This window comes from Pogoniulus pusillus, chromosome 9 (assembly GCF_015220805.1).
Source record: "Pogoniulus pusillus isolate bPogPus1 chromosome 9, bPogPus1.pri, whole genome shotgun sequence".
Taxonomy (NCBI): domain Eukaryota; kingdom Metazoa; phylum Chordata; class Aves; order Piciformes; family Lybiidae; genus Pogoniulus; species Pogoniulus pusillus.
In genome coordinates, this window is record NC_087272.1 from 27,439,500 (window position 1) to 27,511,329 (window position 71,830).

The 71,830-nt window shown below is 38.6% G+C and overlaps 1 protein-coding gene across 1 annotated transcript; it reads right to left on the reverse strand.

Moving 5' to 3' along the window:
* Positions 1-4,271: 4,271 nt before the first annotated feature.
* On the reverse strand, positions 4,272-55,055 carry MTNR1A (melatonin receptor 1A). The gene is made up of 2 exons (XM_064149022.1): positions 54,599-55,055; positions 4,272-5,171 (listed from the first exon to the last, which is right to left on the reverse strand). Exons 1-2 carry the CDS (start codon positions 54,789-54,791, stop codon positions 4,303-4,305), a joined length of 1,062 nt encoding a protein of 353 aa, XP_064005092.1. The 5' UTR covers positions 54,792-55,055; the 3' UTR covers positions 4,272-4,302.
* Between the last annotated feature and the right edge of the window lie 16,775 nt (positions 55,056-71,830).

Below are 71,830 nucleotides of genomic sequence, written 5' to 3' on the forward strand. Positions count from 1 at the left end.
TTCAGCTTTAGCATGTGTGATTTCCCAAGCCTCAGTGACAAGATGTCAGACATTTGTAATTCCTAATTATTTGTAAACCACATTAATGATACTTAGAAAGTGCAGTTACTAGAAAAGAATTTAAGAGTAACAGTCCGTCTGTATTACTGCAGTTTGTGAATAAAACGCTCCAGTAGAAGAGTTTCTGAGATTCCAGTTTAAATTTAGTGACCATGTATACTTATTATGTCCTTGTGTGTTACATTTGAAGGAGAGTTTTTTATGATTAGGGTATTTTTTTTTAGTGCAGTTCAAAGGAAATAACAGTTACTTTCTGTACGTCACAATTAATCAGAATTAACGTGACAAAAGTGTCCCAAACGAAAACAGTGCAATTTTCACTGATTATAGAAGGATGCACTATACACTGAAATACAGATTGATTGTAACAGTGTGTTTATTATGGATGATTCAAAAAAGTAACCTTCTAAAACAAGTAAGACAAAAAAGAAAAGTAGTAAAATTGCTGCTATATATTATGCCTATTGAAATAACACATATTTGCTTCATCTCTATGCATTTCCACTAGCTCAGTGGAAGAAGGAAATGTGCAAAGCACTCTTAATTGAGCTACTAAAAAAAATACATTGTTGCATACAGTTACAGTTTAACTACAATAAATACCCTGTTAATTGATATTAATATATTTATTAATATTCTCTTTGCTGGTAAATATGAAATAGTGTCAGGCTTCCTTCTTAAGGTGAAGTTTGCAATGAAGATAATCATCAATAAAACTATCTGTAAGGGTTCAAGACATGTTAACATAAGCTCATATTCAGATTGTCAACATAACCAAGATTGTGACATAGGAAGTAAATTGTTGTAGGATAAGACTGAGGTCAATTAGGCTATGTCTTCAGTATGTTGCACACCAGGGGATCAGTGCTGCTTCACAGATGTCCTTTGGCTTCACTGGGGCCCAGACCAGAAGTGGATAGAAAATAGGATAAGGATAGATCCCTGCAGGTGTGGTAGACTGCTGAGATCTGTTTTTTAGAATTAAATCTATCTAGGGTTGATGATTGCTATAGAACAAGTACATTATCTAAAACATCCAGACAGAACTCTAAATAATGCATTTGTGCTATGCTAGCCTTTCATACAGAGGAAAATTTAATGACTTTGAATGTAAAATACATGTCACAGCTCATCCACTTGCACAGAAGCAACTAACTTTGGCTAAATTTCCATCTCCATGTCCTTAGAATGGACAGAAATGATTATTTTCATCAGTCATTTTTATGTTGACCATTAAGAATCCGATCTTGTGAGGTGCTGACTTACATTGTCATGCTCATTGATAATGAGCTACTGATGAGGCTGCTGATTGTCTTACATGAATCACTTTGACTCCTTTGAAACAACAGAATCTGATTACTGCATAGTTAAACATCATTATTCTTTCATTTTTGCAAACTATACCTAAACCATACTTCAGAATGGCAGTAAATGCAAAATTAATTTGAAGAGGGCAGCAGATATTGCCCATTTTTTTCCCTCAATATTAATTTAAAGTAAATTCTAAAGACTAACATTTTTCCTCCCCCCCCAAAGAAGAAGAGATTAATTTCTTAAAATTATTGCTATATTTAGCAGCTCATAACATGACTAACATGCACATTTCTGTGATTTAGATTTAATACAAATATTTCAAAATATCACATCTGAAAAATGCTCTCCACTTTTCTTACAGGCCTATTCAGTAAAATATATACCTTTGGTATAATATGTTTTATTGCATATAGCAAACCATTTTCATTATCATCAAAAATATATTTCAGTACATGTGAATTACAGGGGATTTGAATTCCTCAGATAACCCACAATACTGGATAAAGTATCTTGAACCGGCTCATAAATATGTGGACATGATAAACATGTACATTTTCTGCTGGAAATGGCAAGTGAAAGATCTTTCAGAAGTCTAAATTTACTAATGATTAAGCTACTTAAGCTATCTTTATGCTACTTTATTAGATGCACCTTAAGACATTATTTTCATTGAAAATAAGGCAGGTTTGTAAGAATTTAAATTTTTTTTTTCTTACATGAAAAACTTATTTTCTTATAAAGTGGTCATGCCTCCTTTGCTATTCTGAAATCACTACACACAAAGCAATAAAAATACAGAGCTAAGCATCCTCCAAGGATGAAGTCACAGTGAAGAAAGCTGTGATACACTTTATTCTATTAATCATGTTGTATCATATCGCATCATATGATGATACCACAATAGAAGAAAGCTGGTTATATACACAGTGGTTCTGACTGGCAAATGTAAACAAAGATGAGTCAAGCACCTCAGCAATGCATTGACTTGCTAGTTCACCTCCAGGGTTTTACAATGCTGTTCCTTAGTTCCATTGTCAGCTTGATACGAGGCACCTATTTTTAAGGTAAGAAACTGGTTGGTTGGTGAATTGTCAGTGGAGTTTTCAAGTAAATATGAATCTGTCCCCTTGTAGTTCATTATTAAGTCAAGGGTACACTAATCTATGATCCAAGAGAGATGAAATGCTATAATATCTGTATGCCTTTTTAAAGGAATTATATGATGAAGAGTGACTGTTATTTTCTAAGACATATAAGCTCAATAACATATCCATTTTGGCAAGTAATAGTTTAAATTAACTGTTTAGGTAAAGTCCACATTTTAATATAGATTAACAGAAGTCTGAAGGCTATTCAGAAACTCTGAATCAGTTGAAATGATTGGAATTGGCTTGGAAAAGCTCAAGTGTACTTGAACATTATTATAGGTATGAACACTTGAGCATTAAAAGGTATGACAGTTGGAGAATCTTTCCTGAACTAAATGCTCTTTCTTTTTAAGGCCAGTTTGAAGGTGAATCCTATTGTTGTGAATTACTCTTCTCCATCAGAGGACTTCCATTATAAACAGAGATGCATTGTTGCAGGAGACAGCCTGTCTAGCTTTTCTTTCTCACTTCACAGTATGCCTTCCCTCACTGAAGAGGTGCCTGCTGTCCGTGTAAAGTCCACATAGCAGATCCTGTCCTGAGAGTCATGTGTTCCTCCTTGTACCAGGGTTATAAGTAGCATCTTCCTTTTTCTATTTTTAAAAGATGTCTAATTGTTGCAGGTTATTACACTATGATCATCATTGCAGAAAATGCCTAATTATTGGTTTGAAAAGCTTATCTGTGACAAATTATGAAATAACCTATTGTCTCAGGCTAGTCTCAGGAGATCACTTTGAGAAAGATATTACATTTTTATCCTGCAAATATTTCTCATTTCCCAGTGTTTCATGAGGTTAAGATTCTACTAATCAGACAAAAATGTCATCCTGACTCACTGCTTCTCATAAAATCATTTATCGTCTCACAGACCTTTAGAACTTCTGTAATGTACACAAGTGAGAAATAATGACCCTTCCTTGCTTATATTTCTACAAGGTGTTCCCCCAGAAATTCCCTAGGAAACCTCCTTATTTCACAAATTACTGTCTCTTCAGAAAAAATATGGTGGTTTCTATTTTTCTTCCCAATCCTCCTGTTTCATGCCCAAAGGGCTTGAGCTGATAAATAATGGTTTTCTTCTTTCTTAGCTGTTTATCCTCCCGCCCTTGTAGCTTTGAAGATAATCAGTCAGGTATATTTCTCCTCCTAAAAGCTATTTTAAAAGTGAGAACTCAATTGAGAATGTCCTTCCTAAGAGGGCTTGTGGGGTTTAATTTCCAAAAGATGAATAATTCTGTTAGAAGCGAAATAACATATGTGGATGTATTTACATGAAAAAAACCAAACCAACTAATGAATTTTCAATTAACTTCATTTTTCTGTTCATATTTCCTAATGTATCTCATAAAGGTCTCATTTAATCTTTTAAAAGAAGTTCTCAGAATCAGGTCTATAACCTGACCAAAAAAAAAGCTAGCAGAAAGTGGTGGGAATTGTTTTATGATTTCCATTATAGAGTAAGGCAAGGTGGATACTTCTGTTTCAATCTCTTTCTAGTTGTTTATCTCCATTTAAGGAAAAAGAAAAAAGTATCCATGCATAACTTTGATACTCCCTCATGGATATCAGTGTGTTCTTATATGAGAGATACACCAATGTATAACAGGACCTGTATGTCAAGGCTTTGTAACTTGAGCTCCCAAATACCATGCAAGGAATTTAACCAAAGTGCTTTCAGTATAGAAGAGATATTTCACTATAATATTTAACAGTAGGTCTAATAAAACAAATGCTTTATTTTGGATGCTGTTGAGTGACAATAGAGAGATTTTCATTTTCAGACAGAGTCCACCTTCACTTGGTTGTTGTTTGTAATCAAAGGAGAAGGTTTACTTTTCATTCTGTCTCCCACATCATTAGAACTGTCCTGGAAAAAAACTTTTGTTGTGCAAAAAGTGACAATGATTCTCTTATATTCTCTTCTGAAGTTCTGGTTCAGGAGACCATATATGATAGCATTAAGGCAGCTGTTGAAATATGCCATATAATAACTACATACAAACAACCACTCTGGAATCCTAGGGATTATAGTTTTTGGGTTGACGGCCACAGCAAGGCCTATAAAGTTCAAGGGAGCCCAGCAGACCGCAAACAGGACGAACACAACGAACATGGTTACAAAGTTTCTGAAGTCATGTGGTTTCAGTCTGGGGTTGTTATCTGGTTTAACTCTTCGCCTTACCTGGATAACGAGGATCCATATTCTCAAATAACAGAAGGTAACTATGGCTATGGGAAAGAGGAAATGGAAAAATACAACTGCTATTGTATATGCTGAGCTCACAGATTGTGCAAATGTACACGAGTAAATCCTTGGGTCATACTGTAGCGATCCCACAAATAGGTTGGGCACAATAGCCACAAATGTTAGGACCCAGATAAGAACAACATAGCACAAGGAATTCCTGTCGCTGTACAGCTTGTCGTATTTGAGACTGTGGCAGATATAGCAGTACCGATTGATAGCGATGCCTGTAATATTGAAGATTGATCCAATGACACTTAGGCCCATCAAGAAGCCACTAATCTGGCAGTGAAGGTATCCCAGATTCCATCCGTTGTGAAATACAGATGTGAGGACCAGTGGATACGGGTAGATTGCTACAACCAAGTCTGCAACTGCCAGGCTTACAACAAACACATTTCCTGTAAAATAAATATAAAAAGGCAAATATTAGTTCTCCTTTTGCTCCTTTCTGTTGCTTCTGCCCTCAATTATGTTAATGAGCAGCCTTAGTGGAACCTTTTCAATCTAATCAGTGTCTACTTTCTAGATCAAAATTGATTGTCATCTATCAGAAATGGGACACTCATTTTTAATCTAAAAATAAAGAAGCTAAAGATATATCTTTTAAAAGAAAACTCTCTTTGAGTTTAAATATTGTCTCAATGATTTGGATTCTTCCAATCACACAAACTCAGAATTCATTTAAAATTAAGATATTGATAACTTTAGGCCTTACTTTAATTTCCAATAGTGTCTTTGGAAAAATCACTGGAAATAATATGATTACTAATAAATTTCAAAACTTCCATTTCTCTTCTGTATTTAATTCAATTCCCTTCCCTTTCTTTACATCACTCCTTAACTTTTCCATTCCTGAAATGAAAATTTGTTTTGTCCATTTGTATTTCGAGGTTCCGTGTCCTTGACATGACTTTTAAAGTGACTGTGTATGAATCTGCTGACCAGTACTTAACCAAACTTAACATCTAAGAGTCTAGCTGAGCACAATCTTAGTTGTCTTTCCTAAACTGAGAGACATACTCTTTAGTAAAGGAAGCGGTGATGATCACTGACCCTAGACAATTCCCAGATACTACTGACTTCACATTCTTCTCTGCCTCCAAACTGGAAAATTAATCAATGATAAATTCTCTTGGTTCCTTTTTAAATAAAACAAAGGGAGATTATTTTAGACTGTGCTAGTTCTTGACAAAACCTCTCTTCATTCTTCAAAGATAATGGAACCCATGATAACTAAAGGTTTTGGATTAATCTTTTGAACGTCAATTTTATATATATATATATATATATATATATATATATATATATATATATATATATATTTATATATATATTTAGTTGCTGAACTCACAGTATCACAGTATCACAGTATCACCAAGGTTAGAAGAGACCTCACAGAACAAGTCCAACCCTTTACCACAGAGCTCAAGGCTAGACCATGGCACCAAGTGCCACGTCCAACCTTGCCTTGAACTGCCCCAGGGACGGCGACTCCACCACCTCCCCAGGCAGCCCATTCCAGTGTCCAATGACTCTCTCAGTGAAGAACTTTCTCCTCACCTCCAGCCTAAATTTCCCCTGGTGCAGCCTGAGGCTGTGTCCTCTCGTTCTGGCGCTGGCCACCTGAGAGAAGAGAGCAACCTCCCCCTGGCCACAACCACCCTTCAGGTAGTTGTAGACAGCAATAAGGTCACCCCTGAGCCTCCTCTTCTCCAGGCTAACCAATCCCAGCTCCCTCAGCCTCTCCTCGTAGGGCTGTGCTCAAGACCTCTCACCAGCCTCGTCGCCCTTCTCTGGACACGCTCAAGCATCTCAATGTCCTTCCTAAACTGGGGGGCCCAGAACTGAACACAGTACTCAAGGTGTGGTCTAACCAGTGCAGAGTACAGGGGCAGAATGACCTCCCTGCTCCTGCTGACCACACCATTCCTGATGCAGGCCAGGATGCCACTGGCTCTCTTGGCCACCTGGGCAGACTGCTGGCTCATGTTCAGGCGGGTATCAATCAGCACCCCCAGATCCCTCTCTGTTTGGCTGCTCTCCAGCCACTCCGACCCCAGCCTGTATCTCTGCATGGGGTTGTTGTGGCCAAAGTGCAGCACCCTGCACTCTAGTTTCTAAGGAGAAGATCACAAGATACATTGATATAGCTTTTATTTTTGTTTTCTTAAAATAACTACTGCATGTATCAGTCTAGTTGTTCACGTCCATATTTATAGAAAGTAATAAATGAATATATATACATGAATGTATGTAGGTATATAAGTGCATATGTGTGCATAAATACATACACATGCGTGTGTTTGAGATTGTATTTTGGAATTCTGAGGTTATTCACTGAAGATGAAATATAAACACCTATTGCAACCTGTGAAAGAATATATTGCCAGTTTTAGACCATGTAGAATTTCATTATTATTCCAAGGTGGGCTTGATGAATTTATTTACGCATTTATTTTGAGCAGGCAAAACGCAAAATGACAAAAATGTGTTAAAAGAATAAACAAAAGTATCTACAGACCAATACAGCATTTTAACTGCACTAATTTTCAAAACTAATTTTTAAATATATGATCTCACACATTTGAAGATCCATATTGTCTTGGTGATCTTATGCTTTAAATGGCCAGATGAAAATATGAAATCTGAAAATGCCTACAAAGGAAAACATAGACATTATCTGGCTCAGGATGCTACTTATTCTCTTTTGTTTAAATTGTAATACATGCACAAAGTGCCATAATTGTTATTTGTACTAATGGCAGCTGGGTCAAGTAGCCTCAGTGAAAAGATTGCTAGACTAGTTTTCATGGGTATGTATCTAGATTTATAAATAACTTTCTCTTGATAGTTCTTTCTCTGTAGTTCTTTTTCATTTTGCCCAGGATTTCACTGCCAGACTGAAAACAGGCTTATCTTGAAGGCTTTGGCAGAATTTCAGATCATTTCAGCACAAGCAGCAGAGCTCCTTTAAGCAGCAGAAGAGAAAGGTAAAAAACACTGCTTGCAGAATTTACCCTTGACACTGTGTCAAGTGATAAAAGAATGGATATGGAGACCGCGTGAAGAGCTCTATGTTTATGTTAGGAATCAAGAAGTGGAAAAAGAATGAAAAGTTGGTGTTGGCTTCTGGAATACTGCAGGCTTTAGGAAATGGTACTATAGAAACTTTGCACGGGACAAAGAACCAGGACATGTATTTAAATGTAATACTTTAAAGAACACTATATTTGCCTACAAATTTTCTTCTTGTCTGAGGTCTAGCCATCCCAAGCTTCTATCTCTGTCATCCACTGCTGCTGTTCTCCATTAATATTGCTAATAGTATCATGATTTGCCCACTTCAGTCAAAAGACTCAACTGTAAGAACAAAGCTAAAAGTGTGTGTGGGGTTTTCCCTTTATTAGAAGAAGACTGATGGTATACTTTTCTACAAATAGTTTTAGCAACACTGTGCTTTGGAAACAACTAAGTCTAGGAAGAGTGGGAACCCTTTCTCTCAATCAGCCAGATTTCAGGCTTCCATAAACTGGTATGTTATGGTTGTTCCAGCTTAATTTCTCAGCCAGCTGCTGTAAAGTGACAAACTGAAAATCCTGGACACATAGATTGTTTCATAAGGATACTGGAAGCAAACAGGAGATCCTAGGAGCCTGACTTTTGAAAAAATCATGAGCTTGGAAACCAAGTCCCAAGCTGCCAGTCCATGGTTAGCACAGCAATTGGATGACTAGAACATTGAGCTAGAAACTGCCTGGAAACAAGACACCTATTTATCACCTGTCAGACATTGTCAGATAGGCTAAGTAATTTCTGACTATTTATAACCAGTCTTTATTAACAGATGATTTCCTGTAAGTTTAGATCAAGTTTTCTAGAAGTTGTGATGTATTCAAATATCATATTATCAAGATTGTTATGTCCACAGCTTTTACGTATCATAGAATCAACCAGGTTGGAAGAGACCTCCAAGATCATCCAGTAATGTCACATTTTTTAAACACTGGTTTCTGATAACTCTAATACTCCTGATCTTCAATTTGTTTCTTTGGTTGGTTGGTTGGTTTTGATTTTTTTTTTTTTTTGTTGCATTGGGTTTTTCTGTTGTTTTCTTTTGTTGTTCTTTTTTGAAGGGGGGGTCATGTGTTTTTTTGTTATTTTGTTGAGGTTTTTTCACTGATTGGTTGGTTTGGCTTGGTTTGGTTTGGCTTGTTTGGGTTTTTTTTTTAGTTTTGTAATGTTCCTCATTAATCTAGCCTTTGGTCAGAGTGTTAATTTGGGAATTTATACTGCTGTCTGAAGATAAGACTATGATTACGTACATGCAATTAATTGAAGTGTAGTACCTAAGCTATAACTGAACACAGTATCATATTGACACAGGTACACCCAGCAAAAGTGACAGCATTGATGGGCAGCTGGCAAAAGAAAAAAGTGAGTAACTTCCCTTCACAAATGAATCACTGGAGAATATCACATGAAATAAGGCAAGGGGCTAGTTTATGAAGAGAGCAACATTAGAGGTCCAGGCACAATACTCAATACAATATGCTCCATTTTATCACTGCAGCTGAACTTCTTTAGAAAGGCATTTTGTTAAGCCTCTGCTTCTCTCATGGCCGTTTCCATGCACAAAATTGTACCTATGTGTTTCATATTCCATGAACATTTTTGCCCTGAATGTTGTTCCATTAACACTGATATTTCAGTTGTACAACATCACAAAACAACTACAAAATAAGGAACTGGAAGCTGTTTTTGTGAGTGCCTAATACAAATTTAATAAAATATCCTTGTTCATGTATCTAGAGACAGAGCTGAGCTCTGCAGGCTCAGTAACCTTTCTCTCTGGGACCACAATTAGTCATGATTTAAAATAAGTAAGATCTGTCCATACTCTTTATGGGATTAATTTAATATTGGGGAGCTGCTGTAACTGTTTGGAATTCCACAAAGGTCACAAGCAATAAAAACTATAAAAATATAATTGTAAGTGGGGTCAATGACCATTGTTTTTTAGGCAAAATCCCAAAGCCAAATGAGGATACCTAGGAAGCAAGCATCCAGACAGTCCCAGCTTCACTGAAGAAAGATTTGAAAGGTTGAAGAAAGTAACAGTCCTTGCAGCTCACCATCAAAATGGCACAAAACAGCTGAGCAGAAATGTAGGAATAAATATTACATAAGCTCCAGTTACTCCTGGGAGCTTCATTCACTTTACAGATCATAATATCAACTCCTCTAGATCTAAAACCCCTATTTTTAAACTGAAGGCACTATTTATAAACCTGGCCTGAATCAAAAAGTCCACGTGCACATTAAATTTGAATAGCATGATGGGCCTATGCTTTTGCTTCTCATTAGCAAATTAAACCTGATGCTGCGGGTGGTGATGCAGGGAAATTTGAATGGCTTGAAGCCCACAATGAACCTTTTATCTTTAAGTATATGGCAGATTTTTTTTTTTTCTTTTTAAGATGAAAAAAAGACCTTGTATTATTCAGTGAATTTCTTAAAACCTCATTGATATGTACAGCTCTATCACATAATAGAAAGGATTTTCAGATGCTCTATCATCTAGTTGGGAAACTAACGAAGCCAGCTGTGTAACTACAGGCATGGCAATTGCCCAAAGCTGTAGTGATGTCAGTCAGGTAGCTTATTAACATGAAGGAGAAATAATGAAATATTGATGGTTTGGACTCATTTATAATTCTTACCAAGGCAGAAATTCTGGTTGTCATAGACAAATTCAGATACTGCAAGCACCCAAACAATCTCGACTTTTAACTGCAATTGGTAGAAATTCAGGGCGATGAATGTTACAAGTCTAGGCAGATGGAGAATGAAGTAATAGTACATATGAGAGATGTGGAAGAACAGATTTGTAAAGGACCATGTTGTGACAATAATCCACATCATATTTCTTTATTCTAATGTGCTGCAAGTTGAAGAAAATTTGACATAACCAGCACAGAATAAATGAAAGATCATACTGATGTACTCTGAAAATAAAATGCTGTAGTGTATGCAGACTATAATAACTATTGGGCAAAAACTTCCAGGGAAGCTGAAGCAACAGTTTAATTTGAAATACCTATGCCATCTTCTGGCCAAGAAAACTAGATGCATGAAAGTCTAATCATCAGAAAATGGCAGTGAGGAATTCTATAATACCCAAAAAAAAGGAATGGAGGATTTTGGTGACATGTTCAAGCTGACTGCAGCTCAAGAGTGTGTGGATGTGATTAAGCAGTTTTGCAGATATGCCACATGGCATACAATCTTCTGTGACTTTATCACCTGCCATCTTTTTCTTAAGTCCTATGGTGCATGTGTGAGTGAGACAGTTGCAGTTCTCCTTTCAGTCTAAAATTTTTCAGTGCTATTCTAGGTGGCTCAGTCATGAAAGGAAAGTGATGTGAGTTTTACTGTCAGGCAGAGAAAGAAATTGAATCTGTATGCTGGATGAGTGCTACAGACTTGGGGATGTACCTTGCTTCTGGCAGTTTTGTATGACATGTCAGCACTGCTTTGAAAATGTCTCTTGTGCTGGACCTTTCACATGATAGGAGTACTTAGTTTTTACTAGGCATTAGATTTAGTAGGTGCATGGGATGTTGAATATCTCAGTACTGGCAAGAGTGGGGTATTTCTGGATATGCCAAGAAGGGTGCTATCCACTGGGTGAATTTATGTGACATGAAATATAAATCAGCCCAGAAAGGCAGCAGTAAAGAAAAAGCCTAGACTATCACTGCAAATTTAGTCACATAGTAGGCTTATATCAAAGATATTTTACTTTAGAAGCAGCAGCAAATAAAAAAAGACTTCTGTTCATTTATGGAAACTCTAAACTTTTATCAGAGTAATATCTACATAATATATATTTAATTTGGTAGCAAGATTGCATGAAACTGTCACTGTCATACCATCTTGTAGCTTTACAATACAGAGATAAGAGATCAAAGTGACTGTTCAGTAAAACATCTTGAAATAGAACAGTTCCCTTTTTTTAACACTTGATTGACAAATCTCCAGTAGATGTTGATAAAATGAACCATTTAATTGCTGTTCAGAAAAAAAATGATGTGCCATATGCATATGTCCTTATACTCAGAATAAATATTCACAGAAACACAGAGAGTCAGACTGCAAGGCACCCCAAGGATCACCTGGTCCAACCTTCCTAGGTGATAGTTTAAATGAGAAGTCCCAGCACCCTGTCAAGCTAAGTGAATATTGCTATGGTTACGCGCCCCATTCAGTGTGTAGATATGTTTTTTCAGCTCTGTGGATATGTTTCACCAAAATACAAAGTTGAGTTTGACTAATCCAGTCAAACATAATATTGTTTAAATAATTTTGACTCAGGCTTTGTTAGTACACTCAGGCAAGGATGAAAACATCAAAATATCAAAAAGGCTTATAACAACATTGAAGTGACTCAATAAACCTTTCTGTATCACAGGTGAAAGTTAGAAACGAAGGCAGGCAGACTTAGTGGTGGACGTCTTGAGTTCTGTGACCCTTGTTTTGGCTCTGGTATCTACCTGTTCTTTCTACAGTTTATTGGGCTGGTGTGTTTTCAAGGTCAGGATATCTATTCCCTTTCAACATCAGCACTTCTACCATGATGACAATATTTCAGAGACCAAATAGATTTGCCTGAAGAACTTATCCAGCTTTACAGAAGGGAATTATATTATCACTTCTGATATGATCTTTTCTATCTCTAATTTCTGTGATTCATTTGGGAGGAAAAAAAATGCTGGGGAACAGTCTGTTTTCCAGCAAGGCATTGCCTAGCTGTTACAGAAAACTGTTTTCATCACAGTTCAGCAGGCCGTATGAAACCGATTATAATAACAATGCTGCTGATGTCAGAGGATCACTCTACTGAACTGCATCACAGCAGAATCAATGTAAGAGTGCTTTTTCCTCTTCAACTGTATTTGCATTAGAGACTGGAAATAAATGAAAGGACAAAACTTGTACTATAACAATAATAGCACAGCTCAGGTAATTAATGATGCACTTGCAAGAGTAATGCAAATGAAAGGAAAAAGGCAGGAAAACTTGTGAAAGATAATTATGGTTTGTATTTCCACATAAGATCACAGATTAGTCAGATACAGTCTATTCTCTTCCAAGTTCTTGAGAAAAGAAATAGGAGAAAATAGGAGAGTGAAGGTGTCACAACATGACTGACAGCAGGCTTCTGTACTGTATCTTATATTACAAACATGAAATCTCTTTCCTCAGTTTCTTTGAAAGCAAGAGTTTTATGTAACAGGATTTTGCACCTGAATTGTCAGTAGAATTATTCATAGGAAGGGAAGTAAGTTTAAAAGACTCAAGAGTGCAAAATAATCCATTTTCCTTCTGCTAGGACCAGTACAGTATAGGTGGTATTTCAGCCAATCCCAAGTGTAACTACAGAGCCCACAGTATACTGCAAAGCTAATGAAATGAGTTCTTAAGATGGTCTTAGTTTGTTCTAAAATCAGTAATTGCAGGACATCTGCCAGGAAGCTGGAAAATAGCACTATAGAAAGTACCACTTATAAACTTGTATACACACGTCAGCTCTGCCTTCTCCTATCCATTCTGTCTATTCCTTTTCTTCCTTCACTTCTTTATTCCACCTCTCTCCTCCTTACAGTCCAAAATCTTTTACGTTTATGACAAAAGCTTTTTTCTTTCCTTCTTTCCCCTCCTTTGCTCTTTGTTTGTCTCGTGTTCCTTAAAATTGATCACATTACACTCCCACCTTAGCAGTTTGATGATTTTTTAGGGCATATTCCATCATGTAATTATCAAAGAATCAGCTTCCTTCAGTTTTCCCTTCCTGCCTTACATTTCTTCATGTGCTACAGCAAAAATGTAGAATTTGAATGGTGCCAGTTCACAGAGGGCAATTGTCAAACATCATGGGGAATTCACTTGAAAAAAAATATTTTAATACATATTAGTGTTTTTTTTTTGTTTTTTTGTTTTTTTTTATTTTTATGAAAGCAGATGATGGTATCAAAGCCTCTTGCTCTTCTTCAGCATCAGAAATGCATTTAGCACTGGAAACTAGAGGATGATATATAGTTACTTTCTTCCATAAAATGTTTTATCTACCCAGAGATATTTACTCCAGCTACTGGACTAGAATAGACTGTTCCAGTCCAACTATAGAACACCTACACTATTCTCCTGTGCCTGTATATATCTGCAGCCTGCCAGGAGAATCCCTTTCACATCATGTGCCTTTGTAATTTGGTGAGCACCCACACAAACTGCAGGCTTATGGATCTGCCACACTGTGGTCAAAATACAATAAGAAATACAAATTAAACCTAAACTGGTTACACCTAGTGTCAAGCTCAAAATATGACACAGTAACAACTAGTTTTCAGATAATTTTCTTAAAGCATGTTGGTGTGAGAAATCTATTAGGGATTGCTGAAAAAAACAACCAACCCAAACACAAAAAAGCCAATTAAAATAACCCCTTACAATTTAAGTGTGTCAAAAGTATAGAAGAATGCTTCCCCTTTGTATCATTCAAAATAATGTTGATTTAGATATATGATAGGAGACAGATTTGTAAGAAATTAAGGAAGTAGGTAGTTCATTCATTATTGCTTTGATTTACACAGGTAATTAATTATCAGATTTTAGCACTTATGTGGTATAACTGACTCAGAAACAATGTTTGTTAGCTTATATTAGATGTGTATTGATACATTTTTGTACATTATTGATGAGACATATCTGATGAAACCTCAGGTTGCAGCTGAAATTTTATATTGGAGGAGAAGGTATGAAGATATTACATCATCTCAGTCACAACCTGTATTTTAATGTATATAGAAAAGTTCCAGGAGATATACTTCTCCCCCCTCCCCCAAAGATCTAATTTCTAATGCTCTAATAGAACTAAAATGTATTTGTTGAAAGTAGTTTCTCAATAGCAACAGTCTCAGAGAACTTAAGATGATCTTTAACATTTCTGCCATTTGGATGTCCATAAAAATACTTTTATTTATTTAAAGGCTTCTCATGGATCTTATCTTTGTACAATTTAGTTTCTTTGTGACAAAAGCAACTGGTAGTACAGATAAAATAGAGGAACAAATTGAATATTAAAAAAAAAAGAAATTTAGAACTTAAAAAAATATTCTTATGTTGTTATGCCTTTAACTCTTCAGGCAAATAAAGACATAAGGGGCTTTTTTGACTATTTCTTCTCAGCAGCCTATAATACAGATTGTGCCTTTCACTGCAGATAAAAAAATGAAGCTAGCCTAAATTAATACCAATACCATTGCAGTATACAGTATACAAGATTTGATAGTGCACATGTACATGAGATAGTTTTCTGTGACAAGTTTCATGATGGTGTTTTAAAACATTAAAATTGTTTAAAGAATTTCAAATGTAACACTTAGAACAAGAATTACAATCCCACCTAAGCTTCTCATAGTACGAAATGTTTGGAACATCCTCTAGGCATCATGACATATGGGTCAACTGATAGTTACTGCTTATGACAGAACATGAAAGAAGATGGCTTAGATGTGGTGTTATGTTTGTAATTCATTAATATAGCTCCACTTAAATCTTCACTGCATAATTTGGGGTTATTTTTTTGCCATCAGTCTGAGTGATAAAACTCCCACAGGTGCTGGCTCTAGCTTGACAAGGCTCTAGAAGTTTCCACATAATAACTATTTGAGAGGAAGTAGTAAGAGAAATTGTCAAGTATGACTGCCCTTTGACACCACTGAAGACTTTGGGTGTTTTCACGACATATCATGATGAACTTATGTAAGTGAGGTCAACCTCTTAGAGACTTTTCCATCTTTTTAGTAAATATTGATATATGACTCCAAAATTTTTCTATATTATCTTGGTTAGGTAACTGCCAAATACATTACTTGTATTAGAGACAAAAATGAGGCTGGATTTGTACCTTTTTCCTTAGCAGCATTAAATGAAGTTCTTTTCCATGAGCTAACTCAGATGGAAACATGTAATTTACCATGCTCATCAACTGGCCAGACCAATGTGTCCTTAGACTTTTGACTAGAAGCAATTGGCTAAAATAATAATTTCACTAATTTCACTGACTTCAGACAAGTTGAAGAGCTGTAAGGAAAGGAGTAGCTCTGTGTGTTGTATACATCTCATAATTTTATGAGAATTATTATTCCTCTTCAACTTGTTTCGGTTAACTGTATGTTTTCTGGGGTTTTCTTTCATGAAGAATGGTGTGGAATTTTTCAGAAAGTATTTATTATTATGTTGCTTAAATCTAAACTGTCTACAAAAGCAGTCACAGCACAATGAGGCTATGTGATTAGCTAATAGGAAAGAAATACATAAAAGCTGTTGACTTTCAGTACTTGCCCAAGTCTTCAGAACTTACCAGTCCAGGTTCTTACTTAACTTGAAGCACTAAAAAATCTGTCCAGTACAATGAAATAAAATGCAGAAAGCAATTCTTGCTGTCAAAAGTATTGGATTTTGTATTAAGGTAATTTCAGTAGTATTTAAAAGTTGTGTTATGATATCTCACCTGAAGCATTTCTACTCATCGATTTTTCGCTATGACTCAGAAATATCCTAACTGCTCACCCTGAGAAACCAAATACAATTTGAAAAATCAAGTTCAATAACTCCAGTGTAAAAAAATATTAACCTTTTCTCTGTGTGAAAATAAAATATTTGGAAAGCTACACAACCAATCCTAGTCTCATAATATTGCATATGCAATATCTTGGTTGTTGAAGGTCCTTTACTTTTTAAATGCCTATTTTTTTTTTCTCTCATAGTAATTTCTATCTTTGTTTAAATGTTAGAGAAACTCTTACAAGAAAGCTTTTAAGCAAGCTGGAAAGCTAAATATAGATGGCTAAAGATAGTATCCTTTTAAATATTCAGTTAAAACTTTGCCTGTGCTCCCTCTGAACCTTACTTCCCAGTTGTTCATCTCTTTTTTTAGACACAGGTTTTTAGTATGCCAACATACTTCATTATTTAACACAATTTAACAAACTAGAAGTCAACACTCCTATTTTGAATGCTATAAATAAAGAGGGCACCCAACAAAAGTGGTAAAATTATCTCAATGAATATTCAAATAAATATCCCTATGCTGAAAGGACGTCAGTAAGAAGAGGTTCTGTACAACCAGCATATGTCAAAGATGAAATGCATTTATACTGTGTAGCAAATTCTGACATGAAGTTAATTCTGAAAAGGATGGCATAGTGAGCAAGTAGCAAGGTAGCCTTAGATTCAGGCAGCACTGAATGGTCAGTTTGCTTTGCTTTACTCTTATCTCTGAGGAAATAATCACCTATTTTTTAAAATATTATCCTTGTAAAATCCAGGTCACTGAATGATAGAAAAAGGAGAGGGGGAGAATGTACCTTCCACATCTCAGCTAAAGCCTCCTAAATGTTTTTATTTCGGTTTCAGAAATATTTGTATTTAGCTTAATAGATGAAAAGATTCCTTCAATAATTTGTGAAGTGAAAGAGAGCTTGAGGTCCCCAGAAATCACTGTAGTTATTTCCATGTATGACCACAAAAATATCTGCTTTAGCAGATTAGTCCAGTTTCCCCAAATGATCTGAAAATTCTTCATTCCTTCAAAAAAATATGTAAACCCAGAGTAGTATCCTTCATTTGTGTGAAACAAAACTGGCCAGTCCATGATACAGAATTATTTTGGTAACATGCAAAAAATCACCTTCAAACTTTGATTGAAATTGTGTGTGTCAGTTGCAACGACTGATACTTACTGTAGAAAACAGAACTATTTCCCTCAGACATGGAGTACTGGAGAAATGGATAACGGAGACCTGTCCCTCACTCTGGAAGATGTTTCAGAAAAAATTGCAGATTAAGTGTCTATTGAAAGTGTTTCTTAAACACTATATACTGTTTGCTGATGGGTGGTGATCTGTCTTGCTACACTGCAAATTCAGTGCTTGATGTAGAACTTCATCTAGCTACCACAGTTCATTTTCTGAGCAAAAGGACTATTTCCTTAAAAAACTCCAACATGATTACTGGACTGGATCATGAGGTTAATTAAAAAAGAGAAACACACACAAACACCCCCTCCCCACAAAACCAACACATACACACACAAAGCCCCAAACAAAAACCAAAACCAACCAACAACTAGCCTTCAGTACATTCAACTTCATTTCTTATAGATTTTGCTAAAAAAAGATCAGAAAGTGAAAACTTTTCTTTTCAGAAGAATAGTAGTATTCATAAGGAGAGAGCTGTAACAAATTGTGAGCTTCCAGTAATCATAAGAGAGCTGCAGTGTGGTCATGTTCAGCCTGACCTGGGTCAGCAGAAAATACTGGAGATAAATTATTTCTACAGATTTTCTTCCAAAACTGTTCTGGCTTTTCTCATTCTTCTGCTTCCTTCCCTATTCTTTGCTCACTTCTCCCCTTCTTCCTGTAGTTTGAGGAGCAAATAGTAGAAAATATGGTAGCTCTAGAAGACAAGCTCTGCTTCCAGAGCACAGATGCTCCAAAAACAAAAGGAATGAGGCATTTGGAAATATCTTAATCACACTTGGACCAACTCTTTTGACTCCTTTGTTTCTCTTACTGCTGAGTTGCTTTAGGTGATATGTGTGAAATGATACCAGAATCCATCACTCAGTGCTGGACAGCTTTTTGTGCTGAAGTTTTTATGTCATGCAATTAGGAAAAAATAGGCGCCTTTGTCAATGGCATGTGTCAAACTAAAGTGAATTTGATTGCTTTTCTTAGATAGCTGCTGGAAATCTTCAGAAACCATAATATAAATACCCTATGCTGGTGTGCCTGATGTTGTAAACACATGGCAATACCTCAGGGAAGTTGTTCTGGAGTTACTATAAAAAAATTGGAATTGTTAGCATTTGAAAAAGTAAAAAAATGCATATGATCTCTAGCAAGAGTTTACTATTAAACCTACTTCCAATCTTTCAGGTGATGATTTATTCTCACTGGCAAATACTTTATATGTCAGTTAACGTTAGTGCAGTCACTGAAGTTGCATCTGTCAAGCCTGACATCTTCTTTTGTAGCTCTTCCATGAATAGAATTGACTTGTTTGCTCTCAATTGTGTTTAAGAATGGATGCAATTAGATTCACTAGCTTGAGTGATTTTTATGGTACAGCCTAGCCATAAAATAAGAAGTTGAAGAGCCAGTGCTTGTGCTAGTATGTATTCACATTATTGGATAGTTATTTACTCTCTGTTACATTCAAGACAAAAAGAGGTAATTTCGTTTAATGCAATTTCTGTGTATTTTCTTACTATTGCACTGGAGGAAAACTTTCAGGTCCAATTAGTTTTGCTTGAGTTAATCAACATAATCAGTAATTTTGAGGAAACCACAGGTTCGAAGTCGCTGAAAATAAAGTTATTTTGTGGCTTCTGAAATTTAAAGTTGTTTGCATTTGATGACGTGTCCTTACCAAGACCTCAAACCAAGAATTACTATCCTCCCATAGACTTGCCAAAAAATAGACAGATGTGTTATAATTTTATTATATGCTAATCTATCCTATTATTTCAGAACAATGCTTGGGTGACAGCTGAAACGCTTACTAAAAATGATGTTCACATCCTTGAGAAGTTAAAGATTAGACAGCAGAAACATTTTTATACCCATGCATGTTGCATTTTCAGAAACTCTATAATCTGGACAGATGTGCATTCTATGAAACACTGAGATTTTAAAGGTCTATTTATGACATATACAAAAACCATAACAAAACCATACAAATACTACGGTACATCAGAGGATGTTGTAATTATATCAACAATTGAGCAACAATTTTGGCTCAGATCTTACTTAATATATTTAAATGAAAATATTTTTTTAAAAGAGTTTTATATTATCATTTAGGAAAAATATTTATTTTCTTAGTTGTTATTGCTAATGCATAATGCTTTTCTTGGTAGATGACTGAGAACTGGAAACAGAAGTTATGCACTGAAAATAAGAAACAGTCCTTGTAGTCAGCTGAGTCAGAATGACTGTAAGGTCTGCATAGAAGGAAGAGATGCAGCAGAGGTAAGTCAAAGCAAATCTCTTAGCCACAATATGACTAAATATTTTATATTTGCCAGGGATCAAGGTTGGAGGAATTATACTTAAGCTTCTAAGCCCTTTCATTCTCCATTAAACTAGAAAGTGTACAGATAAAGGCTTTGATTCAGGTCCAGGTTGTATCCATATGTAAAACATGAACCTGGAATTAGTCTCATCCAAGAGAGACAAACTCTTCAGGATCCTCAGTTGTTTTAAAGTTTTTCTGAGACAAAATGATCAAATTGGTCTGAACTTATACATCTGACAGCAGAATTCTGCTGATTGATTTTGTTTGACATAGTAGCGTAGTACTTGTGAAATACTGCAAAGAGCCATCCAGAGCCATCGTTAGAAATATGTTTTGTTTACTTGAGGATATCACCATTTCAGTGAAAAACTTTGCCATAAAGAAGATTTCTGTTGCTTCACAAAGTTTACACCTACATTTATAAAACTTTCTTTAAAAAATCCAGGTAGTTTTCAAATGTGTATTAAAATATGTAGGAGGACTTTATTCTAGGCACTTTTTACCTCATTACACATAGTATTTACACACCTGTGAAGCTCATTTCAAGTGAGACTCATGACCAACATACTCTCAAAATTCATGCTCAAAGAAAGGTCGAGTATAGTGATGACACCTCTAAATCAAAACTGTTCAATCTGAAGTCAGGAATCTTTTCTGAGCTAATGTTCTGTAAATTTAGCAGTTTAAATGTGCATCCAAGAATAAGACCACAAAAAATACTTTAATAAAATAGTAACCTAAAGACTTGAACACAGTGCAGCCCTCTCACAATGCATGCACCTCCAGTTTAAGTGTATTCCATCTTCAAAAGATTGCAGTCAGAAGAGATGACTTTAGAATGCAGGTAATTGGATGTTTTCAGGTTTTGATAAGAGAAATACTGGACTGGATGCCAGTTGATCAAGTAGTTGCTAGTCTTCCTTTTCAAAAGAAACAAACACACTTCAAACAAACAGAAAACCCTCAAAACTTACCTACAAAGTACTTTTTATTTAAGAAATTATTATGGCAAATCTTTAATAGTGTTTCATTATTCCAGACCTGACCAAATAGGTGTAGAAGCAGCAAAGCAGTGGATTGTAGTACTGAATCTTTAGCTGTATTTTTTAAACTAGAGTAGTATGAAAGCTGTGTGTAATATTTGGCAGTGCTGAGTGTGCTATTCTAAGGAATAAGCAAACAAGCTCTTTGCACTGTGAGGCACAGTGGAAAGATGGCTGTATACTGTCATAAAAACAGTACTCTCCAACATATCTGCTAGCCAGGACACAATTATCACTGTGATTCCAATATCTGAAGGGAGCTTACAAGAAAGCTCATGAGGGACTTTTTAGGATGTTGGATATTGATAGGACTAGGGGGAATGGATCCAAACCAGGGGACGACAGGCTTAAATTAGATGTTAGGAAGTTCTTCACCATGGGGGTAGTGAGACACTGGAACAGGTTGCCCAGGGAGATGGTGGAAGCCCCATCCCTGGAAGTTCTTAAGACCAGGCTGGAGACGGCACTGGGCAACCTGATCTAGTGGAAAGTGTCCCTGCCCATGGAAGGGAAGTTGGAACTAGAAAATCCTTTAAGTCCCTTTCAACCCTGACAACTGTATGATTCTGATTCTTACTATGATGTGGGGAACTGTTTGAAACAGAGTCTGCAGACAATTTAGCTGCATGAAATGTCGCTTACACACAATATAGACCTCAGAAAGGACCATCCAGCTGAGGTAGGACTAAGCATAATGTAGGCTTTAAGTTTGTCCATAAAGATGTAGATGTTTAGGCTGGCTACAGAACCAAAATAAAGTATTTTTAGAGTGGGTTTACTAGTGATTTGACAGCAGAGGCAAGAGTGATAAGAAGTTGCAGAAGAATAAAACATAGAATTCTTTTATAGCTTTGGTGCAGATTTTTAAAGCTGCATTTAATGTTCTGACTCACATTGCCAGTCTGTTTTCACTGGAATCATTCATCTAGCATCTTGAAGTGACTTTACACATATTACCCAGTTACTATTTTACCCTACCAGTAGCTTGTACTAAACTGTCCTAGCTGTTATATCAGATACTGGCCTGAGGTTGTTGGATTAGGACCAAAATGACAGTACAAGAAAGAATAAAGAGAACAGCATTTCCCCATCTACAAGAAGAAGGCAAAGCAGAATTTCTGGATTTTTTTTTTCTTTTTATATTTTATACCTCTTGACAGTCTTTTGATGTACAGACATTGAAGAAAAACAAGATAAAAATTATTGACAAACACATTTGCTAAGAGAAAATTTGGTTTCTAAATAGTAAGAAATCCTTTTTTTATATATATATGTATATAAAATCTTTAGGTATCATTAAAAATGAAGAATTTTAAAGACTATCCTGTCTGGATGTCCCTCTTTTCTAATGTTTGAAACTTTTCAATCCCATTTGAAAGAGGGTCTCTAAGACACTAGCAGTTAGCTAAAGGAATTAAAAAAGGGCCAAGTGCTCGACACTGTAGAAACAAAAGGGACACAACAGTCAACAAAGAAGGAGCTGGATTGGAATCCCTTTGAGGAGAGGCATATGAAGAAGGAATGCCTTCAGAAAAGCCTTGTGGGAAAAGCTCTCACAAACTGCATAAACCTTCCCAAAATATCAAGAAATGGTCTCCTTTGTGGAAGTGCTTCTTTTTAGCCAGCATTTAAAATAGAAAAAGATAAATTAGTATTTCTATACGAACTAAGTATTATACATTGCTGCATCAGGAAAAAAAGGAACACTGTAGTAGCAACATGAAGAAACTGAGACTATGCCAATTCTTTCACTTACACTTTTGTACAGACTCTCAGCTACTGTACTACTAATTTTGTCAGTAACATTTTGTGCCATTCAGGATTATCTGCGTACTATGAAACAGGAGGTCTGACCCTGACTACAGCACAGTTCAATTTTGTGGAATGCAGGTTAATCCATCTTGAATTGCACTTAATCTGTGTTAGTAGATTAACAAAATACATTTTCCTGTTTCTTATAGATTACATAGAAATCTTTGTAGAGATTAATAACTGACATAGCTCAAAGCTCAGTAACAAAAGCTTTATTGGTTATGATTTCAACACCAGAAAAAACACTGCATTTGCAGATGACAAACTTTAGGAAAGAGGACACAAAAAATCAGAGCAAAATTAAGGTTTCCATTTTTTTCCCTAGGGCTCTCTCCTTGATCACTTTTAGGTGAATGATTTTACAATTTCTGTGTATAATTATGCAACTGCAGGAGAAAAAGTGAAGTCTTTAATTATACATATACATATATGTACACATATATACTATATATGTACACATATATAGTACCTATAGTATTGTCTACCACTACATATTGTGTCTGGTGTGAAAACTGCAGAAAAAATAAAATGCAAGTAGTAGTGACAGATCAGATATTAGAGATGTTCATATCAAGTTTATGGTAGAAACTAAATGGAACTCTTAATTATTTTAGGTACATTTATTTGATCACATAGCAGAGCCAAAGCTGTTTAATAATGTTAGAAAACAATGCGTTAGATTAGTACAAATTTGAGCTATTTAGTATATTAGGAAAACTCATTGATAAATTTCATTCATTCAGGATATATTTTTGCCCTTGCTGAGCACATATCAGTCTCATTAATCACTGGAGTGATTTATGGATGTTTGAAACTGAAGATGACATTTAATAACTGCATCAGCAATTGTGTTGTTCAGATAATCCAACTACATGTTTCTGGAAGTCACTGTTTGGAACATTCAGCCTCGCTAACTAGTCACGTTTGCTATAAGCTGTCCTTATATATCATTACATTAAAGATATATTGCTTTTAAATGCGTGGTGCCTTGGTTTATCTAATTACTTACACATTTTGATTAATAATCCAGCTCTTAGAATCATAGAATCATAGAATCAACCAGGTTGGAAGAGACCTCCAAGATCATCCAGTCCAACCTATCACCCACTGGAACTTTGCTGGAAGAGAATTGTCAGAAAAAAACTCTTCTAAAGTTACCTTTGTCAAAGGATAAATAATCATTCAGTCTTTCCAAGGATAATAAATCTTCCCAATCGTTTAAAGGCACTGTACATATATTCCTGTCTAAACTCTGTATTTGACTGTCACAATATTATCTACTTCCAGATAACTAAACCAACCAATCTGTTTGCAGAGCTCTTTTCCCTCGTGTTCAAATACATTTGCATTTTATACTTTGTGGACTTCTGAAAATCTTCCCATTGTTGCCTTTATTATTTCTTCTTTAAAAAAATCTAAACTAAACAAAAGCATTTGGGGGAAGGGTTTCAGACTTTTGCTTGTATGATCACCTTTTTGTCTCGTCCCAGCACCTGAATGAAGTTCCACCCTTGTCTTCTCACTTACAATATGAGTATCAAACAAAAGTCCATGCTATTCTTCACTTGTCGATTAATCTTTGTCACCTGGGAGAACTAGCACACAACATCATCTCTAACTGTGCTGTAGTACTTAGAGAAGGGCTAAGCAATTACACTGAGCAATTCTCCTGGCCAACACCACCATTTATCATTCCTCCTTTTAACTCTGTTCCTTGCATCTACGGATATGGAAACTAGATTAATACTAATCTCTGTCCTATGAGAGTATTCTTATACCTTTGCCTGAAACTAACCTACTGAGATTTGGTCAACCTAAGCTAAGAAACAAAACTACTAATCTAGCAGATGTCTCCATAAGTGGATTTTGGACTGAGGGTGTAAAATGTGTCTCAGGCACATGGTCATCCAGACCTCCATTCCACTTCAGCAGGAAGCAGAAACCTTTGAGAATCTCAATTACATTTTTCAGTAGTAAAACACTACAGCAGTTGCAACAGAAACAACCACAAGGACAGTTTCTAAAACTGTAGCAGTAGGAATAAGCAAAGAAATAACTAGCAACTATGGTAAGAAAGTTATGGTTCTGCAAACTCCAGAGATAAGTATTACTTACAATACAGTGAGAGAGAAGATTAACTTCTCACTGATTTTAACACTGTGCCATAATGTCATATTAATTTTAGTATTGAAGACATTCTAGCATCTGGGTTAGGATGATTTTTGGCTTAGTCTGAGGAGCAGACTTGCACTCCTTGTGCACACCTGTGCTCCTTGTTACCCAGGGCTGTTACGCGCTTCTGTCCTGTATAGAGAAAAGATTACATTTTCTAAAATGCCTACATGATTGCAAAGAAAATTCCATCTTTGGGCATATGTTTTTATATGTACATCCAAAATATGTGGATTCTGCAAAGGTCTAAGTATGCCAAATTTCGCTTGTTTGTGGTGGTTTTGTCATTGTCGTTTGGTTGTTTTTGTTTGGTGGCTTTTTGTGTGTGTAGAAAAGCAGAACAGAGAGTAAGGAATTCACTAGAAAAAGCTGGGGGTTCACTTGGAGAAAGACAATCACAAACATAAAATAATTCTTTGTGCTGACAAAAACTAAACTATGTTTCCTAGCAAAAATGATCCACATTTTCTATGAGTGAACTTGAGCCTACAAAATGTTCATGAGAATTTAATCTGCAGATGGCAATGAAATGAATCAGCTACAATTAACTGGACGAGACTGTTACCGTATTTGCATGTATTTTAAGCTTCTGTAATGTTTAAAACACCAGACTGTATCACATCTTGATACCAGCTGTTTAGTAAAGAATGCTTTTCTTCTGTGTTCCCTCAGATCAGTGAGTAAATTCAATGACTCAATAACATTACTACAGTATAATTAATCACTTCCTGATACAACTAGAAAATCTTTATCAGAGGTTATTTTAAGTAATTGCATTCTTATTCTGAGAAGTAATGCATAAAATGGAATACATTACAGTTTGGTTTGCATCTTAATTGTCTGAAAAAACAAAACGTTTTTCCCCTCTAGTGTCTGGTAGTGGAAATTACAACCGGTTTAGTGGTCTAGTGCATTTTTTAGCACTTAGGACATTTTAGTTAATTGATAAGAGTGGTTTGGCTTTGTTTGTTCATTTGTTTTAACTATGAGCATGTTAATGCCTTAGTTAGACCTAATGGGTTATTTCAAAACTATTTCCTAGTTAAGAATTCATATCCGACACAATTCTCCTGCTGAAATCAATGGAAGTTCTACTGCTGATGTCAATGGGCTTTAAATTCCTTATTAAAATCAGAAATAGATCTTCAGAAATTCCAGATGAGTTTAAGTAACATCATACTACTGAGTTAGAAGCAATTCTAACAAATATAGGTTGGAAGTCATAGTGAAAGTGAGGATATTTCACTTCTGGAAGTTCTACACCTCCAGTTGTATCAATATTATCTGCAGTACAAAGCAATTGTTTCTGGGAATAGCTAACACATGTTAAGTTGCAGTCAGAGCTGGTCTGCCCATTGGAGTATGCCTCTGTAGGCTTTAAAACTTTAATATGGTGGAGCCATAGATAGATACTGGCACTTGTTAGAGCAGCTAAATTCAAGAAACAAAGAAGAGCAATTCAAAGTGCTACCAGTATCTGTCATATTTGAGTCCTATATGATCAATAAAGAGAAAAGAAGGCATGCAATCTAGGAATTTATAGTAGATCTTTTCCATGTGGCATTTTCCTGTTTGTGTAGGAGAATTGACATTTGAAATCATTAATTGATGCTTTGGTCAAAATAATGACCAGATTTTACCATTGTTCTGAGATCCTGTTCTTTGTGTACATCCAGTTAGGTGTTGAACATTACTAAAATTAAATCAGACTAAGCAATGGAATGTTTCTAATCTTCTGCATGAGGCACACACACACAGAGATTTACAACCTATTGTATAATTACATTAAAGTAAAAGCCTTTGTGTGTAAAGGAGACTTAGCCTGGATTATGGTCCTTCTTGTTAGATTTCATGACAGGAAGGTATTCTTGGAACTCTTTCTGTTTTCTCCAGCCATTCAGTGGATTTTTTTATCCCTTTGCACAAATCTTGCTCCAGCTAACTAAATTTCTGAAAATTCTCCAAACTGATGTTAATGGCAACTTGCAAACATTATTTTTCCTGTTGTTTTTTTTGGGGGTATTTTTTTGGAGTTTGGTTGTTTGATGTTGTTGCTGTTTATGAGCTCTCTTTTTTCTTTGTTTGATAAAGATGTGCTGACTATCAAAGAAAGCTAGCATGCTCTTACATACTCACACCTTACAGCTAGCATGGAGTATTAATGTGCATTTGTTCACTGAATATGAGTACACATACAGCACTTCTTCCCTCTCATTCTCAGACTGATGAAAGGAATAAGGCAACAGAGAGTTCTTTTTGGCTATGCAGTAATGAGTTAAAATCACATGCAGGACTTTGCATTTCTTCTTGATGAACTTCATCAGGCTCTTACCAGCCTCGCTCTCTAGCTAAATCATCAAGATATTATTACTTCTCTCCTTTAATTTTTCTGCTTTTAAGTGGATTAGATCAACATAATTGACCATCTATAAAGAGAAAAAATAGTGTTCATACTATTTAAGAGCTATCAATATTTATTTCATATTATTGTCAAAAATCAGTAATGCTTAAAAAATATATATAAATATATATATTTTGCAGTCAAAGTATTTCTTTATAATGGAAAAAGTTCTGCAAAGTCTTTATCCCAGACTCAATCTCAGAAAAATGGGCTTTATGTACATAAAGTAATTAATGTTTCTTATAGAATTACAACGTGAAAGATGCTTCAACTTATTATTTTTAGTGTCCTTTAATGAAGATAATTTCCCTACAGGGAGAACAGTTCTAAACAGTTTGATGCAATAACACACAAGATTTTTGCCATGGCATTTGCACTTTGCCAAAATCACTGCTAACAGATTACTTTCAAAACCTCAAGAAACAAAAAAAATCCTACCAAGCTTGAGTGATCTGTAAAAATCTGACGTGTGCTGAACCTTTGGCTAAATAGTGCCAAAGGAAGTATAAATCAAATTCTTTGCCTAAAATGGTTCTTTAACAAAACCCCTCAGAGTTTGCTGTAGATGAATTAACAAGCGATTGGTTGCAGAGGGAGTTCTCTGTAGATGGCAAGCTAATGAATTCTGACAGGTTGAATGGTGCAAAGATAATGGGCTGAGCTGTCCACTGACTGTAAAGCAGAAGCTGATTAAGGTTAAGACTGTAGGAAAACACCCCAACAACACTGGATCAAAAGGAATGATTTATTTGATTCAGAGCTTGAACTGCAGGGGATAACATTCTTTGCTGAAGACTGATGTGTTAGTCCAATTCCAGCATCTGAAGTTTTACACTGGTATCATGACTTGCTACCTAATTCATGATTTTCTAATATTGCCATTCACTCTTCCTTCCCAAAGATGATGGATCACACAAAATAAGCTTCATTGTCTTAATACTGTCTTGGAAGTAATTTCAGATTCAGTTAGATACAAGGACATATTATTCCATCATTAGTTGGAAAACCTTTTCAAAACAGGGTACTTGAAATCAGATTCCAGGGGATGAAGCAAGTTAAATAGCAGTAAGTTATTGTCCAAAGCACTTCTATACAGTTTTCCTTCCAAAAGAAGTGTCTTCTTGTGTATTTAAAATCCAGGCTGATGGAAATAAGACTTTATGTAAGAAAGGTGAAAGAACATATGCAAAAAGGCTGGATAACTTTTACTGGGCCCAGAATCAGTAAAAAATATGTAGGGTTTATGAGGTAGAAAAGAAAGTTTTGCTTCTGGAGGTGTTCATTTGTTTAGCTTATGCAAAAAAAACCCCCAAACTCATATTAACTAAATATCTTGGAAATCAGCAATAGAAGAAAAAACATTTACCCCTTCTACAATCATCAGAATGAAAAGCAATTTAAAAGATACTTATTTTCTTTGCTTTATTTGTTATGTTTTTAGATGCCATTTGCAAATAGCACACTGAATTGTTCTAGACAGTGACTTCTGTCATCAGCAAAGGTTGGGTTCTATTATCACTGCTGAAGTATCAACAGACCAAGGTGCTTTTCTTGTCATCACTACAAAGACTGGGAAAAAAAAATTCCACAAACTTAAATCAGAAAAAAAGGAACAGAATCTGAATCTGATGGTGAATTAGGCAAGACAGCAAACTTACAAAGCTTTCATAATGAGGTACGGAAAATGGTTCATTAACGCCAGTAGGGTGCTGGAAACAACTGTCAGAGGTGGGAAAAAAAACCACCACAACTTCAACAAAAAAAGAAAGAAAATAGATCTTACCACTATCCAACTACAGGGGGAGAAAAAGTACTCTTCTCAAAAAATGATGCAATAATATTGAACACCTTTTTCTTTTTTAATGAAATGCCAATCTAATTTGAAGCATGTGTTTTGATCTTCAAGATTTTGCTTCCAAACCTGTGGATGCTCCAACATAGGGAGATTTTTTTTTTTGGTCAGAAAGCCCAATAAGGTATTTCATGTGATCCAGAGTAGGTTTGTAATTGCTCAAACTTTTCTGAGAATTTCCTTCATAAAGTCTTGTGTGAAGAATAAAGGGCAAGTATTTCTCATTCTATTGGGTAAAAATCATGATGTGTTTTTAATCTTTGTGTGTCACACAGACAGGCCACTCTTAGACTGATGATAATACTTTTGAGCTCTCTTTATCCGTTCCACATACCATTAGAAGCAAGACAAGAAATACCTCCTGTTGAGAATGAGAAAGAAGTTACTGTGTGCATAGATGCAAAATCAGTCTTTACTCCACAACCTTACCACACAGGGCAAAAAAACCCCAGGCATATTTTGGAATACAGTAACAAATTGACCAAGTAGATACTTTCTGGGGCACCCTTGGTGCTGAGGCTATGTTAGGCAGGCTAAGAGGTTTTGGACACTGGAATGGGCTGCCCGGGGAGGTGGTGGAGTCGCCTTCAAGGCAAGGTTGGACGTGGCACTTGGTGCCATGGTCTAGCCTTGAGCTCTGTGGTAAAGGGTTGGACTTGATGATCTATGAGGTCTCTTCCAACCCTGATGATACTGTGATACTGTGATACTGTTAAATAGATGATTCCCTGAAATTCCTACAACAGCTGTTTGCACTCATGTCTTTAGAATTTGACATATTTCACATTTTGAGAGCTACTCATGTTTCATTAAGTGCATGTGCTAGTTTGAAGCAGGCTAGAATGTTTTGGTGAGAAGAAGTAGATCATAGGCTGTGAAAGGAAAACAATGGTGATGTCTACTCCCCTCAGAGTCTTGCTGAAGAAGAAAGGAAAACATTAGATAACACTCTCACCATTTTGTCACTCTCTGCTTTGGGCTTTTGGCTGAGCTGCACCTCCCTAACCTCACCTTCCACTCACCTTTGCTTCTTAACCTCTTGGCTGAACCTCTATTCTTCTTTAGGACTGGAGTAAGGTTGAGAGGGGCAGGGGGAAGGTGCAGGGGTGGTTGAGAGCCCCTCCTGGGGACTCAGATTTCTGGGAGAGGAGTTGTGTTTCTGTATTACTTTTTTACCTTGTATATTTCTGTATATTTCTGTATATATTGTAAATAGCTGCTTGTATATTGTGCCAGCTGTAAATAAATAGCTTCATTTATATTCCCAGAGCTGGCTGAGACTAGTCTGGGTGATTTCTAAAGTGGGGGGGGACGGGGAACACCCAAAACCACCACAGTGCACAAAAGAGGTTGAAGGGAGATAGAACAGATTAAAAAAATTAACTAGGAAAAAAAAAATGTTGACATATATTTCAAATTCTCAAGCACCTGAAATTATTAAGGTGATACACACATGTCCCATTCAAAATCCAAGTGACATTATAATGTCACAGAACATTTCTCAGCCAGTGCAATCTGTCAGGTAGAAGTCACAGAGTGACTATACAGGCACTGTGGCTGTATAGTTTCCAAACTGTTGAAATACTGATAGGAGACATTTTTTTCCATCCTGGATACCTACTGTAGAGTTGGAGTTGAAAAAGATTTCCTGCTTTGTGCAGTTGCTAATGTTATCATTGGCAAAGCATAGATGTCAGACAGATCCGGTTTGACAGTCCAACAGGTAATCTCATCTCTTTTTTGAAGAGAGATGATGTTCTCTTATGACAGTCATGCTCCTGGAAATGTTGGCAGGGAGAAATTTGCAAAAAAGTGTCATTTAGCTTAGAAGACATGATTAGTGAAAGGAAGCCCTGCTGCCAAACAGTGGAGGTCAGATTTGTCTTTTTTAAACTGTTCATTTGCCTTTAGAAACCAGGAAAAAAATAGCTACTTAACAACATGAATGGAAGCTCTCAGATCAAAAACATTCAAAGATGCAGAAAAAGAGATGCAGTAAAATAGATGCTAAAATTGTGGAATAAAATCACCTGAAAATTATCTTTCAAATAACAATGACAAATAAACCCCAGAAAATATAGCACTGAAAGCCCCCTCTGAACTTTGGATTGCAATTGATGTGGACAGCTTTGGCCTGTCAGTACTCACAGAGCAGCACCACAAGTTTTATTTTGATGAAAAGCATCTGCCTCTACTAATAGGACTTTTGTGACAATTCAAGCAGCTAAGGATAATCCAAAAGGGAATGTAGTGTGTTGGAACTGATTTTGATTTTAGATAAATCCATGGATTTGAGTGACTGGAACATACTAGGCATGTAGATACAGTGACATAAGAAATCTTCCAGTTGCCATTGCTAAAAATATGTCTTAGGAACTTTAAATACTTTGTTTACCAGAAGAGTCAACTCATTTGAGCAGAAAGTGCCTTGAGCATCTGGATAGAAAATAAAATACATTTGTCTCTTCTTCTCAAGTGTAACTGGCACTGAAGCTAATTTTTGTCCCCTCTCCCCCAGATGTTTAATACATCAATCATATTTTACTTTTGTGGAGGTGTTGCAATGAAATGAGGACAGAACTATCTGAAGTAACTGAAGTATACTTGGGACCTGTTGCAAATTCAGTAGCAGGATTTTGAATGTCCTCATTCTGCTCTCAAAAATATTTGAACCTTAAGTTCAGTTTAGACAAGAAAGCAAATGGAAGACAGACAAAAAAAAGAAATCTTTATACTGGGTTTTAGTTTCTGGCATTCCAGTAGAGGCATACACAGCTGAGCCTCCAGACCTGCAAAACATTTAACCAATGGAGTTAAGAGGAAAGAGGAAAGGAACAAGAAAAGAGAAAAGACTGAAAAAACCCAAACCAGCAGTGACCAGCCTCTCCCTTTTTCAGTTGTACAAAAAAGGCCATGTGAAAAAGAAAACAACACTTCAGCAGAGTGCCCTGAGAGAAGACTGTATTTGAAAGACAGCAGGAACCAAGTTTTTCCAAAAAGGTCCTTAGCAAGCTATGATGCCTTGCTAAGCTACTCAGGTTTTCCTGAGGTGGACAGAAGGGACTGTCCTCCCATCAGTAGTTCCCACAACACAAAAATTCTCTCCATTTGAAGGAAACAAAAAGAAGGCACTTAGTAACAAGGAGGATGTCTAGACCTCTATGCATGCCCATAACATTACAGGAGGCACATGCACCATGCACCTCTGAGCTGAAAAGATTATCTCAAGAGTATTCCTGCAGAGTTCAACTCTCCTGATGTTTGCTCAGCTCTGCAATTTGGGTAAAGAAACTGATACTTCCTTCCCACCTCTCAGTTGCTCTGAAGTGCAGAGTCTTGGTGTGTCAAGGACTCTGATACGTGTATGGGGAGAGTACAAGTGATGCAGAACATGAACATGGATAAGCCACGTTGCAAAGCTCCAGCTTCTGGTATGCAACTTAGTCCTTTACCTCTAGCAGTTTCTCGTCTTATTACAGGTGATTCTCATCCACTCTACACAGTTTGCAACTGTAAACAAAGATGCCTAGAGGACTGCCAGCCCCAGTGTGCTCTCTGAAGACTCTACAATGATGTAAAACACACTGAAAATGTATAAGGAGTTTTAAATGACATTACATGGAGAGGTGAGAAATTCAGACTTCTTGAAAGGAGCCGCTTAAGCTACCTGATGGTATCCAATGAAGTCCTGTTTTGGCTTGACTAGGCAGATGTTGTATTGAATAAGAAAGTACCACAGCTTCTTGTATCTTGAAATGGAATTTAAATAGGCAAAGATAACACCAGGGAGGGGGCCCAGAAGCAACATCAGCTGCATCTCACTGTCACAGCTGTGGAAGCTGAGAATACTAACATCAGTTAAGAGTCTGTTTGCTTGATTTAAAGAAGATTAAGGAAGAAACTAGGAAACTATCTGGTATCACAGACACCCCACTTACACACAACAAAACATGGACAATGTCACTGCTATTAAAATATACTGTGAAGTTCTTCATTCAATGTAAAAAAGAAAATCATAATTACTCAATTGCCATCCTTTTAATAGGGCCATCCTTTCTGGTGCAATGTTTACTACATGGAAGCTCAATCCATGACAGGGGCAGTGTAGATAAGCATGAAATTGGAAAATATTATTCCTACTGCTATGTAATTTCATTTCTGTTGTCATAAACATAAGTCTCTTCCATCTTTTTCCTATACATTTTCAAATTAGTAGATAAAGCTCATGGAAATGAAAACAAGAGACCATTTGCAAGTTTTTTGTTCCCTCTTATATTAGCAGTGGTATCTTCAGTATTTAAACCAATGCCCTATCAACAAAGGGACCACTCCAATGCTGTTCAGAAAATCTGTTTACAGTTCATAGCTGTCTTCACAAATCCCTGAGTCATGCTAGCAGCTGAGTTTGTGGTTTACTCTATGTGACCTCACTCTCCTATTTAGTTTCTTCAAGGACAAGATTTTTTTTCAGGGGTCTGTCTGATTTGCTGTTCTTTTGTCATAGGGAATATTTGACTGCTAATCCTAAACTTTACTGTAAAATGCCTTTAATACTTTCATGTAAAAAGCGTGTTAATTCTATGATTATAGGACTTTGACTTCAGCCAAAGTCACTCATTGTCTCTGAAAAATCAAAGGGATAAACATGCATCAGCAGAAGAGAAACTTGCTAGAAAGTTTTGATGTCTGCAGTCTATAAGGCAAGTGCCTTATGTGTATTAGAAGGCATTAGCAGCTTTTCTTAGAGTCATTTTAAAACTATGTCATGCCTATATTTTATGACTACTGTTTTACTCTCAGTAGAATTTTCACACAAGGATATTCACCGTTGACCAATATTTCAACTTGTTTACAAGGACATAAATGATTTTATTAGAAGTTTAAAAACTCACAAGCTAAAAGTAGCCTGAATTTCTTACTGTAAATCTGGTCAAAGATTACAACCTGCAGTTTTCTGAACATGGCTACCATGATAGTCTTAGGAGAAAATAGACAAAGTTCAAAGTAAATAAAAAAGCATTGTAGACTTTCCCAGCAACTACAGCAAAGTGGCTCTTGTCCAGACTGAGGGATTCATCACCTGTTTCACACATGTATGCTTTAAAACAAATCAGCTTTATTGATACAGGCCATTTTAGCAAGAAGAAAAGTGCAACTCAAGCCCATCTTGTGCTTTTAGCAAAGCCTAGCATCTTCTCTGTATTTTCTGATTGCAACAGTATGGAAAGCTATGGAAATGTGGTGGAAGAGATGACATGACTTATTTAATCCAGTAAAACAGAGATTTTAGGGCCATCTCTCTATAGGCAGTAGTGCAAGAAATAAGGAAATATGTACTCTGGGTCATATTAGCTATTATTTGAACTATCAGGTGAGTCATGAAAAGCAGAAATATCCAAAAGCTGTATTTTAACTGAAGCTAGTCAATATGAGAGAAAAAAAAAATCAATTAAATGGCATGGCTAAAGGGGTGGATAGAAAGCTAAAAGTATTCACATGAGCTTTTGAACTTTATATTGCTGGTATCTACCTTACATGATTAATGCCATGACCTTCCTGATGTGATTAGCTCAAAAAGTTTTAAATGTCATTATATGGAAATGCTGTAAAGACTTTTTCAAGGGAGAACATCTGATAATATCCAATACCTGTAATCCAGTAAGGAATGCTTAGTTACAGTTATACTGTATACAGTATACTGTGTACAGTTATACCATGCTGTAGTGGAGCCCAGCAATCACAGACTCGTGAACTCCACTAGATATGCCATCTATCCTACCCCTCTCAAAATTGTATTTTGTGGAACAATTCCTGAATAAACAATCCCAAACGTTTCTAATGTTTATCTTTACTGCATCATCTCATCCAAAATCTGCTGGACAAGTTGTGCCGGGGAAAGTATAGGCTGGATGTTAGGAGGAAGTTCTGGACAGAGAGTGATTTGCCATCGGAATGGGCTGCCCAGGGAGGTGGTGGAGTTGCCATCTCTGGAGGTGTTCAAGAAAAGCCTGGGTAGGGCACTTAGTGCCACCTAGTTGATTGGGTAGGACTGGGTGCTAGGTTGGACTGGATGATCTTGGAAGTCTCTTCCATCCTGGTTGATTCTATGACACACTTATGTGTTTATTAAAGAACATCTAGCTACACAGGTTTTTTTCAAGGCAACTTTGGGAAAGTCTATTTGACATATATTCTCTGAATAAAACACTTTTGTGAGTAAAATACATTCAGAAGAATGGATATTTGAGGGGGAGGAAACAAAGTTATAATCTTGCAATATGCAAAGTACATTTTCAGAATTTCACACACAGCAGAGAAGGCATTTTTAAAATGTTTAGGAAGATTAAGACTGAATTACATACTAACAAACTCACAAATCACTCACAAAAGTGCAGGGAGAGTACCAGATTAGAGTTTCAGAAACTAACATATAATTATATATATGGAACATATACAAGAGTCTGAACCACCAAGTCTATACACAGACTGTATAAAGCAATGGGTCATGAAAGTGGGGGGAGGAGGAGAAATAGAGCAAAATCTGTCATATTCAGAATAAATTAATTACCCAAAAGGTAAATATTTCTACCCCATCTTTAAAGTTCTACAGAATAAATCATACATAGAGTAACTTAGTATCCTTCAGTGTATTTAGGGCATATGTTTCTAAAGAATTTTTAAGGGACTTAAGCTAATGTATTGCATTATTACAGATACTCACTTTATAGAGATAACAGGCCCCAGACAGATAAGGTAATCTGACATTGTGCCTTTAAGATGTGAAGGGATCCTAAAAGCCTGAGGTGACATGACCTTAGTGGAACCAACAACCCAGAACAGGGATGGTTCTTAATACTTTCTCTTGAAAAGTTCTGCTGTGCTGGTGAAGCTGAAAAGCTTCCTTTTTGCTAAGCCTCAACATGCTAAACTAGGCATGCGCTGAAAAAAAAGCCTCCTTCATGGAAAAAAAACAAACTGTGCAGTGCCTGAAATTCTTTGAGAGGACAGGGGCATTCCTGAGCACTGTACATTCCATAGAATTAACCAGGTTGGAAGAGACTTCCAAGATCATCCAGTCCAAACTAGCACCGAGCCCTATCCAATCAACCAGACCATGACACTAAGTGCCTCATCCAGTCTTTTCTTAAACACCTCCATGGACAACGACTCCACCACCTCCCTGGGCAGCCCATTCCAATGCCAATCACTCTCTCTGGCAAGAACTTCCCCCTGACGTCCAGCCTGTACCTCCCCTAGCACAACTTGAGACTGTGTCCCCTTGTTCTGTTGCTGGTTGCTTGGGAGAAGACACCAACCCCCACCTGGGTACAACCTCCTCTCAGGTAGTTGTAGACAGCAATGAGGTCTGCCCTGAGCCTCCTCTTCTCCAGGCTAAACACCTCCAGCTCCCTCAGCCTCTCCTTGTAGGGTTTGTGTTCCAGGCCCCTCACCGGTTTTGTCTCCCTTCTCTGGACACATTCCAGCATCTCAACATGTCTCTTGAATTGAGGGGCCCAGAACTGGACACAGTACTCAAGGTGTGGCCTGACCAGTGCTGAGTACAGGGGCAGAATAACCTCCTTTGTCCTACTAGCCACACTGTTCCTGCTACAGGCCAGGATGCCACCATGTACTCCTTCAAAATACACAAGTTTCAGAAGAATGAATTTTGGTCAATTGATTCAGAAATACACCTAGAAAGGGATGAACCATAATTAGTTTGAATTTGTGCTGCCAAATATTGTAGAACAGACTGGAGGCACCCTGCCAACTGCAAATTGTATTGGTCTTGAAGATCCTGACGTGGCTATTAATAAATAAGAAGAGTTTGTGCAGTTAACCACAAATATTTAAGATCAAATAATCAAAGAGGTGGTGAAAACAAGTTAACTGTTCTGGATAAGTAAGATGCATTCTGACAAAAAAAGTTGGCAGAATCAGCAAAACAGGGCACACTAGATACATGGTATTATACTCTTTTTTTAAAGTATTCTTTTAGGGACAAAGTCAACTGTGAAATAGTGGGATACTCTGACAAAAGAACTAAGGATAATTCAGGGACATCACAGACATCTGCACAACAGCTAAGGCAGTGATACAAACTCAGGGTCTGAGGAAGCACTGAAGAAAATAGTGACAGAATGTTTAGCTGGGTCAAATAACATCAAGGACATGATGAAAGAAATCAAATGCATTAAGTGTATGTTCTCTCCATAGGAAACCAAGCTGATAACAAAGAAGCTGCAGCCATAGTCTGGTACAAGGCTTCGATATGGCACAGAGGTGCTGTGGAAAATTATATTCCCTGCCCAGCTATTTTATATAGAGAATTACTTACTGCCCTGCTGAGACAAAAACATTGTTCCAGAACGAAGCTGGAAAATGTTCATAGGAACAAAATAAAGTATTGGAACAAGTAAACTCAACATCAGAGCTGGGATGCTACACACAAGCCAGTATCACTCAAACTGAAGTTCAAAAATGTCTTAGGAACTGGGCTTTTGAAATACTGCACTAGGTGCAAGAGGAGACTGACAGCTGTAACAAAAACGAAATAGATTGTCAGCTGAGCAGAAATGACTTACCATTGCACATGACTCACAGCATTTTCAGCAAATATGTGAACAATATGGGGCAAAAAGGACCACAAAGTTGTATTAGTATTTCAGTTTGTGTAAGAGGGAGTAAGAAGAGGTCACCATGGTTGGTTCCTTTTCTTCTTCAAATATTTGATTAACCCTGCCTATGCCATTCCTATACATAAATGCCTATTGCATCGGTATTGTCAATCAGCATGTGATCTAAAGTCTTTCTTGTCCTGGACTAACTTTTGACACTGCTGTAGTTTCTTTTACAAAGTATTACAGACTCCAGCAGAGCTTGTCAAGCTATAAAAGCTGAGTATAAGACATTGGCAACTGTAGCATCCTCAGTTCCAACGTCAGAGGCCTCATGTTCAATTAGGCTTGGACAGAATCACCTTCGTGGAATACACATGTCCTTAAAAGAGAGTCATTACTTTTGACTATAGATATTTCCAGATTTTTCTAATACTATAATTTTGGAAAATGTATTTGGATTTTTTTTTGCTGCACAGAGAGGCCTAAATCTTCTTATTTCATTATATACTTCTGGCATCTACTTTTTTTGTTGTCAATAGTTTGTGTCATATATACACTACTATTGCTCAAATTGCTTTCCAGTATATCAAAGAAAACAGCTGGGACCTAAACAGTAGTCAGATGTGTAACTAAAAGTCCTTGGTGACATAAGAAACTTGTAATGATTTTTTTTCTTTCTTCCAGATTCACAAAAATAACAAATGGGAATGTCAGGTGCCAAGACATAGGCTCACATTTACTCTACTGTTTGCCCTACTTATCTAAGAATCATTTCTAGACTCATATTAATTGTGTATGGTGAAGTTTTTTTGTTGATGTTGTTTATTTGGGGCTTTGTTTTGGGTTTTGGTTGGTTGGTTTGGTTTTTTTTATTTGTTTGGGTTCTTTTGTTGCACTGTTGTTGTTCAGTGCCCATAATCCAAACCAGAACTTGAAAGAGCAAAAGGCAAAGAACGTTTTTCAGTAAATCCTTCTAAGACATCTGCAAAGTAGCACTGCAGTTCAGATAGTTCCAATATTTCTTTCAATTTACTGTAAAATTCTTATATTTTGAAGTTTTTTTTTACCAAAGTTATGTTGGTATTTCTTTCAGACACTATGTGCAGCAGTTATTAACTGGAATGACCATTCTCTCTGTCTTTCCTCATAAGAGAGATGTTCTAGTCTCCTCGTCATCTTTATAGCCCTTTTTCTGTACCCTCTCCAGCAAGTCCAGGACTGGACACTGTGTTCCAGATCCTCTAGTTGTATCCACTGTTCACAGGATCACAGGATGTTAGGGGTTGGAAGGGACCTCTGTAGGTCATAGAGTCCAACTCCCCTGCCAGAGCAGGGCCATAGAAACTAGTGCAGGTAGCTCAGGAACACATACAAACATCTACCTACATAGAAAATACCTTTATAGCTGAACATTCCTGGTATTTCACAATGATTTTTAAACTGAAGGGATTTGATGTAGAGGCAGAAAAAACATGAAGTACTAATGTGTAATTTTTTACATCATTGTTTCCTTAGTGTAGTCACAGTTTAAAATGATGTAGATGTGACAGATTTGATGTAGAAAACACATGCAAAAAAAAAATTGGCCAAGCACTGCAAAAAGCAATAGAAGCCAATGGATTTAACTGTTTTCTGCACTGATGACATGAAAATCGTAACAATAAAGCATGATCTATAAAGGAATCTAATGAAAGTTAAGGAATGACAAGCTTTGGCTAGGAAAAAATATGGAAAGAAAGCCATGACAGATAGAAGGACATTCAAAAGTACTAAAGAGAAAGTCCCAAGGAGACCAGGAAATAGAGGCCATGTACACAAATGTTCAGAAATTTAAGAATGTTCAGAATTTAAGACTGAAAGAAAAGGTCACTTCTGAACTTCAAGTTTGAAGATAGTCAATGAAGTCTACAGGGGCCTGGGAATATGGTTCTAGAAGACAGTAAGGAAAAAGAACTGATGTCCTTTCAAAACTTCTGCAGAAGATGTTTTAAGTCTGATCTTCTGAAGGAGCACAAACAACAACACTGTCGAGCTTGCCACTATTTGTTGTTAAAGGGCTGAAGAACAATCTAAAATTGCTTTAATATTCCAGAGAAATAAAGGAAGGGCTAGAGAAAATGGTAAAATGAGCTATGCGCACTTGCATTTATTATTCAGTACTTTAAGTATGCTGGATACTATACAGATTGGTTTTAGTTGTGAGCAGCAAAATGTAACAGCATCATTAATGAGCAAATAGGAGAATTTAATCAAAAGTATCCCCCTAATACTAGAACACAAAATGGTCAGAAGACTGGTGGAACAAAGATGTTCTAAGAGAGGAGGTCCTTCTAGAAAGTCTCCTTGATGGAGATGAGCAATATGATGGAGTCCAGTACCATGCACCTCCATCTCTCAAGGATGGTAAAGAAGTATGCCTGAAATAGTGGTACAGCTCTCCATGGAGGACAAATATAATTTCAAGTAGAAGCTAAAATTAAGTTGGAAACTAAGTTGGGTAATTAACTTCAGGTCAAAATAAGTCAAGATACTTAGCAAAACCAGGATACTTATCAAATGATATTAACTGAAAAAAAAAAAAAAACCAAACCCATAATCCAAAACGTTCTGTGCTCAGACAGCTCAAATTTATTTTTCAGGATCAAGAGAAATAAAAGGAAGCCAGAAAGTATGAGAGAGAGCAGCACCATTTTGAGGCTGAATGGCACTCTGTTGACAAAAATCCCTTCGAATGCCAAAGTTTGCAGTGAGGCCCTTTCCACCATGAGTGACTTACTGCAGGTCTAACCACTGGGTGGGTTGTGTGTGGCTTTCAATCCCGAGAACAGTCTCTGGCAGGACAGACTGACTCCAGACCTAAGTAAGCATGTAGGCACACATGCACGGTGGAGTAGCTTGCTTCTAATAACTAATTCCACACTTCCACCTGTGAAAGATTGGTTTCAGGAACGCTAATCCCTTACTATAGCAGACATATTAATTTAACTTTTCCAGTTATACTGCATTCCTAACTTACCAGCAAAAGCCATTTGACTTTTTTCTTACCTCAGGAGAAGCTGAGAGTTTCTGAATACAGATGGCATATTTTTTTAATTCAGAGATAGCCATGAGACAGCCCTTTAGTTCCAGTACCATTCCAGTGTACTACAAATGTCAATTAATTTGCATTTCAAGAAAAAGCAGTTGATCACATGCTCCATTCGTACTTACCACAGGAATATGGAGAAATGTTCCTACAAAATACATTCTTAATAAATAAATATGTCTCCAGAATGGTTTTTAATGTAAATTAAACATAAACTGAAGCTGCCACCCAGTGTTACTGCTGGAAATTCTATTTACTTCATTAGAACACCTGTATAAGAAAATAGACAAAACCAAACCAAAAGAACCCCACCACAAGCAAGTTCAGTATTTAGAGATTTATTTCCAAGACAAGCAAGTTTCATGCTTTTGAGTGAAGTAAGCACACATTTTCTTCAGTCATCACAAGGAATGGTTAGCAGTTCAAACAGAGAAACAGGTGAAATGTCTGTGAAATTTGAAATTGATGATGAAAGTTTTCTGACCAAATAGAGGACAGGAGATAATATGAATACCTGAATATAAGGAAAGGATCTTAGAAATCAGTTTCCTGCTTTGGTGTTAATCTACAATGTTTTCTCTAAACAATAAAGATGTGCTGAAAGAGCTACACTCCAATAAGCATTCTAGTTAGAAAGTCCTGCCTCTGCAAGAGCTTTAGGAAGTACAAGAGAAGACCTGCTGGAAAAGTTTACAACAAAGGGATGTGTCACTGTTGTGACAAATGTACAAAACAAGCTCCAACAAGCATCTTGCAAATTCTACATCCATTGTGTTCCTTCAACTTAGTGTATTTGCTGCCCCCCCCTTTTTTTTTTCATTCATACTTGTGCATTTGCACATTTGTCACATTCAGCTGCATGTTCATGGCACATTTTAGATAAGTATTGCTGCAAAAAGTACGTTGTGGGGCATCATTACAAATCCTTTCTTCCCTCCTATCCATCTCCAGGGGTCTGAATGGGGGAAGAAGATGGTGCAAAACTGTTTCCCCCACTTTTGGGCTTGAAGGAGAGAACAGCAAAAGGCGTCCTTTTCCATACGTGTACTGACTGGTGGGAAAGCCCATGCTGGAATTGGCTGGTGACTGGCTGGATTCTTTGTGCCCAGTATATATGGCAACAGACACACTGTCTAGAAGATTATAAACAGAGTGAGAAAAAAGTGTGTGGTTCCTGCTTTTGCGCTGTTCCTGCTTTCGCATCATCCTGTGCAGTTCTGCTCTAATCCTGCTTTTGCACAGTTCATGTCACTCCCCCACAAGTCTGCAAGTTCAGCAAGTCCTTAGGTTCATTCAAGAGAGAGCTGCCAGTAGCACCTGGACCTGGCTTCTCTCAGAGCACACTGCATCCTGACGTCCTGCTTGCTACCTTGGCAGCAGTTTGGCTTTTCCCCAGCACTGCTAAGACAGTGCCTCTCCACCACCTTTGCCTCTTGGAAGCTCTGTCTATAGACACTTTGACTTTAGCAGGTTTTCACTCATCAGACTTTGTTGTGCGGATCCACAACGCGGATATAGTTTGCAGTTTCAGAGGCTGTCACAAAGAAGTTCAGCAGGGATCATCACTAAATTCCTACTTCCTCTCCATGAGTAAAATCTGCTGTCCCCCAGGTTCTCTGCTAATCCTGATTTATAAGTGGGGTAGAGCTGTTTTGTGACTTAGCCTTTTCCATTTTCTGACTTTTCTAAACTTGCCCATAAGCACCCTTGTGAAGATTTTGCAACTGAGTTAGAACCTGTAAATAAACCTTAACTAGTTCTGTATATAGTTTGTTGAAGGGGCTTTTTGAGAAAACAGAAATAAATCCATTCTTATAATTCCTGCTGTGGTGGAAGGTCCAAATTATGCCTAGAACACATACCCATCACATGCCCTAAACGCCTGCCCAAATAGCCATTTTGCAGCCCCCTTCCCACTTCCTCTTCCCAGGCAGAAGAAGCAGGAAAGCAGACAAAAGCTTTGGTACCTCTCAGTCTATCACAGACCCCATATTTGGCCTTGTTTTGCAGCTTGGTTTTTTTTTTTTTTTTTTGTGATAATCACAGGTCAGGATCCTAGGTCTGGGCAGATTCCTTTTTTTGAGAAATAAAATTCAGGATTGGTTCTAGGGGTGGGTTTATCTGTTGCTATTGGTCAAAGATGCTTGCTGAAATGCTTGAAACCCTAGCAAACTGGCTTGTTTGATGATGCTGCTGCTTTTGTTTTGTTCACTACTTGTCTGCCTCTGTGTGCCACAACACTTTGCATCACACGTAAGTGGAGACTTGCCTATGACTGGCAGCCTGACCCTGCCTGATGGAGCCCGAATATAGGTAACGACCTAGCAACGAGTTTTGACACAGAGATTTGCCAGCCCGCCGTGCCAGCCCAAGGGCTGGCTCCTTGCTATACACAGCACTCAATCGGACTTCTCCAGCCTGCAAACCTGGACTCTGCTTTGCCCAGGTGACTGCTGACCACCCGATGACTTCTTCAGAGCCACAGAAGACCTCTCTCACGTCTGTGTGCCTTCTCAGACAGCGTGCTCAATTTGGACTGAACAAGCAGCAAAGACCCATCACATCATTGCCACGTGAAGTCCACCACCTGTCTTTCACTACATATATTTTCCTGTTTATGCTTTCGGAGCGCCAATATTGAGACCTGTGACCAGTGAGTACCCTAACTCTCTTTACTCAAGTTTGTAAAAGTTGATGCTTAACTTTTCAGCAGCAGTTTGTGCTGCAAGTCTCTCTAGTTATGAACGTTTCTAAAGATTTTCCCTAAATCATTTCATTTGACTGCATAGCTACATTCTGCAAAACAGTTTTACCAACTGCATGGTAGAATCTGTGTGTGGTAATTGTAAATAAGTTTGGGGAAGTTTTCTTTGTATAGTTAATAATTTTTTTACATCGGCCTGATTACAGTTCACTCCTAACCCAGGTTCAAACCACTCCTTAACACCTGCCTCGGCCAATTAATCCCCAACCAAATCAGAGTATTGACAAGGTGCAAATGCATGCTTTGCACAACTGTACAATCTTCCCTAGATTATCACTAGGTATGCATCATAAATTCTTACCAGGAATAATTGCAAAGCAAGCGCTCAATCTTCCTTTTAAAATGTGAGCATTCATAATGCCCCTCACTGTTCTATTATTACAGAGTATATGAAAAATGGCCTTACAGAATGGGTAATGGATCCCAGAAGGAAGAGAATCAAGTCAATAAAAACTCTAAAACCCTTTCAGGCAAAACCTGACAGATCCACCCTCAATGTCAATGAAGAAAACATGGGGGGAGAGGGAAGAAAAAACAAACTAAGAAATCACCACAACCCCCCCCCCAACCAATAAAAAAACACCAAAAAACCCCACAAAAATTTCAGCAGCAGGGAATTTAACAACAGTATGAACTGATTCTTCAGATCAGGAGTGGTCACTTCCATCTGTCTCCAACATAATACCCCATGGATTATATATGGGAGAAAGAAGTGTCGAAGTTTGATGAACAGAAGTACAAAAAATTCTAGGAATGTCCAAAAAAACAACTGAACAAAAATGGGCGTGTTAGGTGGATCCAAAATGTTGTTGTGAGAGAAGACAATCTATGAACAAGACAAGTATTACGCCATAAAAACTAGGAAAATAAAGGCAGATTTCTGGCAACCAACAAAACGTTCAGAGTTGACAATCTTACCAGGCACTGCAGAGATTCGCAGTAGTGAGATATGCTGAACAGGCTCTAAGAGAAAAAGGAATCAGAAGGGCTGCAAAAAAAATGGAGCAGAATGTACACAAATTTGTCAGAGAAGCTGGAAAAGAAATGCCCAATTATTTGCTAAAAAGAATGTTCAAAAACCTTTGCTGCAAGACAGTTTGACTGCATTTTTTTTTGCAATACATGAAGGGTTTAACACAAGCTAATACACAAACTTGATTCTGCTGTCTTCTCCATACTTACCAGTACACAGAGAGGAAAATCTGTTCTACTCAGCCTGATGAAGATTGCTGTGTTAACTGTAGTCCTGGACACTTACACACAGAACGGTTAGAATGGAACGAGCACTGGTAGTGAAAGCTATGTTTAAATGACACTCACTGATAGAAAAATTATGAATTACAGGAACACTGAAGCTGCTCTAATTTATACCATGAACTAAAGCCACCACAGGCACCTAGGTGGAGGAAAGATAAGACTCTTGTCCCTCCTTCCTGTCAGACATGCCAAATATCATTCTCCTTCACATGAGAAATCGTCATTTCCAGAGTGTGTTTATTCACAGAACTATAGGAAAAAATGAGTTACAGTGACCCAATGGATGCTGCTGTAAGGGGGAAAAAAAAAAGGGAAAAAAACAAGGAAAATGAAAAGATATTTTCTGAAAAAATACTCAAATAATTGGAGGAAATATTTCTAGATGCAGATATATCTGCAAATTTGTAAACTCAAAGTATATCACAAAATGTAACAAAATTTTGCATGAGTACCTTCTGCACATGGTAAAAGCTAGCAGGATTTATGTATGCTTTAACATAAATGTGTCACTGTATATCCCCCCCCAAAAAAGAGCCACCACTAAGAAAATCCTTAGCAACAGGTGTTGAAATGTATTGCATCATCAGAATGGAAGAATAAGATGAATTTGTGAGACACTGCAGAGAACCTCAACAGATGGGAGCCCACCTTGCTAAGAGGATTGCTATTGATTTCAGTAAAACCAGATTTCGCTTTTAGGGAAGGTATTTCCACAGATGAGGCATACTTCTAGAGGCAGTGCTCTCTCACAGCAAGGGAAAGGTTATTTTCTAAATAACTTAACCAAATTCTATACCCACCTTTTTTGCACTAGCTTAATGACACCCAAGAGGGAATGCTTTTATTCTCACTAATTACCTGACTAGGGAGATGTTAAGTAATATTAAATAACATTGGTACAATAGCAAAAGTACATAAACTGTTGGACAATACATTTAGGCAGTGTGAATACCCTGCTTGAGATAGAATAAGGAGAAAAAGCTGTAACTTAGGGTGAAAGGTGATTCTGTAAGAATTTGTATGAATGCTACTCCTGGAAATTGGATTTGATGATAGAGATGCCCCCTTTTAAACTGTTATTCTAAGTGAGAACTAATACAGAGGTTCAGGAAAGGCTCAAAGATGTAATGCAGCATAATGGAAACATGGGGAAGAACACAGGTTTTATAAAGTTACAATTATGTGAACTTTCTTCATTACGATAGTCACAGAAGGTAGACCCTAGAATTACACAGCCAGAGATAACATGGAGAGATACCTTTAATGTAAATAATTATTATGACTAAGACAGAACATATTCATGCAAAATACATATAAACTGCTAATAAAAATAGGTGAGGTTTTTTTTCTACATCCCATTACTTCTTCTTTCAAAAGGAAACAAGAATGCAACTGAAGAAACAGATTCCTTTGCAATTATGCAACCTTTTGATTCTTCATAATCACAGAATCACAATGGTTGAAAAGACCTTCAAGATCATAACATCCAACCATTATTATAAGCACTGTATCTAGACAACTTTTAAATATATCCAGGAATGGTGATTCAACTACTTCCCTGTGCAGCCTGTTTCAGCCTTTGATAACCCTTTCAGTACAGAAGTTTTCCTTAAAATCTAACCTAAACCTCCCCTGCCATAACTTGATACCATTTGCTCTTGTTCTATCAGTTATGACTTGTGAGCAGAGACCGATACCCATCTCTCTACAATCTCCTTTCAGAGAGTTGTAGAGAGCAATAATGTCTCCTCTTAGCCTCCTTTCCATTGGACTAAAAAAACCCAGTGTCCTCAGCTGTTCCTCACAAGGCTTATTCTCAAAACTCTTCTGTGGACTCACTCTTATACTGCAGTGCTCAAAACCGAACACAGCAGTCAAGGTGTGGCCTCACCAGTGCAGAGTAGAATAGGACAGTAACCATTCTGGGCCTGCTGGCTATACAGCAGGTCTCATATTTTCAACAAAAATCCAGTTTCAAAGTAAGTCTGTGGATGTTTTCACTTAAGAAAATTAAAACAAAACAAAACCATCTCAAAGAGTTCTGAATGAGTATTAAAAGGTACTGCAATTCTTCGTTTTATGAGTGACACTGTCATGTTTGACCGAAGGAGGAAATAACGGCTGTTAATGAAGAAAGTTCATAGTTACCAACTTTTCAATACCTCTAACACGGAAATATTCATATCCTAACAGTACTGGGCTAAGAATATTCCTTTATCTCTAAAAATGAAATTGTTTCTTTTCTCCCAGACACAGATAGGAAGAAGAATGTGTTCTTAAAAATAAGTAAGACGAAGGAGAAGAAAACTACTCATCACTCAGTCTGGGAAACAGGAACATCAGATGGAATCCATAGCTACTACTGGAGAGGAAAGAACATTCATAATTCTTCCCCAAAACACACACAAAGATAAGTATCCTGCTAAAATTTCTGTATGGTGTGACTGGATGCCAATCTACAAGGCTGATGCCTGGTACTCATGCCCAATCATTATTTTGACCAAAGGCTATAGGGGTGACCTCACTCGGCTAAATATCATGATACTAACAAGCGCACCATAACCACACTAAGCTAATGGTTGGGTGAAGAAATGGCCAACTAACAAGCAACAACATCCTTGGCTAACCTTGGACAATACCGAGCACCCAGGGAGGAGCCAACCTTTGTCAGCACAAAGCAGAGTACCTTTGTTTGGTAACCTCTCCCTGAGGCCCCATTAGTTTTGCTAACCTTGTACCTGAACTCCAAAAGAAACATTGAGGTGATACAAAATAAAGAAGTCTTGTATTTTAGCATCACACATAGAATCACATGTACAATTCATGTGAAATGGTGTTTTTCTAAGTGTAAATGGAAAAGTTGCATATTCTGCCCAATTTGCACACTGGAAGCAGCTTGGGTCTTTAAAGGTGTAGACAGAAACCCAATATATAATTAATGTAAAACCATCCATAAACCTGCTGCTTAGCAGGTATTTGAATAGAGAATTCCAGTGCTTGACCACACACAGCAGGGTCTGGAATCAGCTGTTCCTATTCTCTCTTCTGTCTTAAGAGAGCAGGGAACCTTAGGAATTAGAGTTGATTGGAGTGCCTGGGTGAAGCATTGAAGGACTTTTTTAGAACTTGAGCAACAGAAAAGATGAAGACCTCAGTGGTCAAAAAAAAACAACAAAAACAAACCTCCAACTTACTCCCCTCCCCCTCTTCAAAAATCAGACAATCTAATTCAAGCCACTAACTCAAGTATAGGACCCTGTGAGACAATCAAGACCTGCATTTTTAGGATAATTGATAAAGAAATAACTACTCTTCAAAAAGCTTAACTATATGACTTGATACTACAAGATAATTTATAAGATGGAAAAAAAATGAGCTGAGAGTCTTTCACATCTGATTCAAGGCATTTCCTTCAAGGAAGGGGCATATATTTACCTTCTCTTTATGGATAACGAACTTAATTTCAAAAACAACAATAGGACATAAAACTTTGTACACTTACCAGTCAGTATTGCCACAAAACTATTTAGATGCTATAGAAGTCACTATCTCAAAGTTGTAAATAGATTTACTAACTATGCTTTAGTTTCTGTTTTACTTGTAGAAGATTATGAAGTTTGCAGGAGGCATATCTGAATGTAAGTATATTGGTAATTTTTTGTTGTGTTTTATCTGTTCTTGAATCTACGAAGGTAAACAGATCTTTTTTTCAGTCATGCAAGGTAGGAATCTTGATTATCCTGAGGAACTGTTACGCTGCCCATCTTGTGACTTCAGGAGGGATAGATTTTGAAGTAACACTTCTTTAGTAGCAGTGTTTTTATTATAGTCCCAAGCACTACTTCAATACACATTAAATGCAATTTTATTTGTTCATTAAACAAGTAAACACTAGAACATTAACAAATTGTTTTCAGTTATCCTGAAGAATTCTCAGTAACTATTGTTTTCCTGAAACAGAAGTTGGTTAATCATGGAGTGGAAAATGTGGAGTTTAAGGCAGACCACAGATGTGAGTAGAAGAAAACACTGCCAACAGCAAGGGTAATAAGGTTCTTAATGAGGCTGCAAAATTAAACTGTGATACATAGCATGGAACTGACACAGAATTTTTATTGCCCCAGGAAAACAAGGCTCATTGTACAGACAGAATGGACATTGTCACATCAGCACTGGATGCTTACTGTTGGTAGCATTCTCTGTCACTAAAGACTTGCTGATGATGTCTTATGCTAGAAAGACATGAACATAGCTATGTTATAACAAGACAGAAAAGTGTATAGTGTAAAAAAAAAAAAATAGAAGAGAGGTAAGAGAAGCAGATGAGAAATTGCTAATGAAAATTTAATGAGAAAAAGAGATACCCCCCAAAGAATAACCTAAAAAGAAATAACTGGTGTCTAGTGCATCAGCACTGTTGTCTGCTGGCAGAAGTAAAGTAGAAAAGACAGTGCCTCTAAAACCTTCAGAATGCAGAATCTTGAGGGAAGAATAAATAGGTGAGTTTGGCAGACATTAGTAAGAAGAGTATTAATTTGAAATACTCATCCTACCTTTGTTCACTGACACAGTGCCATTTGAGCAGGTTTCTGACGTAAACCTTCAATTCAGTAAAATATTCAATCAAAACCAGTCTGAGGAACAGCTTTATTTAAACTGTGTTTTTATGCTCAGTGCTATTCAACAATTGGAAAAGTTCATAATCTCCACTAGACATTTTTGCTTCCCTGAGACAGCTTACCATTTTTAATACTGGAAGTAATTCATGTTTGAAATAATGTTCAGTCATCAACATCTCAGTTTTCATCAGAACCCTGAATTTGTGCTACAACTTGGTCTTCTACGCGTTATCTCTCGAGTCAAATATTTGTTGGGCTACTCATCTCTTCAGGGCACAAAAAGGCATCCAAAGTTCACCTGTAATAAAAACAATGATTCCATTAGTCTGAATTCAACACAGGAGTTTCATTTATTAGATAAAACAATCTTTAATAGAATATTTAACATTATAATTTAGAAACCGAACAAAAACAAAACATCATCAAGAACAATCATATTCTGAAAAGGCTGATGAGATCCCCAGTCTGATTATCAAAAGATAATCCCATTTTTACACTTAAAATTTATGCTCTAGGAAATGCACTAGGAGAATAACACTCTCCAATCAAATTCTTATACTGCTCAAAGCAAAGCCCAGGGTCAATTTGAAAAGTCTCCGAAATAAGACTCTTACTGATAGATCTCATCCCTCAGTTCTGCAATGGCTATACAATTTACCAAACAGTGAATTAAAAAAAAATGTTAGTAGCTGTACTCCTTAGATCTTCCAGACCTAATGCAGCCGAGGCAGGTTTAGCATACAAACATTGGGTTTTCCCTTTTTTCATTGCCATCTTGTTCAGAAAAGTAGGTAACACACATAGGTAAGTTTAAACATGTGTGCAGTCCTGGTGAAGTTAACTGCATCTTGCTGCTGAGGACCCTGGCACCTCAATGTTAGGCTTCCTTTCTGCCTTCTCCACTAGTAACAAAACCAAGAGTTTTAGCAGCAAAACATTTGGGTGAAAGACAGGGAAAACTGGTAAAGAGTACAAAAACTCAAATGCATCTAGCACAGAACAGAGATGGGTGAGAAGGGAGTGAATGAGCTTTCTGCCCAGATGTGGTAGGTGCTCGGTTACCAGCTTGGCACAAGTCCCTGTGTTATCCCAACTTATTTCAGGTGTAAGCAGACAGGACAGGCAGAGAAGAGTGACAGTGAGACTGCTGGGACTCCCTTTTTGCCTGCTGCAGGCTCCGTTCCAATACGGGGGGCTATTGGAACAGTATTCAGGGTACCTTTGGACCTCTGCACATAAAGCACCCAGGAAAAAGCAACTCATCAGGCCAAAGAGAACAGTTTCAAAAGGAAGAGAAAGAAGAGCAAGAGGTGTAATAGCACTCAAGAGAGCTTTCTTTTTTGACCTGAAGAATGGTCCAGTCCCGCAATCACCGAGTACCCAAATACTTGTCACCAAAATGCCAGGTCATGTTAACTGACATTTCCATGTAACAAGTGGTAAACTAATTTCCACAGAGACCTGCAACTGTGCCCTGGTCTTGTTCTTGATGCATTGTTTTTTCTTGGTGTGGGTAACAACAAAGGCATAAGGACACTAGAAGTCACTAAATTTGTGTATATTACATAAATCACTTCAAATGACCTCTTCAGTTTTCTGAGATGCTTTCATCCAATGTTTCAACTAAAGACTCCACTTGTTGCAAAAAGTACTACTAGTTCTTTAATGCATCTCCCCTAAGGCTAGTTGTTTCATGTTTCAGGGTAGAACTGCTCAATGAACTTATTTCTGATCCATGAATATTAGCAATGGAAAACAAGGCATATTAGGATGATTTACAACATAGATCATTTAAAAATGAAATGGTCTCATTATTTTGGGTTTTAATTAATTATTCAGGAAAGCACATCAGTTTAAAATTCAAGCTGTGTGAATGTCCTATCAAGATATGGGCATTAAAATCCTTATGCCTTGAATGTTTCCCTTGAACTTTGTTTCAAAGTTAAAAGATCACAGACATCATAAACCAAATTCAGTCTTTGTGAAGGCCAGCATGAAATTGTAGCTGCTCCCATCAGGACTGAATTGTGTCAGGCGCCTGTTAGATTACAAAGCCACCATTTAAAAAGAAAAATCAACAAAAAAACCCAAACAAAAACCAAGCAACCAAAAAAAACCAAAACCAAAACAAAAACAACCAACCAAACAAAAAAAATAAAAACAACCCCAAAAAAACTAAAACCAGACCAGAATTATGAAACTCATTACAAGTCAAGTACATTAAATAAAAGAGGATCCTACCAGTTGCATCATCAGCTTCTGTGTCTAGAAGAGCATCTACTGAAGCCATGCTTGTGACTATGAAGGAGTCTGTAGTATCAGACACTCCTCGCTTGCTGAGACAAACTTCTTTGAGATACTGACATCTCTGCTTTGATCAGTGTCTTTTACTAACCTTCTGACTGTCAGGAAGGTTTGTTGAGTAGGTTTTTCTAGGCCTTCCTACTGTTCCCCAGAGCACATTTTAAATCATAGGTCCATGGGTTCAATTTGTAGTTATCTTCCAAAAAATATTTATATAATAGAGAGTAGGGCAGAGATGAAAGATGTTTTCCCCCACCAAATCCACCTTTTTGGTAAAGTGTTACATACTCCTTATTTCTGTTAGGCCTCTTTTGCAAAGAAGGAAGGAAATCTTCAGTGAGATACATTTTCTTCAGGAGGTTATCTTCTGTTCCTCCCTGACCTTTTTTTCCAGTGGAATTTTCATCCTGTGTCCTTTTTTCTCAATAAATGTGCCAGCAAAAGGCTTATTAATATCAGTTGCCATAAAATTAGGGTTTTTTTCCTATTTCGGATCAGTAAAAATAGTTGTAATTGTCTTCATAACTAGGAAGTTACAAATTAATTGTGTGCATCAATCAGATTATTTTCAACATAATCTCTTCCTCAATAATCTGAATTAGTTTCAACAAGATTTAGGAAACTTTCTTCTTCATACCTACAAATACTAAGCCCGAATTTTCTATATAGTTATACCTTGTCATAAATTTACACACCTGATTAGCCCCTTCCTAATTCAACTCCAAGCTTAACAGTCATGCTCATACAAGTAAAGTTACGCCCAAGCATAGGTTTTTGCAGGATTAGTCATAAACACTTCATACACCTCTGTGAAGAGTATTAATTATGTTCATTCCAAAGTTTCCTTTTATCCATATACTAAAAGTAAAAAACAAAAATCTTTACCTTGAAGAAAACAAATACTTTACAACTTTAAAAAAATGTGGTGGTGGGCTTTTTTTTCCCCTAAAAGGGAACATAAGCTATTTTCTGTCCTGTGGAAAGTACCTACTTGTTCTAATTAATTCTTAACTTCAGAGAGTAAACCAGTATCTAGTTCAGGTTCCAGTCTAAAACAATTAGTGTTCAGAAGAATGCTCTATTCTCCTAGCTGTGGGAGGTAACTGTTGTCAGTTTGCTGCAGCTCTTAACAACCACTATGACAGAAAAGGCAAGAACAATAAATGCAGTAAGTGTGAGCAAGTGAACACGTGCTGGGATTCAAGAGGGATTACGTGAGATCTACAGCAGAGAATATGCACATGTAGAGAGTCCAGTGATGCAGTCATGTTTCCTGAAAACAGGCACCATGTTTCTTTCAGGCTTATTATGAGACATGTCTGTATTTCAAACTCCTCCCAGAAGTTTTGCAGTATATATCTAGTAATTAGGGGGGAGCAGAATATCTTCCTTTACCCTGGAGTAACCCCAGTAATATACCTTCCTCCCTCCATCTGAAAATCTCCCAGGGAACAGGGGTTTTGCAGCAATGGCTTGGACTTCTGGAGTCTGATCTCCTTTCAAATAGAGAGTGTTGTAGTGTGTAACCCTGCCATCTCCAGTGAATGAAATTTTTTGTCAATGAAAGAGAGAAAAGAATACAGCTTTAAGAGTTTGTGAGTGGCAGTCATAAGGAAAAAAGAAATCGATTTGTTAGTCTTTGTTTTGATCCTGGTGTTGGTATTCCACTGTGGCTGAAAAGACATTTGAATTACCTGACTTAACCTCAAAAATTAACAAGTGCCACTGTCTGACAGAGTCCAGAAAAAGATACCTTTATTAGGCTAGACTATAGCCAATCTTGGGCTCAGGTTCCCCCTCAGATGATTTTTAAACAATTAGGTAATGAATTTCGTGAAATTATAGTAAAGAAGCTGACAGTTGCGTGTGTATGTGGGGGGAAGTAAGCCGGATCTCAGTCTCCATGGAGTGAAACCCTGCTTTCATTAACATCACAGCTCCCTTCACATGCTCCTGTATTTTTTTCAATGAAAGATGCATTGGGTTTCGAGTGCACAGATTTGGTACACGTGCGCAGCAGCTGGTCTGACACGATAAAGCAGAATGAATCTGAAGAAGTTCCTGCCTGTCTGACCAATAATCCATGAACTAAGAGGGATTTATTCAACAGACCATCACAGACTATCCTGTCAAAACTCGAGATTCTATTTTTTTTTAAAGAACGTGCCTAAATCTGTTTTTTTGTCAGATGCTTTCCATTCCCCAAAGATGGGAAGAAGGTGAACAATCAAAATAAAAGGGCTGCCTTTCCCCCCACCCCCGAATCCTGCAATGTCTGTAACTTAGTATTTGCTTGAATTGATGCTTCATCCATTACAGTCGTTATTTGAAGCATTTTTTTAAACTCAAAGAAAATCAATGAGAAGAATAGCATCCAGCATGCACAGGCTCACACTGTGTCACAGCAGCATCGCCAGAACCACGTTTAAATTTAATTCTTAATTAAGGTTCACTTGCCTTTCATTTTTGCTAGGTGGGGACTGTCTAGAGCTAAAAATAGCACCACGGTTCAGTGGCAGGTGCTAAAAATACCCTTACCCGCTCGATCACAGACTCGGAAGGAGAGACGAAGCCCTTGGCATCTGTCACAGCCTATAACCGCTGGCTGGGGATGAAGGCAGGGCGCGCCCAGCCCTGGAGTTGCGAGCCCGGGCAAAGTTTCGTCGGCAGACGAAGTGGGTCGGGCACTAAGCGCCGCGGCCCCCCCGCCCCTCACACCGGGCGATCCCCTCGGGTTTCCCCGCCGCCCCTTACCCGCGTTCCGCAGCTTCTTGTTGCGGTAGACGGAGAGGATGACCAGGAAGTTGCCCAGCAGGTCCACCACGATGGTGAAGATTAGGATGGCGGCAAGGGTGGAGGTCACCCATGGGGGGCGACGCGGGGAGTCCTCGGACGGTGGGTCCCGCGGGAGGTCGGAGCTGTTCAGCTCACTCCCGTTCACTCTCATCCTGCCGCCACAGCTTCTCCAGGGCAGAGGCAGGTGCTAGCGAAGGAGGCACGCCTACCAGCGCTGCCTACCGCGGGAACAGGTCGGGGCGGAGGTCCCGTCGGCAGCCGCACCTCCGCCACGGGGCTACCCTCCTTAGGGCGGAGCGGGGCTGGCGGGAGCTGGCGCTTCTCCCATGGCCACCGCGGCTCTCCAGCGAGGAAGTTTCCCCGAAGTGTACATGTGCAGCGGCGGGACACTCTTATAGCCTGCCCCGCGCCCGCCTCCCCGCCCGCCGCCGCCGCCACCGCTGCCGCCAGGTGACACCGAGACGCCCCCGCGCCGGCACGTGCACGGCCGGGGCTTCCAGCTGCCGCGCGGCGGCGACGGCACAGCGCCACAGCGCCCCCGGGCGGCGCCCGACCGCGCCCCTCTTCTCCCATTCATGCGCCCAGGCGCTCCCTTCCATTCAGAGGCGGCCGCTCCATTCAGCGGCGGAGGAGCGAGCGGGATCAATGGGGGTTTGCTGTCTGCGGCTATGCGGTTTGCTGCGCTCGGGGCTATTTTTAGCTCTCCTGGTTAACGCCGTCTCTTAATTAGGCGCTCACTGAACTCCCTCCCCCTCCTCCTCCTCCATCCCCCGTTTTTATTTAGCATCGCACTCGCCCGGTAACGTGAGCGCAGCGAGAAAACCCCCATCGGGGAGCGGGTCGGTGTTGCTATAAAAAGCACTCGCTGCGGGCGGGGGGGGCGTCTGAGGACCCGCGCCCCGGGAGCACCACGTGCCGCCGCTGCACGGGGGCGGCGGCGGCGGGGAGGGGGAACACACACCGCCCCAGCAGCTCCCCTGCCTTCCCCGCCTCCGCCTCGGCAGCGCGGGCGAGCCGCACGCCGCATGTATGAAGCCGATGGGGTTTGGCTCTGCTCTTCCCAAAAAGCACCTCAGAGGGAACAGGCAGCCATTGTCCAGACTGTCGGAGGAACCGTTGGGGTGAATGGGGTCCCACTCAGCCTCTCGTACGGTGTCGCTCCAGTTAAAAAAACAAAAGGCACTTTCCTCGGAGTGTAATGGCAGCACCGATTCCCCTCCGCCCGCGTGGTGTAAAGCTGTTTAAAATATCTGAGCTAACGGCGTGGGGATCACTCTCCCGCTCGGGATCCCGGGCTGGAGCAGGGAAGACAGTTCACGCCGTGCTTCGTTGAGCGCAGGGCTGTGAGCGGCGCTGGCGGCCGCGGGTGACCCCGCGCACCACCATCCCACCCGAAACACGTGGTGGGGTACGGCGACTCGGGGGTACCCAAACCTCGGTGGGTGAGGGAGAGAGTGGATGGCAAGTGGGCAGCAGGGGCGCAGGGCTCCTCCTGGAACGATACCGGCTCCGTTCTGAGGGGCGATCTCAGCGACTCTGCGCGGAGTGGGAGAGGCTCCGACTGTTGCTGCCGCCAGGTCAGGTACCACGACCTGCGCTCAGTTGCCCGGCGGCTGCAGTGCTGTACCTGTAATGGCAGTCCTTGGTAACGGGTAACTAAAGCCGTAGTTATCAACGGTTAAAAACCGTTACGACCAACGGGGGCTCCGACTCCCACGTTACGTAACAGCGGCGGGTGTGAGAAGAAAACAGGCGATCGCTGGCAAGAGGGGCCGTGGTTGGCCGTGCCCCAAGCACCTCGGCTAAAGCACCAGCCGCAACTCGTACCCCGACAAGCTATCAGTGGCAGCGATTATTCCCCCCAGGATTGAACACCCGTCTGGGGGCCCGCAGCTAACAGAGTCCGCAGCCTCCAACACAGCCGCGGACCGGGACGGAAGGGCTCCCAACCCGGACAGCCCCGCAGACTCAGCCACATGGCTCTATGGCCTCAGAGCTTCCCCGCCCCAACGCTGCCAGCGGAGTAGGCGGCTCCGCAGGCAGGCTGCGCTAGTGCTTGAGAGCATTGTATTCGGGGCAGCAGCGCTGGTTTATCCAGTCACTTACTGACTTAGAAAATGCTCAGTATTCCAGCAGCGTGATTCTCACCCCGCGCCCCGGTAAAGAGCAGAGCTCGGGAGATGTGTCGGCACTACAGAGCAGTCCCTCCAGCTGCTGCCTCGAGGAGGGCAAAGCCCATCACTGGACATGCAGCCCTCACTCGCGAGAGGGTTTACAGTAGATGTCCCCCACCCCCCCTACCCGCCTTACCGCGGCGCTGCAGCCCCTAGGCAGAGGCACTGGCGGCGCATCCCGTCACACACACCGGCCGCCGCCCCCTTCTCTCTCCCCCGCCCCTCCATCCCCCGACGTGATCTTGCAAAGAAAGCAAGCCGAGTTTTAGTGTCCTTGTGGGTGCATAATAAATAGGTTATCAGTCTGTTGGACAAGGTTAAAATTAAAGGGAGCAGCATCAGGAGGCCGTGAGATCAAGGGTAGGAACACGTGTAGCCAGGCAGAACTGCCTGGTCCTCAGTGGATCTCATGGGGTGTTTCACTGTACAGGGGGAGCCGCTCGCAGAGACTTGTGAAGTCTCACAAGGACAGATATTTTTAACCAGAAGGTAGAATGGCAATGAGGATCAGCCCAGGATTTTACTTCAAAGAAAGAGAACCTGGTTCACAGGGGAACTGCTGTCATTTGTCTCATTCAGCCACATGTTTGCAATTTATTGTCCACAGGGAATGGCGATGTCATTCAGTTCTGTGTTAGTCTTGTAACAAGAGTGTATGCTGGGCACAAAGGCTGCTTGTGCTGGTGAAAGCAATACTTCCTGAGAAAGAAACTGGAGAGGTCCTGTCAGAAAATCCTGCAAAAGCTGAGGGAGACCCAAGCACCAACAAGAGCCAAAGTATGTGAAGCCTTGTGCTATTGTTCCATGTGCAGGTGTCTCCTGGTGAGTGGGAACTGAGGATTGATACATGGGTCAGGCTCCAGCTAGGACTACTTTCCTGTTCTCCCTAGGCTGTCCTCTCCCCTTGACAGAGACACCTCTTCTTACAAAACATGCTGCATTTGAAGGTTTAATAGCTGTTTGCTCAGGTTTTGGAGACTTGGAGATTTTAAGATGTCACCCAAATAAGCAGGCTGTAAAAACTGCAGAGAAGTTCTGACAAGATCAGCCTAGTTCACACTCAATGACACTCAGAGTTAATCAGTCTTAGGGGCAGTTAGGTCTTCTGGGGCTGGTCTCTCCACACATTTTTCTACAGTTTTTCTAGATAGGCATTTTCAAAGAGTAGGTAAAGTTAAATTATGGTTTGCATGAGAGCGGCGTAGAGGTGATCAAGGCATGAGAATAAGCAAATCACTAGGGCCAGCCACCACCCATTATAATTGTTTCAATCAGGAGTGACTTCACTGTAATCAGTAAAGTTAGCAGAGATCTGAATCAGCTTTTGTGAATGTAGAAGAAACACAGACCTTGTCTGGGCTGTCGTAGAAGAGCTGTGATTTGTCTTTGCTTGAGTGCTGTTGTAGCTGTGCCTGTTGCCAGCCCTATTTCTGGCTAGCATTGGACTGATGTTGCAGTCTTGATTTTAGTCCTGTCTCCTGCTGATCCTACTGTGGGCTCTCTGGATGGCTGCTGGGCCTGACTCATCTCATTGCCCTATCTAAGGCAGATGATTGAGCCTGTTTTTGGCATCTAGCTCCACTTGCTGCTCTCATATTCTGTGAGACTGTGTTGGGGCTTCCATTGATTCTTGGCTTGCTTTCCCTTATGCAGAAACTCTTACTGCTACCTAGCAGGGGACCCCAGATTGGTGGTGGTGTGGGGGGAGGAAGAGTAATGGATCCATGGCACTCATCTGAAAAGATAAGTGGAAGAGTAGAAAGTGTGATAAGAAATCAACAATGAGAAGAAATCTCTCTGTAAGGGAATAGAGCCTGTCTGGCAGATGGGACTGGAATATGTGATGATCAGTAGTAACAGGACCAAGTACTGAGAGGGTGCTGGTATGGATGCCTGGCAGACAATGAAGGGGGAAGACAAAAGTTGTAACACTTGCCTCCATCTGGAGAACCTTCATCATGGTTTTCATCCATCAGAGGGAGAAGATGAGGAGACTGATGACACAGTATACCTGGGAAGGGACCAATTTGGACTCAAATTCAGGAGGAAGCATTTAGAGAGTTGTACTGAGGTAGGTAAGGTGTGGTGTCTGTGGCAGTGAAGCAGCAGCTTCTGGAATTCTTTATGTTATGGTGTCTTTCTCTTCTTCATACTCCATTCTGCTCAGTCCTAATAGGCATTTCAGTAGTAAAGTGTAGAAACGATCTGAGAGTCGATTCAGAAAGGATGAGGTAAACAATGTAGCAGTGTGTTTCTGTTGTAGGCAGTAGTGTGAATGCTCAGCATTAAATTATGTGGGTACAGATCCTGTCTGGTGCTGCTCTTTATAGTAAAGCTTATTATTTTGAGACCTTTAGGTTTCCCCTGTTGTCCTGAAGAACAGTTATGATGCTGATGATTCTTGGACACTAGGAAAAAAACTTAGAGCTTTGCCTGGCTCTTGGGCTGCTCTCACAGAGCACTGGCAGAATTCTTATATTGGTTAGCAAGGGTTTAGTAGCAGTGGAGGCTACAAGAGTGGCTTCTGTGAGAAGCTGCTAGAAGCTTCTGCTATTTCTGATAAAGCCAGTGTCAGCTACCTCCAAGATAGACTAGTGTCCCATCAGTGATGGTGGTAGCACCTGTGTGATTATGCATTTAAAAAGTGTGCAAAAAAACCCTTAATATGACAATTTCAGCTAGAGGAGTGAGAATATCCTGGAGAAACAGCTCTGCAGACACCAAGGTCTATGAAGAAGGAAGGGGAAGAAGGTCATGCAGGTGCCTGTGGTGAGGACCATGGTGATGCAAGCTGTTCCCTTATAGCCCATGGAGGTTAATGGTGGAGCAGACCTGCAGTGGAGTAGTCTGTTCCCCAAGGAATGCACCAAATGGAAAAGACTCATTTATGAAGTTCATGAAGAACTGCAGTCTCAGTTCATGGAAGATTGCCTCACATGGAAGGGACCATGTGCTGGAGCACAGGAAGACTATGAGAAATCCTCTTCCTGATGAGGAAGGAGTAGCAGAACCAATGTATGATGAACTGACTGCAACCCTCATTTTTTATCCCCCTGTGCTGCTGAGAAAGGAGGAGGTAGAGAAAAGAAAAAAATAAAGTCTGGAAGAAGGAAGGGGTGTGGGAAAGATATTTTAAGATTTTATTTTATTTATTATCCTACCCTGATTTGATTAGCAATAAATTTGTTTTCCCCAGGCTGAGTCTGTTTTGCCCATGACAGTAATTGGTGACTGATATCTCTCTCTTGTTATCTTGACCCATGAGCCTTCTGTTATATTTTCTCTCCCCTGTCCAGCTTAGTAGGGAGAATGATAGAACAACTTTGGTGGCCACCTGGCAGCCACCCAGGGTCAGCCATGATCTTTTAATTCTTCCTACAAACTTGCCCTGACAGCTGTTATTCCTTACAGAGCTCTTGCCAATGTAACCATGGGTAAATATGGGAAACAGTTCTGATTCTCCTACAGTAAAACTGGTGTGTCAGTAAGTATTTTGTGTCTAATCCCATAGGGGGAGATGGCTGCTCCTCCATGCATCACATCATTGGTTGTGATGCTGCATTGCAAATGAACTTGACTGTTGTTCTTCCTGTCTTACAGGGGAATGATTCTGAGTGCTGAAATTTCATCATGTTTTATTTTGTGATCTGTAGCTCTCCCTTTGCTGCAGCTGTGTGACAAGTCTTTTATTTCATTCATTGTTTTTTTTCTCACTTGCAGTCTGTGGCACCTTCTACCTTCATGTTGTAAGTCCTAAAATAACTGTGTAAATTGCATCACGTCTACGAGTACTGTTTTGGGGCAAGTGATGTAAGAGATTGATGGGAACTGTGCCAGCTCTTCAGTTCTTCGTTCAGCACTGCTTTAGTGCACACTGTCTGCTTTCAGAGAGAGCTGTTGTAACAGTTTCTGTGCAACACGTGTTGCTTCTGGCTTCAGGGTTTCTAAGGTGAGATGCTATTCACCACATGGTTATGAGAGGGAGAAACGCCCTGTAGAAATGAAGCTGTGTCTTAAGACTCATCTCCTGTCCTGCAACATGCATTTGCAATAGTAGCTTCTCACTGTTGACTAATATATTTTCTGATGGTTTTAAAACATTTCTGCAGGATAGGTAGAAAATTGTCTTTGAAACTTTGCAAGCAGAAAAGAGAGTGAATCTTGGGTCATCTCTGTTTTGTGGTAGGAATGTGCAATGTTACATAGTGTAGCTAACTGTTTTAAGCATTCTACCTCTTGATTTCAAAGATTAATTAGGAGCTAATTAATTAATTGAGGGGATGGGTGTAAGATTCAGGGCTAGAAATCAGGATTGGAAATTGATATTCTCTGAAATCTGACACCAAAATTGCTGAGAGAAGTGAGCCAATACTCTGCTTTGTCATCAATGACTCCAACACTGTATTAAATCTATGCTTCCAGTGCTAGATCCCACTAAGGGACCTAACTTGTCACGTGTAAGTAGAGAGTGAGGTTGCTTACTTCAAATTATGCCTCTTAGTACACGACCTTAGTACATAGCCCTATCCATTTCTTTGTTCTGTGATTCTTTAGGATATTGGTCCCTAACAACTGGTTTTGAGAGTTGATCCATGTAGGTTGTCTGAAATTACTACCAGTTTAGTGAGTGACAACCAAAACTGTTAGATGACTTTGTGTTACTGCATGGTTGTGTACTGAAGGAGCAGAACTGTCCTATTACTTGTGACTGTCTTCTGTTCCCTCTAAGTCTGTGTTTGAAATGTTAAGAGTAGAGATTTTCATGGTAACTTTACAGTGTTCTGATAACACATCAGAACTGCCATGCATTCCGGGCACAGTTACAGACCCTGTCTTGTACATACCATTTACTTCCCTTAACAGTAGAAGTTGAATTAGTCTTGGAATTAAAACTCTGCCAAAACCCAAAACACATCTGCACATTCAGATTGTCAGTTGGTATTCTTTCCTTGCTAAGCTATTGGCTGTTTATGTATGCTGTTCCCCTGCTGCCTTATTTATCAATATCTGAAGTTTATACTGCTTCCATTCTACCCATTATCCTAGTAAAATAAAGAGAAATTAGAGCATTGGTTCTGAAAACAAAATAATTATGAAATCTATATCATTAATTGGTTTGCTGAAAGGGATAAAAAATCAAAATGTAAACAAATTGACTCTGTTCTGGGATGCTTCTCCTTTTCTCCTCCTTTTCACTTCCCCTTTGCTCCACTCTAATCTTTCACTAACCTTGGCTAAAAGATAACAAGTAAGCTTTGCTGATTGTTTTGGTTTCTGTCTGGGAAGGATGAAAGAAAGAGAGAAAAGGTGGCTTTGAGCCCCTTCTGGGTTTCTTTTGTTTGTCTGGGAGGGAGTTTGGATTTCTGCATGACTTTATATTGTATATAATTGTAAATACTTGTAAATGTATTGTATACAATGCTTGCAAATTTTGCTTTGCTGTAAACACAGTTTTGTCTTCCAAGCTGTCTGAGCTGGTCTGGTATATTCCAACAGTGGAGGGTGTTTCCTAATCTGCCACACTACTTAATACTTCAATTTGTATGGCAGTTAAGGAAACACAATATTCCCTTAACAGAGTATGCAAAATGGCTTAAAATATATTATCTTCCCAGTTGTCTTTGAATAATCTGCTGTCATGTTTATTTATTTCTTTCTCAGAAGCAGTTTTAACACCTTTCAATATTTCTTTGTATTCTCTTCCATGACAGTTTTCTCAGCCTGAATGAATCTTTTCTTTGGCTTTCCTTTTGTTTAAATATGGACAAGAGAGGGGACATGTTTTGAATTGAAATCGGTGAACTGGAAAGGGACTACAAAAAGAACTGAGTGCAGTAAAGCTCCATATGTTAAATCCAGTCAGTATGGTTCTTACTAAGTGTAGAAAGACAGAAAAATGCATACAAGATCAAAGAGTGCATAGAGGAAGCTAACATGGAAATGATTGAAGCTAATAGGAAGAACCAAGATTAATAGTCTTTGGCATGAAGCTAGATGAGAATGAACCAGGAGTTGAGTAAGGTAGGGTGATAAAGTGTGAGAGAATAGAAGAGGTTAAAATGCTTGCAGTGGGAGAACATAAGATCATTGTGTGTAGTCAATATTCTAGTTTTAGGCTGTTAATATTCTACTGAAATCAGTGGAATATAACTTGACTGAAACAGTGATGACACAATTCCATGATGTAATGCTTTGGACCACTTGGAAATCAGCCCTGTGGAAACATGCAATTAGAATTGATGTGAAAGCACTAATACTTAATCTGATTTAGAAAATCATTCAAGGCAGTAGCAAGCATTAAGTGTTTTTGATAATCTAGAACCTCACAAAAGTCCAATCTGTTACATAATTGCTCTTAAAATTCAGCAAATACAAACCAAGCTATTTTCTTCATTTAGAATATTATCAGGAAAGCAAGAAAGAGATCTTTAAACAGTCTCCTCTCTCAGCAGTCTTTTCTGCCTTGCATCTGCAAATAACAATTTCTTGGTTTGCTTTTGGGGTTTATTGTTTATTTGTTTCTGTTTGCCCCAGCAGAGGTTTCTCAGTATTCTTAGTGATCCCAAAGGCCACAAATGTGATGTTTGCATCAAATGACTAAATGAATAACACATCAGAGGTCCTTTAGAAGGGATTCAATACATTTAGTACTGTTCAGTAATCAAAAAGTGCTTTCCTTTTTCAAGATAATACACTGATCTTCAAAGAGATAAGTAGCAGCACTGAGAAATGTTTCCTACATGTGGAAAAGATGCAATACATGCAGGGAATAGAAGTGCTCTCTCTATTGCTGTTGTACCTGAATGTATACTTCAGAGACAACAGTGCACAAGAGGGCACTTCTGCCTTCACAGCGAGAGCTTGACATCTTTTCTCAATCTTCTAATCATGATACCCAGTGTGATGATACAGTGATACTACTGTATGGAAGTAGTTAATACAATTCTGGACATGTAAGAGGAGACTGTCTCATTTCCTCTGTGTGTGTGCTCAGGAAAAAAACTGGAGGGGTGAAGAGAGGCCATGAGAGCTTACTGAAGTCAATGGTCAGCACTACATCACTCTTGTCACACAACAGGTAGCATGAACTTCATCTTGTGATTCCTCACACATCCTATTCAGGGTCGATTATATTCACTGGGTCTGCTGGTTTATGCATCCTCATAGCAAGATATGTGCGTGAGTGTGTGCTTATCTAACAGGTAACATCTTGCGGCTTTATTTAGTATTTATGTTATCTCCCTGAACACATCCCCATTCTCCTGCTGAGAAATCCAGTTTGTTTGCCCAACTTTACCCCAATCGTTGTGCTTAGCCACAGAAGTTCTCTTCATTTTTTAACCAGTCTCACCCTGAAATGTAATTTCTGCACTTGCAGTTTTTCATTTCACTTCCATCCTTAAATCCTTAGCCTGGGATGATAAGACAGAGGTATTTATTAACTTGTGATCTCTACTTCTTCAGAGGATACTGTTTCATGGTAATTGCTCTCCTCTTCCACCAAATCTCTAGCTTTTGTACAGAAAAGATGAAGAAAAAACGAGAAGACAGTAAAACAGAAAAGAAAACCCCAAGCCCTGATGATGATCCGTCAGTCAGTCAATAAACACCACTCATGGTACACACAGTCACTAAGGGATACCATTTAAATGTATTGGCTTAGAAATTTGACACCAGTGATCCATGATTAATCCTTGAAAAAATATTTCTGGTTTTGCTGAAACTGTTTTGCATTCTAAAACAAGGGAATAAAGTGACAATATGCAAATCAAAACTGCCTGCAAAGACAATATGTATGGTAATGAAAGTGTCAAAAATAATCTGAATATCTTGGCCCCTTGGGAACTGTGATAGCTACAATAATGTGTATTTACTCTCACTTTTTCTCTTTTTTTTAGTACCTAATTAGTCTCTAACCATGAATATACTGCAGGTTATTCATGTGAGTATAATTACTTATAAAGCTTCCAGGCTAAATTCTTATAAACTGCTTTATTTAACATAAGAATTCATAATATTTGTAACTCCACCTGTGACACAGTACTTAATAATGCGAGGTGGTGTTATGATTCTTTTCACAGCGATAAAATTGTTTCTGATCTCTTGAAAATATGCATGAAAGTTTCCTTCCCTCTCTGTGGAAAACCGCATGTCAAAGTTAGGAGGGGAAAAAAAAAGGAATTACATACATTCAGGAGATATAAACAAACTGTTAACAGATTGTGTTGGGTTCCAGCAAGTTACGAGGTTTTCTTAAATACAGGAGTTGCAACACCACTCATGCAGTCTCTTGCATAGAATTATAGAGAAGAAACGTTCAGATTGAAATATCACATGATCTTTGCACAATTCACTTTACAACCTGTTTCTCTTCTTTTGTTTGATTTTTTTCTCTGTCAAGTGTTCAGGATATCTGAATAAGTTTGGGCTTTGAAACTAAGATTATGCAGTTTTCACTACTGTGGCCGTTTGAGCTGATCCTCTAGCTCAGACGTAGGGGAGAGATGAACATTCCAGGGATAGGCCACATAAATGGCAACAATAGATAAATTAATATAATTTCATTGGAGCATCAAGAACTTAATGTCTAGAAGCACAGTTTGTTCTCCCCCTTCTCCCACTGGCTTCTGCTGCTGCAGCTTCGCCTATCTTCCCCGGCTGCTGTTTTGGCTACTGCTGCTTCTGCTGCTTCGCCGCCGCTTGACCCCTTCCCCATCTCCCTTAAGGTTATTGTATTGTTGTTTTTTTTCCTTTCCTTCCTTCTCTAGTTATTATTTCTCTTTACATTGTTATACTTATATTATAAGAAAATACAATTTCATCTTTCCCTGACTTTCAAAAAAAAACAACGAGCAAGGTACCCGCTGGGAATCGAACTCATGGACCTCTAAATGGGCTCATTACACTTTGCTAGCTCTAATATACTTTAAATACAAATTCTTAGGATTTGATTAACTTTAAGGCAGCCTTAATTTTTTCTTGTAGTGCCATTTTTTTTTTTTGGTCATATTTTCTCACATTTGGAAAGACACCATTTTCTTTCTAGATCTGTAGCAAGAGAGAGATAATTACCTTTGGAAGTTATTATAACCAGAGAAAATGAGGTAACAAATCCAGATAGTCTTCTAAATTTCAGTTTCAGCTTGACTGTGTTATGTAGAAGTCATTGACTTCAGCAAAACAGGTCTTCAGAAACATGTTTAATCTACTACATGTTACACAGCCTGCACATTGTGCCACAAATAGTATAGAGCATACAATCTTATCTGCCTATGCAACATGAAAGTTACAGGTCTTTAGCGCTTGCATTAACCAAGGACACGGAAATAGCAGCAGTGGAAAGTTAAAGTCATTAAGCATGGCACTATGTAAATTCTAGCAATAATTAAATCCAAACTGAGCAATTAACACCTAAGTTTTGTCCAGGAATTGTTTTTTTTCTCAGATCTAACAATCTTGCATTGACTCAGCTTTCAGATTAAGTGTAGTTTGACTGATTTTTGTTAGCTTCTAGTTAGCCCATTTGCTGTGGCAGCATTTCTGCTTTTTAAAAATGAGGCATTGCACTTTTTTTTTTGCTTATTTAGAATTGCTACTACAGCAATTATTTTTGGGTTTTACCAATAGCAATTATTGCAACTGCTAAAATATTTCCAATTCAAATAGCTTTAGTAACTTGGAGATAAGAAAGAATGGCAACAGGCAAAATGTAATATGCGCAACTGACACGTACATTGTGCAATATCACAGTAGATTCTGGCTGTGTACTGTGCCACTGAGGGAAATAAACAGACATCTCCCGGGAAGAACTGAGAAATAAGATTAGTTCAAGCCACATGTATACACTTAGAAATGTCTAAGTGCAAGAAGAAAAGCCATGCTACTAACACTTTTACAAAGTAATAGCAGAAGCAAAAAGACAGGATAAGTAGAGAACATTTTGACCAGGCAGAGGATCCAAATGAGAGAAAAATGCATTAGATGGAACTTATTTTAGAAGTAGAAGCCCTCTTGACAGGTGTATAAGAAGTCCCTTGTCATTGTCTGTGAAGTCATAGAGGCACCCTTGAGTAAAAACAATACGGTAACAATTTTGAGAAGACAAATCCATCAAAGCTGTGACGTTTTTTCAGCAGTTTACCTGTTCATAAAGCACCTACTTTTTTACCGGAAAATATTTTCTTCCTCATGGATAACAGACTTAAAAGAAATGCTAAGAAAGTATCTGATGTGTCCCATTATCCTGTGAAGGAGTGAAATCAATTCCTGACTTATTTTCTAATTTATTATTGCATCCAGAGATGGATGGATTTATTTCTCACACTATCCACAGGACATTGCTTACAATATTCAATTATCCCAGTAGCTGTGAATATTTTCCTAAGATTTTCTTTGGTTTTGTTTGAAACTAAATGCAGACTTTATTCAGAGCTAGTATTAAAAAAAAACAAGCTTGTGCAAGGTTCTGCACTTTGGCTACAACAACCCCAAGCGGCGCTACAGGCTGGGGACAGAGTGGCTGGAGATTAGCCAGGCAGAAAGTGACCTGGAAGTACTGGTAGATAGTAGACTGAAGATGAGCCAGCAGTGTGCCCAGGTGGCCAGGAGGGCCAGTGGCATCCTGGCCTATATCAGGAGCAGTGTGGCCAGTAGGACAAGGGATGTTATTCTTCCACTGTACTCAACACTGGTCAGGCCACATCTTGATTACTGTGTCTAGTTCTGGGCTCCACAGTTCAAAAGAGATGTTGAGATACTGGAAGGTGTCCAGAGAAGGGCAACAAATCTGGTGAGGGGCCTGGAACACAAACCCTATGAGGAGAGGCTGAGGGAGCTGGGGTTGTTTAGCCTGGAGAAGAGGAGGCTCAGGGCAGACCTCATTTCTGTCTACAACTGCCTGAAGGAGGCTGTAGCCAGGTGGGGGGTGGCCTCTTCTCCCAGGCAAGCACCAATAGAACAAGGGGACACAGTCTCAAGTTGTGCTGGGAGAGGTACAGGCTGGATATTAGGAGGAAGTTCTTGACAGAGAGAGCGATTGGCATTGGAATGGGCTGCCCAGGGGGTGGTGGAGTCACTGTCCCTGGAGGTGGGAAAAGAGCAGATGAGGCAATTGGTGCCATGGTCTAGTTGACTGGATAGGTTGGACTGGATGATCTTGGAGGTCTCTTCCAATCTGGTTGATTTTATGATTCTATGATCAGGAAACAAAAATCCTTAGTTCAGATCTTATTTCTAGCTTAATATGCTCTCCATTGCCTGAGATAAGTCATTCAGTTTCTGCATACTGTAGTTCTCCAACTGTGAAATTGAGATAATTATGCATTTTCTCTCACATTTCATATCTATTTTGGCTGTCAACTTCTTAGGATACATAAAATCTCTTGCATTGTACTCAAATTGCAATTCAACATGACTGGATCCTCTAGGCAATACTTAAATATAACCAACTGCTAATGTGTATTTGACTATGATACAAACAAGGGTAGATCAGGACATTTAGATGAGTTTTTGGCCATTCTTTAATCTTATTTAAAATGAACAAACATACCCACAATAAATAAAACACCCATCCCACCCTCCCCTCAAAACAGCCCCAGACCGTCTAACAACAACAAAAAAACCAAAACACAATAGACTTCTGATTAGATAAAATGACCAGTTAAAAAAGTCATAATTTTACCTACACTTGGTGAAAAGTAAGATAATGTCAAGAAAAGCCTAGATGAGGCACTTAGTGTCATGGTCTAGTTGATTGGATAGGTCTGGGTAATAGATTGTATTGGATGATCTTGGAGGTCTCTTCCAACCTGGTTGAGTCTATGATTCACTTGTATCTGTATTCCATGAGGCTCCTCACTGAGTTCTAACTTGACCTTACTCGTTGTGAAAAAGAGACATAGAATCATAGAATGGTTTAGTTTGGAAGGGACCTCCAAGTCCAATTCCATCCAGTTCCAACTCCCTGCCATAGGCAGGGACACCTCCTACTAGAACAGGTCACTCAAGACCTCGCCCAACCTGACCTTGAACACCTCCAGGGAGGGAGCATCCGCAGCCTCCCTGGGCAACCTGTTCCAGTGTCCCACCACCTTCACTGTAAAGAACCCTTTCCTAACATATAGTTTGAATCTCCCCTCTGCCAGCTTAAACCCATTACCTCTCATCCTGTCATCACAAGACCTTGTAAATAGTCCCTCTCCAGCCCTCCTGTAGGCACACTTCAGATACTGGAAGGCCACTATAAGGTGGCTTAGCGATCACTGCTGACACTGATGGAAACTCAACTGCTTTGCATACTTTACTGTCCCACTTCTCTTTATCATCTTTGAATAATTTCTTATATATATATATATATTTTTTTTTTTTTTTTTTCACAGTACACTTAAATACTGTGCACCTATCTAGCAGTGAAAAGGTGACAAACCTTTAACATTTTGGATTACTTTAATTTTGGAAAACTGAGCAAAGATAAAATAATAGAAAACAGATTCATCTGGAAAAAGAGAGTTTAAACCAGTGTGCTGAAAATAGCAAATCAGCAAATGAAGGTGTGTGCAGCCTTTGTGTAATTAGCAGTGCTGTAGTGAGGTAAAGATGTATTAACACAGGCTAAAGCCTCTGTTGGCAGCCAGAACACTGGCTCTTGAAGGGCTTAAGTTGCTTAGCAGGTGCCATAAGCCTTTTTTAGGGCAGTGTGACAGCAGGGTGGGCAATAGCATACCACATTCACATGTCTCTTTCGGTCTGCACAAATCAGACTTAGGTATCTTAGGTTTTTGTACTGTTATAAAGGGATGTTTCTCAAATAGGCTGAGTGATCATGACTATTAGCATTTCATTTTGACAAATAAGCTGGTCTGTAGCACTGCACTGTAAGAGGCAAATACCAGTGACTGGGAGTTGTGATTATTGTTTGTGTAAGAGACAAGGAAACCATGCAGCTGTTACCAAGAAAGATTTCCAAAGTTACATTATGCATTTTTGTTTAGCAGTATGGCACCAAACAAGAGACTGATACATAATGAAACTTCAGTGGTATTAAACACTGAAGTTTATTCTAAACTCCAGGAGCTGTGACATCATACAAACATATAAGCCCCTAAACCCTTGTTTTTCTTATGTCTGTTCCAGCTGAATTATTTGATAAATGTTTACCATTCAGTCTCATATATGAAATAAGCTAGTGCTTTTTCATCTAGTTGATGGATCAAAGTAATGTTCAAAGAAAAAACCTGCCCCTTTTATTGGCTCTTTGTAGCAAATTCAGCTGACACAATAAGAAAGTATTGAAGCTGGAAAATGGTTTGCCTTTTCATCTTTGAGTGCAACTCGAGTTTACAGCTAGCATCTGTGAGTGGTGGAATTATTAATGATTTTAATTGGTCTGTAGAGAAATATTCTTTTATATATCCAGTGACCTAGCAAGTTATTTGTGGGCTAAATCCACTTAAAATAATCTATGGAGAACAACTATCTGACTAATAAAGAAGTCAGACAGAATATTACTTTAAATGTTTTGAGACAATTGAATTTGAAGGTATTTCATTATAGCTAAAGAACCCTTGCAGTTTTATGGGAGAACAAGTTACCTGAAAGCAAACACCATTTTTGGACTCTTCCAATGATATGGAATGATTTGAGCACATTGCCCTTTTGGGGGGGGCAAATTTACTTTTTTTTGTTATTTTGCTTATTTTTTGCTCCTTTTGGTCAGCTGGATTACATTTTTTGCTATTGTATCTTGAGGAAATTTCTCAGAACACAGAAGGTAAAAATCTGTTTGCTGAGTAAGGCAAAGCTAAATAAAAAGTTCTGAAATTTGCCAGTACGAGGTTTGGAGATTTATGTTTTGGCTTTTTTTTTTTTTTTTTCAGTGATTTTTTTTCCTGACAGCAGTTTAGAAAAGATTATTTTGAGTCACAACTTCGCAGTTGTTAATTATATTTTCTTATGTGTTTGTATATAACCTCTATGAACTTCTTTCAGAGCTATTAACCAGTACTCCATTAACCAGTACTCCTATTGATCTTAGAGGTCTCTTCCAGCCCAAATGATTCTATCATTCTGTTACTGAAATGTGGTCTGCAAGGTTTTTGGTGCTGTGGGCTTTTTCTTACATGAGGAAATGGGTTGGCAGGTCAATCTACCATACAGAACTATATCCATCGTTGTGCCTGCCATACAGATTTGTTACTTGTGAAGAACCTGCTCTCCTACCATACAAGATGGATAATGTGTTTGTATCTCTTGCTTTGATTCTTCCCAGAGTTAGTCATTCAGGCCCCAGTCTCAGTGGTATTACTTGAAGTCAACGTACACTTTATGATGAGTATTGTTTGGCTGTCACAAAGTAACCCAGATAAGAAAATGAACAACAAAAAAAGTCTGTTATGTTTACCTGTAACTGTCAGTATAGAGAAAAGATCTGTAGTTAGTAAAAAGATGCTCATTTCTATCTTATGGCTGAAATTAATTCTTACCAGTTGAAGGTACCCAATTTTTTCCACGTATGTTCTTGCTGAGGTACAACAGCATTCAGTAAGTTGAAATTTCCCTATTATTTATCTTAATTTGGTATAGCTCTGTGACATCTAGGTAAAGCAAGTGTCAGGCTTAGCTCACTGCATTTGTCTTATGTGCTGTTACTAATCTTTTTGTCAGTGCTACTAATGCCTCAGGAATCACTAAGAAAGTTCACTGTGTAGCAGTGGACTACCTTAACGTGGGGACTTAAGAAAATTTTAAGGAGAAAAACAAAGAAACATTGTAAATACAGTTGTAATTTGAATGGGTGACTCATAAAATCCTTGGCACAGTTATGTATACCCTTGTTTAATTGGTGTGTGCCTTTTTCATGATTATGGGTATTTTGAGAGTAAATTAAGTGCAGTTGATGTCACAGCATTTAATTCTTATCAGTGATTTTCATCTGCTGTAACATTACTTGTTCAGATGAAAATTCCTTTCCAGATTTCACTGCCACCCTTTCAGTGATTACTAGAATAATTTTCAGATG

Bases quoted from the DNA above. Each gene is read 5' to 3' on its own strand.
- MTNR1A (XM_064149022.1), bottom strand. From the start codon at position 54,791: ATGAGAGTGAACGGGAGTGAGCTGAACAGCTCCGACCTCCCGCGGGAC. The intron at 5,172-54,598 runs GTAAGGGGCGGC...TTTATTTTACAG, and splicing joins CAAGAAGCTGCGGAACGCGG to GAAATGTGTTTGTTGTAAGC.